General features: G+C 44.0%; 1 protein-coding gene across 3 annotated transcripts; it reads right to left on the bottom strand.

The window, feature by feature from the left end:
- Window positions 1–877: 877 nt before the first annotated feature.
- ANKDD1A (ankyrin repeat and death domain containing 1A) lies at window positions 878–41,286 on the bottom strand. 3 transcript variants are annotated; one of them, XM_073653395.1, is made up of 15 exons: window positions 41,062–41,286; window positions 29,007–29,110; window positions 28,281–28,379; window positions 27,746–27,844; window positions 26,576–26,680; window positions 16,398–16,496; window positions 12,896–12,994; window positions 11,467–11,565; window positions 9,984–10,082; window positions 9,657–9,755; window positions 8,360–8,458; window positions 8,183–8,278; window positions 7,869–8,070; window positions 7,344–7,475; window positions 878–5,446 (listed from the first exon to the last, which is right to left on the bottom strand). In XM_073653395.1, exons 1-15 carry the CDS (start codon window positions 41,093–41,095, stop codon window positions 5,385–5,387), a joined length of 1,527 nt encoding a protein of 508 aa, XP_073509496.1. In that variant the 5' UTR covers window positions 41,096–41,286; the 3' UTR covers window positions 878–5,384. The 3 variants fall into 3 exon arrangements, with proteins under 3 accessions (XP_073509496.1, XP_073509498.1, XP_073509497.1); XM_073653397.1 differs by lacking the exon at window positions 41,062–41,286 and having other exon boundaries at window positions 29,003–29,110; XM_073653396.1 differs by lacking the exon at window positions 41,062–41,286 and having other exon boundaries at window positions 28,281–28,375.
- Between the last annotated feature and the right edge of the window lie 19,662 nt (window positions 41,287–60,948).

The following is a 60,948-nucleotide window of genomic DNA, read 5'->3' as shown; positions in this document are numbered from 1 at the left end:
TGCTGACAGATTCCCTTCAAATGATAGAAGCAGAGTGTTAACCTCCTCCTTTAGCAGGACCCCTCTTACTGAGCAGCACCGAGGTCTGCTGAATGATATATTTTCTATTTCATTAATAAATATATTGGTGGAGTTGACAGAACCATTGTTCTTTGAGCTGGCTTGTTTGTATAAAATACTTGATATTTCTTCCATATTAGTGTTCTAGAATTTTATAGAACACAGTGATGTGTTAATTGTGAACATCAAGGATATAGATGAAGAACTCTTAACACTATAGACGCAACCCTGGTGTGGACTGGATGGCTACTGATCCCTTCACTAGCAGCGGGTGAGAAAATACCTTCAAGTGCACTTCACCATTGGAGTAAAAAGCCGAAACAAACGCCTGTTCACATGTGCTTTAAAGACAGGAAGAATAGAGCAGGATGATCCTGCAGAACTTTACTGCTTGTCAAAATGAAGGAAACCATGATGATGCCCCAACAGATCTCATGATCAGTCAATGTCAGGCTTCGTTGGGATCTTTCCAGATGTTACACTGCATATGTGAACATAGCCCAAGGCCTCCTGCTAATGGCTGTATTATGTCTCCAGCGTAGCACAGCATGGGAAGAACACGTCCATAACACAGAAATCCAATGACTCTAGGGATGTGGATGGTGTCGCACAATTCCCATACACACAGTTCTGTGCTTCATGGTTTTGCTGCTTGATTTTATAATTTGAAGGGTTTTCAATTTTTAGTGCCAATTTATCTTCTTACTTCAATGCATGCATTTTTGGCTAAAAATAATTTTTTTTTTGTAATTGGGTTTCATTAAAAGTTTTGCCCCATTTGCCTTCTATAGTCTGTGTTACACGATCAATTGCTGGCTGCACAATGGTTTAAAGCAACAATCCGCCAGTGAGCTGGTTCTGATGGTCCAAAGGGAAAGTTTGTGACTCCTATCACTTTCTGAGCTCCTCCTTGCTGATTTATGACCACAGACCACATCAAAGTTGAACATTCAGAGAAACAAAGAGCCAGTAATAGCCAAATGGTGCAACATTTTTTAAATGAAACCAAATTGCAAAACTGATGATTTTAACTCAAAAGACATTCATTGAAAGGAAAAATAAAAATTGTCATGAGGTGGACAACCCCTGTAACCAAACCTGGGGTACACAATGTCGTCTGAGTGTCTTTGGCAGGTTTACTTTAATGCATTGACCACAACAACTGAATAAATTAATGACAAGTAAAACCTGATACAATGGGAAGCTATATACGCTACATATCTATTTCTAGCGTAATACCATGTAATTATTTTACATCTAGAAGGTTAAATATTAGTTAATGACAGACATTATGTCCGTGCATGTCCTGGGGTAAATGCTCTGCCAGAATCCACTGAGCTCCGCTTAGGAAGTATTTGCATAGTGTCAGCACAGAGTCAGGAGGCTCAGTGAAAGCACCAAGGGTTTTTTGTCACATCTGGCACGAAGGCAAAGTATTATTCAAGGCAGTTTGGACTCCTGCTTTCTGCAGGTCAAAAATACATTAGAAATGAGATTTTTTTGATATTATGAAATAGCATCGAGTCACAAGTGCTTGACAGATACAAAGGATGCCGAGTAATATTCTGCACTTAATGCTGAAGCAAGTAATCAGGGATAATAGGGCAGAATATCACTAATCTTATAAAGTATTATTATGATTGAATGCTGTTATAAATAAAGAATAAAACTGAGGAATTTCTCTGTGTAATTACAATAGAATAGATTTATTTTCCACACATTTCCCTCTATATGACTTTAAAGGAGTTGTCCCCTTTCAGAAATCTTTTGCCTGCCAGTAAAAAAAAAAACAACAAATAACTATACTTTACTTACCCTCCTTGGGTGCAGCGATATATCTCCGGTGATTTCTGCAGCCGAAGCATAATCATCGAAGACACAGCGCTGCAGCCAATCACTGAGCTCAGTGGCTTTGCCAATGTAAAAGGCGTGAGCTCAGAGCTACACCATTGTCAATGTGATGTCATCGTTGCAGCCAAACAATCCCGGGAGAATAAGTAAAGTGCTTTGTTTTTATTACCATGAACGGAGCCAGCAAGCAAACGGTTTTTTTAAAGAGGGCAACCCCTTTAAGTCAAATACGGTCTAAATTCACAATTTTGTCATATAAAATATGACTTGGGCTCTTTTAAAATTTTTGTACTATTGTCACATAGGTAGATTGGAAAGGAACCTTAAAGGGGTTTTACCATGAACAAAGTTAATTTTAAAGATGATTTTAATCAATACATCTTAAAATAATAATAATTTCCGCAACTGGATGCGTTTTAAAAAACAGTTCCTGTGCGGAGATAATGTTATAAATGTGCCCCTGCTGTGTACTGTGTAATGGCTGTGTCTGACCTTACAGGAACATGGTCTGATCATACCACATCTCCTGGGCAGGGGGGGAAGCAAAAGAGTATACAGACAGTACAGCAGGGGATCACAGCCGATTCGGTTTTTAAAAAATGTTTTGCCTCAAACAATTATTTGTGATCCCCTGCTGTCCTCTCTATATACTCTTTTGCTTCCTCCCCTGCCCAGGAGATGTGGTATGATCAGACCATGTTCCTGCACAGACACAGCCATTACACAGTACAGAGCAGGGGCACATTTATAAGATTATCTCAGCACAGGAACATTTTTTTTTTAAAACACATCCAAATGTGGAAGTTATTACTATTCCAAGATCTATTAATTAAAACAAACTTTGTTTGTTCGGAAACCCCTTTAAAGCTTCTCTAACATGTACAGCCCAGACCTGGTGAAATTGTGTCTGTCTGAAACCTAAAGTTCAGATTGAATATTAGAGATGAGCAAAAAGATTTGTACTTCCATTTTCCAGCGCCAACTTTCGTACTCTGACTGTCAGAAGACTCCTGGGCGCCTCTTACGATTATTAGGTCCCTGCATCATCATTCCAAACTGGACTCTGGAAGACGGTAGTGCGAATCTCTCTTCATTACATTAAAGTGAATGTCCGCTCCTAAACATCATTGTGTGTTTTTCATCCAAACATGTTCAAGTTTATGTGCAGATTAATTTCTTAATTTCTCTATATAAAGGCTGCAGCTCCGTTTTATCAATAGAACGTTCTAAATTCACCAGAAAGGGAATAAACTAAAGGACTCCAATAAACATTAGATAAAAGTCGTCTGAACCTGCTGATTTCAGCAGGACGGAGCAATCATCTGCTGATCATGGAGACCCATCCGACTCTCCAACAGATTATGTTGGTGAAGACAAGGATTGGGTAACTTGGAAGTCAACACCCAATCCTTCTGTTTTCAGGGCAAAAAAGAAAAGTTTGGCAGCAGCTTTCTCCCATCTCCCCATTGAAAATACATAATAGCTCAGCCAAGTCCAGCTCTCATGTGTGCGGTTAATAATGGTACCATGACTCTGGGCTGAGCTTTGCAGTCATTACAGTAGGACACATGTAGGCTGCGGTCACTGTCTGGCTGCAGTGGTCACATTCTGACTTTTTTTTTAAACAAAGACCGGGGGATCGACAGAGCATCTTCACTGGATTGGTGAAGGAAAAGATTTGGTTCTACAGCACGGGCTACTGATTTTTTTTTCACACTAGTTAATCCTTTAACATGTTGGCAAACTGCACCCACCACTAGAGGACGATAAGGAGGTAACTGGTGCACTTATGCATGAAATCCCCCATCATTCTCTAGGTGGCGCTGCAGGAAACCAGCAAATTATTATTTAATTCTTTACCTATGCGAGAGATTTGGAGCTTGACTCTGATCTCTCCTTCAAATCTCATATCCAAGCCCTTTCCACTTCCTGCCGACTCCAGCTCAAAAATATCTCCCGGATCCGCACATTCCTCAACTACAAATCTGCAAAAACCCTAGTACACGCCCTAATCATCTCCCACCTCGACTACGGCAACCTCCTGCTCTGTGGCCTCCCTTCTACCACTCACACACCCCTCCAATCTATCCTAAACTCTGCTGCCCGACTAAACCACTTGTCCCCCCGCTATTCCCCGGCCTCTCCTCTCTGTAAATCCCTTCACTGGCTCCCCATCGCCCAGAGACTCAAGTTCAAAACTCTAACCTTGGCATATAAAGCCATCCACAACCGGTCTCCTCCATATATCTGTGACCTAGTCTTCTTCTCTACTCCCCTCTTATCTTCTCTTCCCACAATCGCATACAAGATTTCTCCACTGCATCCCACCTACTCTGGAACTCTCTACCCCAACATATAAGACTCTCGCCTACCGTGGAAACCTTCAAAAGGAACCTGAAGACCCACCTCTTCCGACAAGTCTACAACCTGCAGTAACCCTCGCTCCACCATACCGCTGCACAACCAGCTCTACCCTCACCTACTGTATCCTCACCCATCCCTTGTAGATTGTGAGCCCTCGCGGGCAGGGTCCTCTCTCCTCCTGGACCAGTCGCTGACTCGCTTTTGTTCAAATTATTGTACTTGTTGTTTGCTATGTATATACCTTTTAAACATGAAAAAGAGCCATGGAATTAATGGCGCTATAATAATAAATAATAATTATAAATAATTTGGAGCTCTGTATCAGAAAAAAACCCTCCGGCAGCAATAGAGATATATTAAGAAAATGATCAGTGCATTATTCTGGATCTAAAAATGACAATGATGATAACAAGCGAAGATTCACTTTAACATTATACGAATGATTGACAGTGAAGGATATAGCATAGAATTGGATAGGATAGTGGCAGGACAATGTAAGATGTTGCTTAGATATTGACCTCCTGTATTGTAGAGACTGGTATGAAAGGTTTCTGGTTGATCCATTCATCTTAATAAAATGCTTTAATGACTTATATAAAATGATTTAAGTTTCTTTAAGAAAGGTTAAAAAGAACAATTATTACAAAGACCCTTAAATTTATCACAAATGTACACAAATATAGTGGCACGTGTAGGATGCAGTCACCCTGCCCGTCACTTCACACCTGCAGGTTCGAGCACATAGAAAACACTCTGGAATAGAAAATCACCCAACTACTCCTCGTTCACACAAATGTGCTGTAGGTAAAAAACGTCATTCACCCTGTGCATACAAAATGGAATTATAAAATCTGATCTTGGCAAGGGTGTCCACATTGTAGCCCCAGTATTGCACCAGTGGTGTGCTATGCATATGAAGAAGATGGCCTGCAGTGGTGTCACAATTTAGGACGGTGTCCCCCTCCTGAGGGATGTCCCATATGCTCAGGTTGGCTTTCTGAATGGCACGGCAGGGGTTGTATTTGGATACAGAATCATCAGCCCTTGGTGTAATAGTGCTGTAGACCACGCTGTAGTCTGTATGCAGGTAGTGGGGTCATTCCTGAAGGTTACATGGCAGCACAAGTCTTTGGGGAAGAATCCTCAGCATTCGCCTTTTTTCTGATACTCTCTGCGGATAATAAATAAATGGATCAGATGAGTTTTTACGGGAAATGACAGCTATTTTAATAGCAGGTCTGATTTATTGCTACTACTATTGCGACTGCTGCAAAGTCGTATCCTTGTGTATCTTATACACGAGAAAGCAGAATTCAATAATGGATAGACACAATGTGGCCTCCTCACCTATGAGAAGTATTGTATGAGACCTGGAAGCAGAGAGAAAATGATCAGAGTAGGATGATCCCCATGTGTTACAAAAAGCCCCGATGAAAAGATGGCCCCAGCGATCAATGTCAATCTGTCACATTAGGGAATGAATGTGCACGCGACGTCTGTTTCAGGCAGGACAACCTGATGAGCTTTTTCAAGAGGAAGACCCCTCAAGAAACGCAGGTATTTTGTTCTTGTAGCATCTTTTTTTTTTAGTCATTCCTGTGCACTTTTTGGAAGTTTTTGACCACGGGCAGTATTTTTTTTAGCTTTTCGCCAGTAATTCTGTGGCATTTTTTTTTTAAAAAACTCCGTTCAATAATGAACAAAACGGCTCGTGTTTTTTTCAAGCAAAAACACTGACAAAACACCATTGTGGCTTCTGAGCCTTCCCACTGACTTGCAATGTAAAGTACAGAGCGCGTTCGGAGCAGAGGACGCCTGAAAGACGACTCGCTCACTCCTTTTAACTGTTTGACATCTTTGGAAACCTAATGTGGCTAAAAGATGCTCAAAAGACTGAAAATAAGCACAGGAAGGGATTTTTCTGCAGGTTTCGAATCAGAACCAATTGGATACCCAACACGCCCTAGTCCTCTGCAGCGCCACCTTAGATGAAACTAAGCATTACACAGTTCCAATGGGCTGTCTATATACCGCATGGACATGTTGGGTCTTCTAGGGTAAGAGACATTCTACATAGCGAACATGCAATCTGTCTACTAAATTAAGGACTTAAATGGGGACCCTGCTATATTATCTCTTCATTTCTTAATAGAAAAATTGAGAGTGGGTACCCTAGAGCAGACCGTTGAGATTGAAGCATCCATGACAGATTCATTTTGCAACTAAGCAGAAATGATCCCACTGATCTCTAGTGGATCTAAAGCTGTCAGTGAGTGGAAACATTCATCTTTAGGCTACGGTCACACGTTCAGTATTTATAAGCCAAAACCAGGTGAGGAACAATCAGAGAAAAAGTATAATAGAAACAAGTCACCACTTCTGTATTTATCACCCACTCCTGGTTTTGGCTTACAAATACTGATACAAAATACTGACCAGATACTGAACGTGTAATCATAGCCTTAGAGACTGACAACATATCCTGGTCTTGTACGGACAGCATGCAATTGTTTTGAATACAGTAAGAAATTGAAACAAAGTATATTAGAAAGTAGCATACATTTTCAATGTACCATGACCACATTTTATATCATGAGCCTCTCATTCTACTAAAGCAGCCAGCACCTCTACTTCAGTAATAGCCACAGTCCATCTCTGGCCACTTCGTGCCAAAAGAAATATCGTTACTACTTGTACCAGGTCTGGAAATATATGGCATGATGGCCTAGTTAGACGATAAACGGGGAATGAGAGTAAAAATGCTTGTTCCTATCAGCCCGTCTAAAGAGCAAACATCATCCTGTACAAACTGGACACGTGCTGCCGATAACATGATATTCTAAGCGCACAGAATGATCGTATTAATGATTGTTCTGTGCATGTAGAATTGTGGTCCGCAGGCAAAAACGGGCCATGAGACGTCCGCCAATCGTCTTACAGTGTAAGATTTTATGGTGTAAACCCGGCATAAGGATCTCTAACTTTACTGCGTGAGATAAAATGTGCCTTGGTCCTATGTAGAAAAGAAAGGATCACTTAGCATCAAATGTAAAAATGATAATATTTACCTGCTAGATCTCTTCTCCCAATGCCAACAAGTCCTTCATACAATCCCTTCACTGGGTTATCGCCAGCCATCACTACTCCATGCAACCAGATCAGCAGCATCCGGTGTCCATGGTCCTTGTAGCTTTTGGTCCCTAGGACAGAGAGATCACGTACGATCGGTGTCACAGGATGATTGATGTCATGTTACACATGACAATTCATGTATACAGGATCGAGTATGTGTGACTTTTAGTGACTCTTTGACTGCGAGGAGCTGATCTGCAGCACCCGGCAGCAGCCACTACACAATGAATTGAGTGCAGCTGCTTTTAACGTTTACATTGGGCTGTCAACAGAGCTAAAGACAGCTCATCTGTGGAGGTGCCGCGTATTTGTACCGGCACAGATCATGTCATGTATTGAAAACTTATGAGGATAGGACATCAATATCATTTGCCAAGTGAATCTCATTACTTTTAATCTTAATTTAAGGATACTTTAAATAGTAGTGTGTATTGGCATTTTCTAAGTAGCAGGGATTGTACCTGTCCACTGCTGGTCTATTGCCCGGATGTGAGCATCTGTGAATTTCCAGTACTGGGCCAGCTTCTTCCACTCATTGGGCTTTAGGTATTTGGTTGCAAGTCTCCAGATAACAGAGCGGATATGCTGAGTCTCAAGACGGTGGTCCTGCCTAAGGGTCAAGTGTCTGGCCACCCAGGAGTCTGAATCACTGTTCAAATTGTCCTGTCATTAGAGAGAACACATGCAGAGAGATCAAGCTGCTGCCTACAAGATATAAGGGAATATAGTCTGCTCTGACACTATGATACGGACATGGCACATATTCCTTGCGTACCTTCTCCCATTTGTAAAATCGATCTGCCTTGATAATCATGTCTGCCAAGTTGATGTGATTCCCTCGTGCAGCCACATCAAGGGAGGTCTTTCCTTGCTGGAAAGAGAAACACAATTGTTATATGGTGGCAACTATTTAAAGTCCACCTTCACGTAAAACTAAGGATCAGCATTGTACCTTGTCTTGTAACTTCAGATTCACTCCAGCAATGAGGATCATCTCTGCCATCTCCTGCCGCCCATGTTCTGCCGCTATATGGAGAGGAGTTTGCAGCCTCTGGAGAGACATAAAACATTTTCTAGACAGCAATAATATAATTGTTCTAGCCACCAGAAATAATGTGGACATGGATCAATTTCAGACGAATTCCTATGAGGTATTAGTATGGGTGTAGCACATATGGACAAGTCATATCAGGGTTTGCAAAATGTTTAAAGGGGTTGTCCAGTGCAGATAGAAGTTACTGATCACCCCATATGTTGGATAGGTGATCAATAGGAGATCGGTGAGTATATCTGACCCCAACCAATCAGCAGAAAACAGCTCCTATTAAAAACAATACAAGCTGTTCTGCAGTAGCTGGCAGCGGCTGCTACACACTGAATAGAGCTGTTTGGTAGCTCCGCTCAATGTGTTTACATCCAGTGGACACCAGAGGCATTTTCAGCTGAATAGTGGGAAAAAAAAGCTTATACTTGCCTCCAGCACTAACACTGTTCCAGTGATGTCGGCGCTAGATCTCGAAGTGTTCGTGTGACACTGGCTATAGCACTCACGTGTCATAACAATCAGTGGCCGCTGCCTTTACTATTAGTATTTCGTCAGAGAAGATGTCCACTATGACAAAATACTGATGAGCAGTAGCCAATTGCGACCCCTGATTGATTGCAGTGCTTATGTCACACAAGCACTGCGAGACCTCGCACCGACATCGCTGGAACAGTACTGAAGTGGAAAGGGCGTATTAGCTTTTCTTATTTTACTCTGGGTTCTCGGACATTTAAGAAGGTGTTGTCCAAGCAGTGGACACAACCTATAAAGGAGCAGGCAGATCATTTACATAATGACCTCCTGCCTCTACACAGACCACCCTATCTCTTTGAGTTGAACATTTACCAGCATTTGTATCATGGAGTGTGGCAGTATACAGTATATCTGCAGGTAGACATATGAACAAATAGCATTTATGAACTTTTATTGCCAATTTTTGAGGTGTTGCAGGTCTCGCACTATCCTTTGTTTGGACTTTTAGCCACAGTTTTATGCATTATTATTTCACAAAGCATTACATTTTGATGAAAAGACACAGGTAGGCGTTATGTGTGAGTGCAGGATGGTGATTTCACAATGTGCTAGATGTCTACTTGGGTATAGGAGTACAATTACATTTTTTTCCCCTTATTTAATGACAAAATGAATATAATTTCATTACATAGAATAAAAGCACAGCATAAATAACTTCTGAGTCTCTTACATGATCTGTAATGTCCAGGTCGCACTCGCAGTCAATGAAAAGCTTTACCATGGAGGGAAAGTTCTGTAGGACGGATACATGAAGCGCGGTTGACTTTTGCTAGAATAAGAAAATCAGCTATTGGTGGATAAAACTGTGAAAACGGATTTAATCTTTGCATTCTGATATACGACCTAGTGGCCCATCTAATTGTAGTAGCTCTCTGCAACGATAACGTCATACATTGTGTTGTGACAATCCCCTTAAAATCGTCTTTTTATACCATCAAGTTGCCAAAGTGATAATGATTAAGGTGCAAAGACAACATGACACGTCTCAGGAGCTTACATTGTTCACTGCATTCATGTTAATTCCTGCGTCAATGAGCATCCTGGCTATGTCTTCAAGTCCGTGGAAAGCAGCATAATGAAGAGCGTTCATTCCCTTCTGTCACCCAATAAGGAAGGATTGTATTAATCTCATTTATAAAAGGTAACGCAAAAAACTCTTCTGAGAATAAGAAGGATGGCGATTATACAGGTTAAACAGAAAAAGTCACAAGTGAGAGATTAGTCTATAGGATAAGAGCAGAGTGGACAGAATATGTAGATTGTGAGCCCCAATGGGGGCAGTGATGATATTGTCTGTAAGGCGCTGTGGAATTAATGGCGCTATATAAGTGAGTAAAATAAATAAAACTCCAGCAATTTATCATTCCTGAATTCATAGATCTGCAAGGCCTAGCTGTGGTCTATTCTGGTGCCCTGAAAAATACAGTATACAGGAAAATTTGCATGCAATGTATTAACATGCACATTTACACTGGCATTTTACATTCAAAAACTACCCACAGTTAGGGCATGCTTCTGATAGAAATATCTGTAATTTAAAGGGGTATTCCCATCTCCAAAATCCTATCCCAATATGTAGTAGATGTAATAATAATAATATTTAAAAATACCTCCAATTAGAAATGTATAGTTCTCCTGATAACTTATGTCGCTTACCCCATGTGCAGGGCATTGCAGTAGCTTAAGTATCCATGGTTAAGACCACTCATATAGTGACAGTTAGTTGTTAGTGGTTGTAACCATAGATATCTAAGCAACTGCAATGCCCTGCACATGGGGTAAGAGACATAACTTATCAGAAGAACTATACATTTCTAATTTAAGGCATTTGCTAATATTATTATTACTACACCTACCACACATTGGGATAGGATCTTGGAGATGGGAATACCCCTTTAATTGTACTTGCCGATTTTCAACTCCTGAACCTAACATTTTTAAATAATTATTTGTTTTGAACATATTAAATCAAAAAACCCACTATCATATTTTGCAGCCACAACTGTCTATCAGTTTGCTACTTTCTGCAATTGGCTTACATTATATTTAATGACATAACTATTTTCACCTACAGGGTCGCTCTAGTTTGACAAGGCACATTTGAACCAGACATAATTTATAAGGCTGTGTTCACATGAAGCGGCTGTAATGTTGGCAGGAAAAAAGTGTTTCCCTGGAAAATTAAGTGATTGTGTACAGATCATTTAAGAGTGGTGCTGCGGTGCATTACGGACGTAGTACAGCTGCAGATTATTAGTGCAGCCTATAGCAATTATTCATTATTAAGAGTTCGGCACAAAAATTTAGCCTAGTGAATGCTGTGATGTTTTTCCACACGGACTGAAGATGCAATCATCTGAACAAGGCCTTATTAGAAAAGAACAGACTTCCAGAGTTTGAAACAAAACCCTCATTTATTAAACACTAAATCTATTTGGAAGAGCCTTCTTGTGCATTATATCCCTGAAGGAAAGCTTCACCTCTGTTTGCATATTGACGTCACATCCAGCTTCCAAGAGAATTCTGACACAGTCAAAGTGCCCCCCTTCTATAGCGAGGTGTAAGGCGGTCAGTCCTTCCTGTTCATCAATACAAAACGTCAGATTATGAAGCTTGGATTGACCCGTCATAACTCATAGGAACGCTAGAATAAGGCACGCAACGCATGTAAAAGGATAGAAATCTCACAGCAGGAAGCCACTACTGGGACTGTGCAATCTGGAGCACCATTGTGCATCTCTGTATCCATACACTTATGCATTCCTCTTGGTATCATGTAAGGGTGCTTTCACACTGCGTTCTCCGCCACGTTCAGTGGTCCCGTCAGGGCTTACGTCAGAATCCCCTGAAAAATGGGATTCGGGTGTATGCGCCGACCAGGCCATTGACTACAATGGTGCAGATGGAGTCACAGTCTGCTCTGCCGTGCATCATTTTTGGGCGTATACATCTAATGGAGGCTGACACCCAGATGCAGTTTATGTCTTGGTCTCCGCCTTCAGTAGGCATATACGCCCGAAAATGATGCACGGCAAAGCACACAGTGACTCCATCTGCACCATTATAGTCAATGGCCCCATCGGTGCATACACCCGAATCCCGTTTTGTGGGGGGGGGAGGGGGAGTTCTGACATAAACCCTGATGGACCACTGAACGTGGTGGAGAACGTAGTGTGAAAGCCCCCTTAGAGTTCTGACTTGTGTATGCTCCACATGGGCATGTCTGAAGGACAGCCAACATAGACTACAGTGAAATAAACTTCTCTAATAGGGTATAGTCCCCCTCGCCAAAAGTTTCTGCAACGGGTCCATTCATTAATAGGGTTTGCAGGTACAACACCAATCACATGAACAAAACAGATTTTTAATTGCAGAAATTCCTAGTGCATGTGAGGCTGCCTTTAAGCTATGTTCACATGTTGCATTTTTGCAGTATTTTTTTATGCAAATTAAAAGCTGCGTTTTACACTACCAGCAAAAGCTATGAGATTTCAGAAATCTCCTGCACAAACATTGGGTTTTTCCTGACTCAATTGGAAAATTGCTGAGTTTTTGAAAACTGCAGCATGTCACTTTCAGCATTTTTGCAACGTTTTTTCACCCAATAGAAAGCAATGATTAGGTGCAAAAAAAGCAGCAAAAAGTCAGATATCAGGTTTTGCTGCAGAAAACTACAACAGGCACTAAACTGTCAGCAAGAAAAACGCAGCAAAACCTGCTTTTTTAAGCAGCTTCTTTACTGCCAAGAGAGCAGGTTTCGCCTGCAAAAAAAAATGCAGCAAAAACGCAAAACGTGAATATAGTCTTAGACTTTATATGGAGATGTTATAGAGGTATGTACCATGCTTTTTTTAATGGGAGCACTAACGGCCTATAAAACTCTACTTCTGAAGAGCTCTCCCCACCTACCTGGTTTTTCTCATCGAGCTCCACTCCAATTTCAACTATTTTCTGTAAAACCTCCATATGGCCGCTCTTTGCTGCCAAGTGCAGGGCTGTGTGGTCCTCCTGCAATACAGAAATGTTACCGAGGGAGATCTAATGTGAATTCTGTCACTTACAATGTGAAAGGCCACATCCGGATTACGGCCGCAGGTCCCAAACCTGCAGTTATTGTATTTATAGAGTCCCATGGTGATCCAAGCTGAGTTCTGGAGAACCATTACAGTCCAGTTATCATGGTTTGCCACATTAAATGTGGAGGTCACTAAATAGGTCTGCAATATGTTACAGCTATGGAGGCATCAGAATACAGCCATCACCGAGACGTTATTATTGTAGTGACAGTGGAAGCCGAAGTAGTGTTAGGGCCGCGCACACACCAGTCTCACACGTAAGGCCAAGAGCAAACTGTCTGTGCACATTACATGCAGGAGAAAGAGGACAGGAACTCTAGTGCCACCTATTGGAAGTAGCAATTTAATATCGGGGCTTTAAAGGGAACCTGTCAAAAACTTTAACCACCCTTCAAACCGTTACTATGACTGTGTAGCCCTTTAAAAGAGAACCCTGTCGATCCATTTATGCATTTTCCAGTTTTGTTTCGAACTTAACTCTGGACATGTATTGGGGTGTGACGATGCACTTACAGCTCCTTAGCATTGGCTATATTCCCAAACTAGCACCACCCTACCTTGGCTAATTGACAGGTCAGCTGTCAGTGTACCGGAGAAGGCTAAGGAGCGGTAAGTGCACTGTCACTCCCCAATGCCCCTCCAGACTGAACCTCAAAACCCAATATCTCTCTGCTGGAGCAGTGCTTTGGGGCCCATAAAGGTATCGACTAGGCTAACTTTGAAAGAGCTACATAATCATATTAATATGTAAAACTAGGAGAACATGGAGTTTAACTGGTATAACGAAACTGTTTTATTGAGTTAAATACACATACATAAAATGTAAGATTGATCATATGGATAAAGAAGACACAAACACAAAATGCAAAGAGTCACAGCTGAACAGCAGTCTATCCCTGTTCCATTGGTAATGCAGAGCAAAGTGCCCAATATGCCACAGGAGAGATGATAAAAGTATCAGGTAATAACAAATGGCAGTGTATAAAGTGAGAGCGGGCAGAGGGCCTTAACCAGGGATATAGGCAGGAGCTGGGCAGTTCATGGTGGTGGAAAGAGGGCAACCTCGACGCGCGTTTCGCAGTGTAGATCGCTTTCTCAAGAGGCATATTAATAGTTTGGGAAGTGGGGGGTGTAAAGGTTTCTGACAGGTTCCCTTTAAAGACCTTTACCACATGACTTAGGATAAGAAGCTAAACCAGGAGCTCCATTTGCAGACACAGTGCAAAGCAGGAGAACTGGTTTTGCTGTGTGAGGGATACATTACCCTTTAGACCACCTATTACAGGCCTCTCACCCACCAAACCAGTATTCCTGCTTTGCATTGATGAGGGGCAAAAACTCCAAAACACATGTATGCAAATGGACTTTCTGGTTTGGCTACTTCCAATAGGTGGCACTAGAGTTCCTGTTCTCATTCTCTCTGAAGAGGTGATTTGCAAAGTTAAAATTCCCAGAGTAGCATTGCATGGCCTATAAGACTCCTTATAACGCTCTATACAAGAAATATTACCCCTTACACCCCTGTGCACATAACAGAACGTACACACTGGAAAAAGGTCCAGTCTACACATTCTAACATTAAAACAAACTACTAATATCAAAAGGAAAAAAAGATATATTTTTGCTAATAATGAATATTTTAATCTCAATATATTTAAAGTACCTATGTTGTGGAAGCAAATCAGGGAGAACTAGGAGATGTATCAGTGTTGTAAATCATGGCCATTAATGAGGTAGAGGTAAAGGTCTGGCACAATTGCAGCACTCCACCCCTGATAAAGCAAGACTCCATTTCCTTTGAAGTTCATACTTTCTCCCTGGATTTCTACCCGTAAAAAGAAATGCCTAGTTACACGCATAAATGAGTCCGGACTTCCTTGTAAGAAACAACATATTGTGTAGACAAAAAACTGGTACTGAGGAGAAAAGGCAGTACAAAAATAATGTGCTCCCTGGATAAATAAAATGATATAGATTTTATTAGAGAACAGGAATATATGAGGAAAACACAGAACTCCCACATACAGGTAAAAACATTTAAAGGGAATCTGTCACAAGTTGGTTGCTAGCTCATCTGAGAGCAGCATGATTTAGAGACAGAGACCCTGACTCCGTTGATGTATCACTTACTGGGCTGGTTGTTGTAGCTTTGATAAAATCACTGCTTTCTCTGCTGCAAATCCAGCAGTTCTCTGAATGCTGAGCTCTGTATAACTCTGCACACACCACTGATTGGCTGCTTTCTGTGTACACTGTGCATAGGCAGAAAGCTGCCAATCAGACCTCATGAATATGGAGGACTACATAGCAACAGGTTTACTAGTCCTCTAATGATAATCTAGAAGAAAAACAATGATTTTATCAAAACTACAGCCATCACCCCAGTAAGTGACACATTGCTGGAATCCAGGTCTCGGTCCCCACTTTATGGTGCTCTCAGATTATGTGACTAAGACTTGGTGACAGATTTCCTTTAAGACTGCACATTATCCATTCAATCACATATAGGTGATGTGAGTGGATACTTGAGTGGAACCATGGTCTTAAAGCCCCCCCAGTAACATAGAAGACCATGGCTTCCACTATTCATCCACTAACCAGACCCCCCCATATGCCGGTTTTACGAGACTGTTACATATGTAGGATATCATTTATTATATTTCTATCCAGGATCATCTCATAAGCCCCTGGTGTATTACAAATGTCACCTTCTCTTTATATTCTAGGTTTGCTCTCATTTCTTAGGCCACATTCACACATTCAGCATTTGGTCAGTATTTTACCTCTGTATTGGTAAACCAAAACCAGGAGTGGGTGATAAATACAGAAGTGGTGACGTGTTTCTATTATACTTTTCCTCTGATTGTTCCACTCCTGGTTTTGGATTACAAATACTGATGTAAAATACTGACCAAATACTGAACGTGTGAACTGTTGCCTGAGAGACTGTTGCATTTTCAGTACATTATAGTGGGTTACCCCATATTACTAGGGGGCTTTGAGGTCATAGTTCCAGCTGATCATCTATATGTGACTGAGGGGATTTTGTGTGGTTTTAATTTATTTTTTTTATCTGTATGTGGGACTTTGCTTTGTCACCTGTATATATTCCTGTAATAAAATCGATATCACTGTATTTATTGGGTCCGTCACCATTTTTTGTGCTGTTTTTTTTCTTTCTTCATACTGCAATCTTTGCAGCGAATAATTTGTACTGAAGATCTTTTTTTACTGCATTATGATGAAAGCAAATACTATTTTCATAATGAAAAAAATCATTAGAATCTGGATAAAGCTGTCTGATTTGATTGCTTGGATTCCTACATCAGGGATACCTTGTCCTTTAGGCTATGCTGACAGCCAGACCCTATGAGGAATTCCACCACCTCCATCTTCCCATGTTCAGCCGCCAGGTGAAACGCCGTCCTCCCCAGCTAGAAGAGAAGGAGAAGTGTCGGTAATAATATATTGTACAGAGGAGAGACAGATTGCTTTGGCTTGGACAATGGTATTAAAGAGCAGCATGCTCCAAGTATGGCAATTTATTCTTCAAAAAGCTTACAAATGTTAAGAAAATATATATATAACATAACCCAAAATGTAGGTAAAGTAGTGTGTGTAATTGAGCCCATCTAAGCCTTGATTTACTGCTCCGTGCCCTGCAGTGGCGCCATACCCTGGCAAGTGGCGTGCCGCAGGTAATATGGACCTGTTGGCTCTGTGTGCAGCTAGATAAGTCATGCTTACTAACTGTTGACATTTCACATATATTTGATCCAGTATACTCAGGGGCTCCAAGTCAGAGAACTGGACCTATGGAGACAATCCTTTCACATGGAGTGTAAACTCGCCTACAGTCTCTATCTGGCTCGTTCACACATCCGATTTTATTGTGCGAGTGCTACCCGTGATAGCACACGTTCAATTTAGACATGTCCGATTTTGATCTGAGCGTCGGATCAAAAATCTTCAATGCAAGTCTATGGGTCAGTGAAAAAAAATTGGACTGCACTTTGATGACATCAGAGTGCAGTCCAATTTTCACAAACTGTCAGAAAGGAGAAGGAGATTTTTTTTTCTCCACGTACGAGAAAAACTGATGACATTTGGACCTCACTCTGATCAAAGTCTGATCGAAATAATCAGTCCGTGTTTCTCATACGTGGAAAATAGTCACGTCTGAATGAGCCCTTAGAAGACAATGCTTCTGCTGAAGCCACTTCTCCTTCTGGCTTACAATGGTTTTATGGAGTAAATACTCAGTGATCTCCAGGCCTGCTACTAAAGGCCCCGTCACACTTAGTGACGCTGCAACGATCCCGACAACGATACGACTTGTCAGGGATCGTTGCTGCGTCGCTATGTGGTCGCTGGTGAGCTGTCAAACAAGCAGGCTCACCAACGATCAGGGGAGCAGCGACATTGTGGAAAGAATCTTTCCACGATGTCCTGCTCCTGGTTACCAGCCTGCTGAAGCAGGAGCAGGCTGGTAACCATCGGGTTACTAGGGGCACACGCGCACCTAGTAACCCGTTGTTTATCATGGTTAGCACTCTGCTACGGTGAGAGGGAGGTTACCGCTCACTTTAGCAGGCTCGTAACCATGATAAACAGCGGGTTACTAGGTGCGCGTGTGCCCCTAGTAACCCGATGTTTATCATGGTTACCAGCCTGATCGCTGGTCCCGCTGGTCACACACAGCGATGTGTCCTGACCAGCGGGAGGGCAACGACCAAAAAAAGGTCCAGGACATTCTGCAGTGATCAGCGACCTCACAACAGGGGCCTGATCGCTGCAAAGTGTCACACATAGCGACATCGCTGGTGAGGTCACTGTTGCGTCACCAAAAAAGTGACACAGCAGCGATCTCGCTATGTGAGACGGGGGCTTAACACTGGATTTAGATAATTGCATGATAATTAGGGCAGGCGCGTTCCTAGTAACACTTGTTCCCGTCCATCACATATTTTAAACAGGCCGGCAATCACCTTGATGAATAGGTTAGAGTCTAACCCTTAGACTCATTGGGTGCCATGATTTTTAGCCGGCTTCAAAAACATTGTTCTCGGCAGCACTATCATCTGTGTGCAGAATTCTGGTTGGCCTGTCTACGCAAGCTATTAAATGACCACCGAACGGCATGTATAAACCAGCAGAAATAATAAGTAGTCACAAGTATACAAGCTCCAACAAGACATGCTGTATGTGTAGAGCACATCATTAACCCCTTAACGACAAGGCCTGTTTGATTCACAGCCAAGTTAACGACTGAGTAATTTTTCATCCGTGTATCCAAAGTACCAAAACTTTTTTATTTTTACTTTCTATTGATATATAGCTGTATGAGGAATTGTGTAATATATATTATATACATATATTTTTTTTGTGTGGGAGATGGGCTCCTGATACTTTATTGATTTTTTTCGGTCCCACTAGGGGACTTGATTCAGCGGTCATTTGATCACTTACACGATCCACAAAATAGTGCACACGAGCAATATATATACATAGTATACTGGAGCATCCAAAGAAATTCTCACCTCAAAACATTGCTTTACTGCTTCTTGGCTTCCTGAGGGCCACATAGTGGAATATCTAGTTTTCCAAAGCAGTACAGCCTGTTAGTTTGGTAAACAGCCTATTAGGCCATGAGTCTGACATGGGCCAGTAGGCAGATACAGATTACAGACTTGGGGCTGATTATTAGATCTCTGGCTGCCATGGTAACCCATTGGCAACCTGCAATTGTGTCGCAGGGAGCCAATGGCCAAACAAACAGAGGGAGTTTACTCCTTCTGTCAAAAACTTTAAATGCTGGGGTAACTATTGAACAGAGTATTTTAAAAAAGGGATAAATTGCAGGCATCAGCGGAAACTCTGGTGCCAGCAGTGGCTCTGTTTTACAGTTGGGCTTCAGCTGCAATCTCATGACTAATGTGCACAGTACTCACAGGATCGTCATAACCATCATGGTGCAGGAAATAGCACCCAACTCATGATGGATATATCTCTCATAGGATGTTATGGTATTAAAGGGGCAATCTATAAAAACATCAAAGACACTACTGCCTTCATGGTCATTTATTTTTATTTTGATTGCTACTGCTTGCAAACCCCAAATCAGATGCATGTCACTTAATCTTGACATGAAGATCAATCTATACACTAAATATTAAGATTTCGTAAACCAATTTCCCAATACAAACTGCATATGATACTGAATAGTTCACTTAGACCTGATAAACATGCTGTATTTACTGTGAAACTCCATGTCAGAATGGCAGTTTACTCATCGTCTGCTCATCTTGCCTGATTGACAGCTCCTCGGTGTCCGGCCTGCTGCTGTGATCTCACACTGCTCAGTACAGCTGCATCTGTCAGTCTGGCTGGTGGGTGGTGATCATATAATATCTGGATTATACATCCATTTTGCCATGAATTTTCAAAGTAAATACATAAGATCCAATAAATCCCTTTAATAATGTTTACATTTTTTATTGTGAAATTCGGTGATCCACTTTAAGAAAAGTAAAGGAAGAATACGAACAACTAAATTTCTTGTTACATGTGACCTTCGTTTCCCAGAGCCCACAAGTTCTACTATTCTACACATCGGTACAAGGTTTGCCAACAGATCAGCAGCCTGCCCTTTATCAGCATTAATGCTGTTGTCCACCCCAGAATATATTTTTTTCTCACAAACTATCCAGAATGCTGAAATATAACAAAATGGAGTATACAAACCCTAATGATCCCGCAACTACCCCACACACAGGTCCACCTGCCGATCTCCATTATTCCTGTTTTGGTCATGTGTCCTTCCAAAGCGAACCGAAAAATCTGGTGTCTGCACAGCCAGGTCAGGACTGATGGACACTTGATGGCTGCAGCCAATCATTGGCCGATGTTGTAACCAAACAAAAAGTAGGAACTGGTAAGAAGAGTATTCTTGATTTTATTATGTTCTGATATGTCATTGTATGATTTATATATGCTGTATTGTGTAACACTTCTAAAAAAGGAGTGGACGATCCCTTTGACCAGCGGTGTGAAAATTACATACCTAAATTAAGATAATCTGAACATTCCTATAATGTTAAATCTTCTAAGCCAAACCCAACTTTTGTTATATTTTCAGCATTATCCCTCATGGTTAAACTAGCATATTTTACCATTAGATACTTTTAGATAAAACTTCATAGTTGTCAGGGAACATCCAGGGGATCTTACAGAAATCCCACCATTGCCACCAAGTTGCCAGGAACCAGCACTCCACTGCCTATAATCGTCAGGACAATTACGCAATTGACTGACGATTAATGGCCAAAGCCGCGGCTGCTTTCTCTATTAGGCCAGTTATGGTGCGCTTCCCAGTGAAAGTACAGCATATATACATTCGATACTTTGGTACGGTCACCGTTAAGCTAAACAATAACCCAAGAAAAACTAGCTGCCACAACCAATCGTTTATACATAAAGATATACATAGAGATATAAAACATCTCGCTCATAACTATAGGACCTACACCAGTTACAAAAACCCTAATATTAACTGGAATCCGGATCCAAAGAGTCTGCTTGTAGTTCTTTGAACATAGGATGCCTTATATACCCAGGAGAAAAAAAGTGTCACCTCCTGGCCTCTTGTACAGACTTTGTGTCTGCTCTCCATCGGATAACCCACTTCAATTACCTGTCCACTGGAGGGGGTCGTAACTGAACAAGGGTCATGTGAAATGTTTAGAGTGCTAGCTCTTTTTTCCTTTACAATTATGATGAAGCCAAGCTTCAATCCTCAATATGAGGGTGACACATCCCCTTTCAAGAGATGGCTTTATAGATTGATCCCATTTTACCATTACATCTATGACAATAATAGATAATTCTACCTTGTACAGCCGAATACAGATAGGAAAGTGTCCATGTAGCTAAGGCTATGTGCCCACGATGCAGAAATGCTCCGGATTTTTTCCAGAGCGCTTCTGCATCTCCCTGGCAGAAAAAAATGCATATGGATTGTACATGCATTTTTCCTGCCAGGGACATGCGGATGTGAAGCGTTCTTCATTTGCATTTCCGCATGCGGGTTGACAAGCGCTTTCCAAGCGATTTTAGCATCACTTGGAAAGTGCTTCACAACTTGGTCACACTATATAAATCCATGCAAACAGCATGTATAGTGTGACCGAAAGAATGGTAAAAAATAAATATATACTTACCTTCTGATGACCCTCGGAGTCTTTATTCCATCCACCCTGGCTTGCCGGCAGCTCGCGGTGCACTACACTGAAGGACCTGCGGTCACATGGCTAAATGATGTCAGCGCAGGTCCTTCAGTCCACCGCGATCTGCCGGCAAGCGAAGACAAGCACACCGGGGGCCATCAGAAGGTAAATATAACATTTATTTTATTCTTTTTTCTACAGGTTCTATGGCACCCGAGTCTGGAGGAGAGTCTCCTTTCCTCCAGACCCGGGTACCATCCGCACATTGAAAAGCATGGATTCCGCATGTGCAGATGTAGTGTTGCGGAATCCAAGTGTTCCAATGCAAGTCAATGGAGGCGAAAATGCAGCGCTTCCGCAAAATAATTGGTAGTGCTGCGTTTTTTTCGGTAATGATAACCCGCAGCGGAAATTTCCGCAGCATGTGCACAGCACATGCGGATTATCATTGGGGAACATGGCAGGCCTTCCACCATGCGTTTTTTTAAGCGTTTTTGCCGCTGCAGAAATGCTTAAAAAACGCATCGTGGGCACACAGCCTAACAGAAAAGTTATTTTTGCATCCTTACAAATTTTCAAATCCTAGAGATACATGGTATAGTCGTCGCTTATAGTGCATGAGGCACTGTTATTTCAAATGACGAAAACAAGGGAGAAATGTAACGGACATTATGCAGGAAAGACCCCCATAAACGTTAGCTAGCTCTCGACTGAACGATGGTTTGTTTGGCAGCAATCTGCCCGGCTCTTATATAGCCATTGCTCTGCCGAGATATCCTGTGTTCTCTAGGAGAGAGACGCTGCTAGACATCTCTGGCAGCGGCTTATCTCAGGGAGAACAAAAGGAGCGTCAGTCCAAAATCAGACATGCATGATCCACTACTTGGACAACCCCTTCTCAATTCGCATATCTGCCCCCAGTAAAATAATAACACTTATATAAGGCAGGGAGAGCGAAGTGGCTGTTCATTAGCCACAGGAATCACGATCCCCGAGAGAGCAGACACCACTGGAACAGTGCCGGCACCACAGGTGAGTATAAAGGAAGAGTCAGACGCTGTATAACTCAGACAGGGATCGCAGCGCAACGCTCGGACCGGCCGTAGGCTCTCCCTAAAACAGAATGTTCCTGGATGGCAGTCGTTTAACGCTGTGCATCAGGCGGAGTGGACCCTCGAGGTGCAGTTACACAGGACGATTATCATGAACAAGTGTTCCCAGTTCCTCTCAGTGTCTACTTAGCGCTAACCAGTATAAATACATCAATCATTACTTACACCGCATTCCACAGGGAGGTTTACCATCACAGAAATGTACGCAGAGCTAGTAACTTTCACACTTTTGCCTACTTAGCTTTCATAGGCATTTACCCCTTCCTTGTACGGAGCAGTTTCTCTAAACTGAATTCCAGTGTTTATAAGGAAACACGGCAAACATTACATGAAAATGTTCAAAAAGTCACACGACATCTATAGAAGTCACAGGGGCACAGTCACCTCTCAAATCAAATTTTGAGACAGTGTTCTGGGAGAAAGCATCCATCTACAGTTCTTAGGACCCATATAACAACCTGAGCACTAACTGCATCATATAAAAGTGACATTAAAAAAACTATATGAGCTTTATGGATCAGCCTATACTCTTAATGGGATGTGAACCGGCTAAAGGCTTCATTCAGATGTCAGTGATTTTTCTCGTACTTTAAGACACAGACTGTTGTCCATGAATAATTTGGATCAGAGTTGCATCAGTGTTTGGTCAGGGTTACTTTTTACCATCAGTGATTTTTACTGTTGAAAAAAAATAAATAAAATGACAAGCTTCTCCTAATCAATACAATATTAATCATGGACTGCACACGGGTTATACACTGATGTCATCCGTGTGCTGCATGTGATTTCCAAAAACCCAGACATGTAAACAGTAATAGACCGTAATCGGTACAAGTTCTAGCCATGAAAACACAAATACAAAATGTATTTATAGGCAGCACGGTGGCTCAGTGGTTAGCACTGTATGGTGGCTCAGTGGTTAGCGCTGTATGGTGGCTCAGTGGTTAGCGCTGTATGGTGGCTCAGTGGTTAGCACTGTTGCTTTGCAGCCCTGGGGTCCTGGGTTCAAATCCCACCAAGGACATCTGCAAGGAGTTTGTATGTTCTCCCCATGTTTGTCTGGATTTCCTCCAGGTTCTCCAGTTTCCTCCCACTCGCCAATGACATAATGATAGAAAATGTATATTGTGAGCGCCAATGGAGACAGTGATGATGATGTCTGTGAAGTGCTATGGAATTAATACAAAATGTACGTGACTCGTGGATATCCGAACGAGGTCTAAGGCTATGTGCCCACAATGCAGAAATGCTCCGGATTTTTTCCTGAACGTTTCTGCATCTCCCTGGCAAAAAAAAAAAGCATGCGGATTGTACATGCGGATTGTACATGCGGATTCTACATGCGGTTTCCTGCCAGAGACATGCGGATGTGAAGCGTTCTTCACTTGCATTTCTGCATGCGGGTTGTCAAGCGCTTTCCAAGCGATTTTAGCAACTTGACAACTAGGTCACACTATATAAATCCATGCAGCTGGCATAGATTTATATAGTGTGACCGAAAGAATGGTAAAAAAGAAATATATACTTACCTTCTGATGGGCCCCGGAGACCTTGTCTCTGCTTGCCGGCACCTCGCGGTAGACTAAATGACCTGCCGACATCAGCGGTCGCGTGACCCGTCACATGACTAAATGACGTCAGCGCAGGTCCTTGAGTCCACCGCGAGCTGCTGGAAAGCCAAGACAAGCACACCGCGGGCCATCAGAAGGCCATATTTTTTCATTTTATTCTTTTTTTTTTTTTACAGGTTCTATGGTACCCGGGTCCGGTGGAGAGTCTCCTCTTCTCCAAACCCGGGTACCATCCGCACATTGAAACGCATGGAATCCGCATGTACAGATCCAGTGATGCGGATGTCATGCGTTCCAATGCAAGTCAATGGCGGCGAAAACGCAGCGCTTCCGCAAAATAATTGGTAGTGCTGCGTATTTTTCCACAATGATAATCCACAGCGGAAATTTCCGCAGCATGAGTATAACACATGCGGATTATCATTGGGGAACATGAGAGACCTTTTACCAAGCGTTTAAGCAGCGGAATTGCCGCTGCGGAAATGCTTAAAAAAAGCATAGTGAGCACACAGCCTAAAACTGGTCATGCACCTTGGGTGGCTGGCTGACAAATGTCATCCTGTCTCTCCCCCTTTCCCCCATATAAAAGAACGCTTGGCTTTAGGGAGCCTTCGTGTGTTTCCAATAGGAAGACATGGGCAAGGGCTTATCTCGTGATGAACAAAAGGATTCAGTGTTTCAAACTATTGGACCCTTATCTCACCATGGAGATTAGACTGTGGGCTAATCCAGTCGATATCGGTGGATATGTGCAGCTTTAATTATAAGTGTGGAGGCCATAACTGGCACATTACTTTACTATTCATGGCTTGCTACTTCTACTAATATGCTGCCTTCTTCACACACAATCCTTCCTTTACATTGCTTAATGAAGTCATCTCCTGAAATGCTCTGTGCTGCATAGAACATGTGCATTTGTCTCTTTTTAATAAAAAGAGACGAAATATAGGAATGCGCAGTGCTTCATACATTAAAAACGCTTTGTGATAGCCACCCCGCAATGAGACCTTGTATTTTCAGCACCATAGACTTGAAGTCCCCTGTTCTGGCAAGTGGTGTTAAACTTACATTTGTGATAACTGTTTTTTCATTGTAACGAATAAGTGGTAACTTGCTTACCCATTGAGGCAGTAGTATACATTTTTTACTACTGGATAACCCCAGCTTAATCACTTCAAGCCCCCATTTAAAATAAAAACAACCTATTCCGCTCATCTGCTGCAGCAGTCATGGGTCACATGACCTTGTTGTGTTACGTCAGGAATAGCAGAGCCGACACTGCAGGAACAGTGCTGCCGTGGAAGTATAGATTTTTTTTTTACTTGGGGCCCTGAAATGACAAAGCAGGCATTGTCTATTAATGGAAAACCCCTTTAACCACTTGAACTTCTTTCTATTGAATAACAAGTTGTGTGTTGTGAGATGTAATGTCAGGTGACGTGTCCCGTACAAGAGCATTGTAAATGGATATCTGTCTGTTCGCAGGCCGGGTGTGTTATACCGCACGCTCCTCGCAGCTCGCCTGTCAGTACCGGCTGATGCTTCTTCTCACAATACAAGAATTTGTGTTTTGAAAACAATCACATTCCCAATAAATTAGCTGTAGGTGCGACCCCACCGGCATAATGGCCTTTCACACCTTCACAACTGGTCTGTCCAGGTCCTAAACCGATAAAGACGTTATCAGCCTATAATGACAGCCACTATAAACACAACTCTGGCCAAGAATACTGTAATCATTCAGCAGTTTGGGACATTGAGCCATCAGTGGCCCCCAAACACATTAGACTAATGTCAGTTGAACCCGTTGATATCAGTGGGTTCGGACGACGGTCTAACATGTATGGGGAGGCCAGCCGGCTAATAGTCAGGAGAGATGTTGATCGCACATGTATGATTTTGGATTGCCGGTTGCATTGTTCCCTCCAAGATAAGCCACCGGCCTTCTTGTCAGTCGGCAGCTTTCTCATAGAGAAAACAGGAGCACATGGGAGCACTCGGCCGACTTTTATCCAATCAGTATGGCCAGTCTAATAGTCATCTCAACCTGCAGATTTCCACAGGAAACACATCTATTGTGTAGGGGACCCTTCAGACTCTCCCCTGAAAGAGGAAATAAGCTGCCACCAGTGGAGTCTGACAGTGGCCATCCCATAGAGAACACAGGAGCACTCAACTGAGAGTTCCTGAATATGGAGGAGCCAGAAGAGATGGCTGCGAGCTGAACGACTGTATGGTAGACACCTATCTAGTGTGTATGATCACCTGTGCTCTGCATAAGAAAGTGGCAGCATTTCCCAGGGCTCCTGAAATAGATTTTTAAAGAATTATATCCCAGGATCTATGGTTACAGGCATCATAACTGCTCCTCTGATGAGGTTATCGGATATGACACTAGTCAGCCATTGTCATCACTTAAGGCTTAAAAGTGTGTGATTAGAAGCAATGCAATAATCTGTAGATTAAGGAATTATGTAATCATGCTTAACATAAACACAACAATCCAGGATAGAAATCTAGGTCTCCAGACAGACCTCTGCACCACAGCAAACACTTCTTTCAAGTACGTCATAGATTAACTAACAAGTCAGGCTATAACACTTACCTTATCAGTCTTATCCAGCTTGATGTCCTCCAGATCCTCCATAATGAACTCCATCACTTTGATGTGACCTCTTTGGGCTGCGCATTGGAGCAAGTTTAGGCCATTCTGGAAATTCAAAACATACAATGAATAGTACAGTAGATGACAACGCGAACACATCATGTAGGGCAATGGAAGTTTAATGCTGGCCATAGCCATGACATCCGACGATTGTCAGCCAAATGTGTCGGCTGTAATCTGGAGTGTGGGAAACAATATCATGGAGGTTAAAAGATACAAAACATCTTTGTCTCCGTATAGTCTTACATCATCGCCTAAGAACACTTGTGTTTCTATCTCCTGTTCATGGCCATCCTAAAACAGCTTCGAATTGTTTTTCTATTTAGAAATTTACACACAAAAAAAATAGAAACTTCAACTGCGTGTAGAGGTATAACCTGTGATTGTAATCCTGACTGTGACGATAATGAGACTTCTGAAAAAAATCTTCTGTAAAGATCAGGGTGTATGTGTCTGAAAAAGCCCCAAGTTTTGTTTTTAATATACATAGTGGTATAAAAAAAATGCCAAAATTACTAAAAATGCATTTAAAACACAAAAACCTGATTTAAACAATAAGCCAATTTCTGATGATATCTTCCCTTTAAAATAGTACACCCATTCCACTTTCAAGAAGTTTTTGCAAATTAAAAGGAAAAGTTCCCATTTTACTAGTCAGAAACAATATGAAACACAGCAGGTATTATATAGCAGCCATACACTTGATAATGGCTCCATGGAGGAGCTGAAAGGTAGGATACATATCTCTGCAAGGCTTGGCTGAATACATCACAACTTTTTCTTAAATCACAACCTTTTCTTGATGTTTGGAGTGCTCCTTTCATCTCTATTTTATGCTTGGTTATTTCAGGATATGAGTCAACCTATAGAGGCTCTGCACCCACCCGTGAAGGGCTTTTTCACAGTGCTACTTCCTCCTCTCTGTTTGTCCTATACAGTATTTATATCTATGTTGAAACCATAATAAAAAGTGATATTCCTTACCAGAATTCTTTTAAAAAAAGTACTCTACAAAGTTCTGAAGTGGCCACACAGGCGTCCTTTGCGGCCGGTGGCCACACTTATTTTTTGATGAACACGTAACATTTGTCGAATATTACTGAGCCTCACCTTGTTTTCACAGCTGATTTTGGCTCCAGCATTAACAAGGATATGAAGAATCTTAAGATGTCCGAACCATGCTCCCAGTAGTAAAGCATTCATTCCAAACTTGACCCAGAATAAAGGAAAAATTAGGAATAATATGACATACACAGATTTTTAACTATACTATATACGTTTGTCGTGGGTTTGGAAAAGAGAAATATCCCAGCTCTTAATGGAGAAGAATGAGAAATACAGACTCCTTTCTATTGATTTATACACGGAAATGTACTAAGTGAGCTGATTGATTACCATTTAGAATCACCACACTTTGATTGTAAGGTACACCAACCAAATTAATTTTTTTGCTAAACCGCGCATATTGAAAAACCTGGATTGGCGCAAAAAGGTAAAAAAATTGCACATTTTTTTGGGAAAATACCACATGTGCCAAATTTTTAAACATTTTGGAGACAGCTTTCTGGTGTAGCAGGAATAATAAATTCCCCCTGATCTGTCAATCAGACAAATCTACACTTTTCTAGACAAGGCAGATACATACACAGTCTTCCTCATCCACAGGAACATCATGCTCCAACAGCAGCTTGACCGCTTGCTCATGTCCAGCACCTGCTGCCCAGTGTAGGGCTGTCCTGTCTACCTGAAGCATAAGGTAAGAAGACATAGAGAGACCATGATAAAAAAGTCTGTGAGGCCAGAGAAATAAGATTACAAAGATGAAGTGTCAAAGTAAAGAAACTGACAAACAATCCTGGCTTGGTGCCTGCAGAAATCTTTAGTGGTCCTGCCGCACCCTTCCAACAAGGACACTGGATTTCTCGGTTATTACAACTTCTTTCAGCTATGAAGTATGGAACAAGACACGTCACAGCTATTAATGAACGGTTGGCTGAGAGGTGCATGCTCCTGCACACGTACGGGCAGGGAAATACAATTAGTTACACTAGGCTTCCATGAACTTTGACAATTTTACACATGCTATAAAAACAGCAATGGCCAATGGTGGTCTAGGTATGAAAGACTTATTAACAAGTTCTCTAACTTACTCCTTGATATTGTGGAATATGTATCAAAACTAGTGCAAGGAAAATGAGAAGCAACCAATCAGAATTCAGCTTTCACCTTTCAGTGCCCCTTTGGACAATGAACCCAGTAACTTAATTGGCTACTATGGGTAACTGGCCCACTTTGTACTTGCATAGCCAATGCATTCATAGCAAACAACTGTGATTCTCCGATAATAATGTGGAAGGGACATGGTACCTACACTGTTCTTGGCTCTGACGTCCACCCCTTTATTCATCAGCTGCAGCATCTTCTCAGTGTTGTTGGTCTTGGCTGCAATGTGAAATTCTTGCTCAGAGCGAAGCACTGAAACAAAGAAATTGTCCGGAGGTCAATATGTCACAGTTTTAGGTTTGCTTCACATCTGCGTATTCCGGGAGTTCTATGTAATCATAAAAGAAAAATGATGCTACATATAATATATAAAAGACACTAAAGCCACCGAACAGACCCCCAATGAGTTATCATAGGGTCGGGCTAGCTTACATATTCTTGTCTTGTTGGCTAGACTCACATAGGCAGTTTTTGATGCAGAAGTGTGGAAGCTGTTTTAGCGACAAGGGGAGAACCAACTCCATATTAATACCTATGGATTTAGAATGGGATGTCATAAAAGGCCCTGTAGGGGCGGACATACCATTGGTGCAACATGTGCAGCCCCATGTTGTGCATTATGATGAGCTACTGAACTGCAAAGGGCCCATACATTGCTCTTGCAGAAGGGCCCTCTTCTGCCGGTGTCCGTCCTGGTACAACGTGTAGATCTCCTATTACTTTTTCCATGTAGTGTAGAAGTTTCACAAAACAAGCCATATTTCTCATTGTAAATATCTTCATTGCCGAACATGTATTTTGCTAATGGCCACGCTTGAAGCCCATTATGAAGGATCGTTACAAGCCCCATAGTGATGATTTTTATGCCTATAAACCTACAGTGAAATATTGGATTCATTCACTCCTGGCATTTTACAACCTCAACTCCTCACAAATTGTGATTGTAAAAGCAAAGACTCAGAAAACGCAGGATCAATAAGACGATACTATTGAAGGGTTTTATCCATTTCGTCTCTTAACCCTTTATACACTGACTCGTTGTGACTGGTTATTTCAGCATTGGTAAGAAATAATAAAATGTGTCACAATGTAAGATGGTGGTTTCCATCGGGCCGTGTACCACGCCACTGCTGGGCTCGGAGCTGCTCTTCCTTTCTACACTGCTCTACTATCACAGTGATATCAATTTGAGCTGACGGGCTGCCATTGTGTGTGAAGGCTCGAGGGGATACAGGAGCAAAAAATAGGATAAAGAAACCCAGCACTCCTCAGTCAGTGCACACCTCGTCCCTCCACAGCAATGTCATCAGGAGGCACCAGATACACAAGAAATAGCGCACTGATAAGGTGTACAGACTATTAAAACCCATTTTCCTGGTTGAAGCATTCTATTAGGGTATATGGACATCATAAGGAATGGGGATGCCTTTTCCACTGTTAAGCTGATCATATACATTAGGTGTATATTGGTCGACGCCAGAAGGCTACCTTAGGGCTCTTTCACACATCCAGATATTTCCAGTACTGGAAAAAACAGTACCAGAGATATCAGTGTCTGTGTGCACCTGTGTGGCAACCGTGTGCCGTATCAGGATCAGACGTACCGACGCCTGGGAATCAGTGTACAGTTAGCTCTGTTCCCAAGCACCGAGTGCAGGGACAATGTTGGGAGTAGTAGAAGTCTGCTCCCGCAGTGTCCAACTGTAAAACTAAGAATAAAATAAAAAAAAAACTTATGCTCACCTGTCCTAAGTGAACCCTGCTTTAATCCATGAGAGCAATCACGCCGGGGAGAATGACTCCTGTGACAGGACACCGCTCACTGAGCTCAGCTCCAGGGCCCACTCGCTGCAGCGCTTCATTCTCCCCAGCTCCTCGCCGTCAGCGGTCAGAGGATTACAGCGGGGGACACTTAGGACAGGTGAGTATAAGTTTTTTTTTTATTTTATTCTTATTTGTACACTGCGGGACAGACACTACTACTCTCACCATTGTCCATGCTGGTGCTGATTGCAGCGCTGGCAGGAACCATGAAGCACCCGGCGTTGGGAACAGCGCTAACCGTGAGGCTGATTCCCCGGCGCCGGTACATGTCACACCGATAACACACGGATGTCATCAGTGTGGGACGTTTTGCGTGTAAAAAATGGACATGTCAGCATGTTTTGCACACGGTCCGAGAAAACACACCAACATGTGCGCAGACTCACTCATCTGAATGGGTCTGTGTGTGTCAGTGTCTTCGGTACATGTGGAAACTGGTCACCACACGTACTGTACACACTGATGTGTGAAAAAGGCCTTATATGTATGGGGTTCTCCTAACTCTCCCCGATAGAAGACGTCAGGGACAATGAGGAGTGGATGTGTTCAATTCCAATTGCCCAGTTTTGTTCTTGGGAGAGACAAAGCATACAGCTTAGACAACACTTGCTTGGCATACAGCCATCTTTTCCGCCTTCTCCATACACACGCATGCTCATCTCAACCAAGCATGCATGTGCTGTTAAAGGAATTTTCAACTTTCTTAAAGGGGTTGTCCACTACAAACACAAAGCTTATACTCCCCTCCCGTGCTGCCTACGTTCCAGCGGTGTCGGCACTCGTGGTCCCGGGGCTGTGATGCGGTGAAATGACAAGTGGTGCCCGGCGCCCAATCAGCGCTGGCGTCACTGTCCCAGCCTTCGGACAAATCGAACACGAAGACGAAGTCCAGGCTGCAGCTGATCTCTGACTTCCTCTTCATGTTCAATTTCGTACGAAGGCGGTGACAGTGACGTCGGCGCTGATTGGGCCCTGAATATCACGTGTCATATGGAGTATAGATATTTTTTTTATTTTATTAAGGCCAAACATTTACTTCAAGGAGGGGTTGTCCTAGTAGTGGACAACCCCTTTAAGCACATTGTTCTGTGTGCAAATAATTTAGCTAGCACAAGCCAATCATCAATGATCATCCTTTGTGCATGGAAGTGCGGTCAGCCTGTCTAAAATGACTATTAAGTGACTGGTCTGCTAGCTCATTCAGGCTCCATATACATGGGGGTATTGTTGTGGATGTGAACCTGTATAAAAAGTCTGGCAGAGCCTGTATGTATCTATAGTTCTACAATAATCATACAGGCTCCGTACACTACAGACACGAGCTCTTACATGAGGGATGACTAAACATAAGATCTGTGGAAAAGACAACATCTCTGAATGGGGGCCACATTTCCTTATCTAGTTTGTATTTTATTTTTAGGGGAATTGTTACAAGGGAAATTCCATTCCCGTGCAAACAGAACAGGAAGTATAGAGCCAGTCTCTCCACATCCTGTTCTGACCTGATTGTTTCCCGATTATCGGCCTGTCTAAGCAAATCAACATTCACCGAAGAATGAGCAAAACACTCGCTCATCAGGGGGAAATTATTTTTAGGCTTGTCTAAAAATCATCACTCTCAGCAGCACATTGTGCTTTGCAAATAGATGCGCTCCCAAACGATCGTATAAACAATTATTCTGTGCGCATGAAAGTGTGGTCAGACAGTTTTGCAAGTAGTGAATCAGTAGTGGTTTAACAGCTGCCATTGGCTAGTGTAAATGGAACATTATTCCCAGCTTTTGCTGAGGATTAAATATTTTGGGAAGAAGTAACCTCAGCATGAGGAATCACTAAAGCAGAACACATATACATCATTTACGGTATTGTTCCCCCTCCACCCCAAATTCTAACATCTTCGGCAGGATGATACATACAATTATAAGTAGAAGGGAAAAAATGATTTTTTTTTGCTTTACTTTACATATGACTGAAGCAAAGATGAAAATATATACAAGGAAGAAGGAAATGTAACGGGAGCTTTTCCCTTCACAGAGCAGACTGGCAGCTAAACGCCTCACCTCAGCCACCAAGTACACGTGACACCATCTATTGTTCCACTAATGATTGTTAGCTTTCTCCAGGCCCAACAAGCCGACAGTTACCATGGTGAAGAGAAACATGACTGCAATATTTCCAACTTTGCGCTAAGTACAGCATTATGCTAATATAAAGTCAGATATCAGCAGTGAATGTAGGAAAAAGAGACAGAAAACTGCAAATAATTCCAGAACTGCAGAAGTCATCACATCACATGCTTGCTGCATTCGCTTTTAACAGAACCCATTGCTATAACTTATACTCTAAGATGCCTTAAGGAGTACATATTGGGATACATAAACTCGGAATGGTGAAAACTGCACTACATTTGGCATATTACACACTGTTCTTTCCCATATTCAAGGTTGTCATATTGCACCACTGTTTGCAGCAGATTTAGGTCTTTAAAGGGAATCTGTCAGCAGGATTTCACCCCAAACTATTTATACACACATGTACCTCTTTCAAACACAAGTCCAGCAATACCTCTATGTGGCCAGTCCGCAGCTCCATCACTGAGAAATCAATGTTTGTATATGCAAATAAGGAAGAAGTGCTATTGTAGATCTGAAGCCTCTGTCACTCCAGCTCTATTCCCCGCCCAACGACGCACACAGCACAGAGGCTGTCAATCAAGCAGCAGCAGGCAGTGCTGGTGGCGAAAAGAGCTGGAGTGACAGAGGCTTCAGATCTACAAATAATTCCAGGCTTATTTGCATATCAATTAAAATGCTGATTTCTCACTAACAGAGGAACGGACTGGCCAAGTAAAGGTATTGCTAGACTTGTCTTTGAAAAAGCTACATACATATACTAATAGTCTAGGGAGTGAAATCATGCTAACAGATTTTCTTTAATTTAAGGGAGTGTCCGGTAAAACAAGTTATTACCTATTGAATGGTAGGAGTCCAACCGCTGGGACCTGTACCGATAGGCAGAACAGAGAACTTTTATCCCTGATACTATAGAGCAGGGATGTCAAACTTACACACAGAGGGCCAAAATGAAGAATAATGGGGGCCAACCAGTGAACAGTATAATGGGCCCCACATAGTCCTCCTCCTCCATAGAGAATAATGGGCCCCGCATAGTCCTCCTCCTCCATAGAGAATAATGGGCCCCGCATAGTCCTCCTCCTCCATAGAGAATAATGGGCCCCGCATAGTCCTCCTCCTCCATAGAGAATAATGGGCCCCGCATAGTCCTCCTCCTCCATAGAGAATAATGGGCCCCGCATAGTCCTCCTCCTCCATAGAGAATAATGGGCCCCGCATAGTCCTCCTCCTCCATAGAGAATAATGGGCCCCACATAGTCCTCCTCCTCCATAGAGAATAATGGGCCCCGCATAGTCCTCCTCCTCCATAGAGAATAATGGGCCCCACATAGTCCTCCTCCTCCATAGAGAATAATGGGCCCCACATAGTCCTCCTCCTCCTCCATAGAGAATAATGGGCCCCACATAGTCCTCCTCCTCCTCCATAGAGAATAATGGGCCCCACATAGTCCTCCTCCTCCTCCATAGAGAATAATGGGCCCCACATAGTCCTCCTCCTCCTCCATAGAGAATAATGGGCCCCACATAGTCCTCCTCCTCCTCCATAGAGAATAATGGGCCCCACATAGTCCTCCTCCTCCTCCATAGAAAATAATGGGCCCCACATAGTCCTCCTCCTCCTCCATAGAGAATAATGGGCCCCACATAGTCCTCCTCCTCCATAGAGAATAATGGGCCCCACATAGTCCTCCTCCTCCATAGAGAATAATGGGCCCCACATAGTCCTCCTCCTCCATAGAGAATAATGGGCCCCACATAGTCCTCCTCCTCTATAGAGAATAATGGGCCCCACATAGTCCTCCTCCTCTATAGAGAATAATGGGCCCCACATAGTCCTCCTCCTCCATAGAGAATAATGGGCCCCACATAGTCCTCCTCCTCCATAGAGAATAATGGGCCCCACATAGTCCTCCTCCTCCATAGAGAATAATGGGCCCCACATAGTCCTCCTCCTCCATAGAGAATAATGGGCCCCACATAGTCCTCCTCCTCTATAGAGAATAATGGGCCCCACATAGTCCTCCTCCATAGAGAATAATGGGCCCCACATAGTCCTCCTCCATAGAGAATAATGGGCCCCACATAGTCCTCCTCCATAGAGAATAATGGGCTCCACATAGTCCTCCTCCATAGAGAATAATGGGCCCCACATAGTCCTCCATAGAGAATGGGCTTCACATAGTCTTCCATACAGAATAATGAGCCCCGCATAGTCTTCCATACAGTATAATGGGCTTCACATAGTCCTCCATACAGTGTAATGGCCCAACATAGTCCTCCATACAGAATAATGGGCCCCACATAGTCCTCCATACAGTGTAATGGCCCCAGATAGTCCTCCGTACAGTGTAATGGCCCCAGATAGTCCTCCGTACAGTGTAATGGCCCCACATAGTCCTCCATACAGTGTAATGGCCCCACATAGTCCTCCATACAGTGTAATGGCCCCACATAGTCCTCCATACAGTGTAATGGCCCCACATAGTCCTCCATACAGTGTAATGGCCCCACATAGTCCTCCATACAGTGTAATGGCCCCACATAGTCCTCCATACAGTGTAATGGCCCCACATAGTCCTCCATACAGTGTAATGGCCCCACATAGTCCTCCATACAGTGTAATGGCCCCACATAGTCCTCCATACAGTGTAATGGCCCCACATAGTCCTCCATACAGTGTAATGGCCCCACATAGTCCTCCATACAGTGTAATGGCCCCACATAGTCCTCCATACAGTGTAATGGCCCCACATAGTCCTCCATACAGTGTAATGGCCCCACATAGTCCTCCATACAGTGTAATGGCCCCACATAGTCCTCCATACAGTGTAATGGCCCCACATAGTCCTCCATACAGTGTAATGGCCCCACATAGTCCTCCATACAGTGTAATGGCCCCACATAGTCCTCCATACAGTGTAATGGCCCCACATAGTCCTCCATACAGTGTAATGGCCCCACATAGTCCTCCATACAGTGTAATGGCCCCACATAGGTGTGGCGGTTCTGGTGTTGGGAGCCAAATATAACAACCCAGATTTGGCCCACGGGCTGGAGTTTGACAAGCGTACTATAGAGCGTCAGTGTGCATGCTTGATCATTCCTTATGAGGATTTTTCCAGCAGCCCCATAGAGAATAAAGGGGTGGTTGAACATGCACATTGCTGCTCTATTCTAACAGGGATGAAAATTCCCCATTCTGCTAATCAGTGCAGTCCCAGTGGTCGGACCACTACGATCAATAAGTTATTCTCTATCTTCTGGATAGATAACTTGTTTTCATGGGACCACCCCTTTAATTTTGCAAACTAGACCCGTATAAATGTTCTTCAAAACGCATATTCATATCGTTTTTAAAAAAGGTATAGTAAATTTGACAAGCCAGGTACTCTATTCCGATGCACATAAATCACTCAAACAGACCTAACATTTGGTGCATAGAACCACCACCAAATGAACAGGGGGAGCAGAGAGCAGGTGGGGGGGTTCGCAGACATGCACCCCCCCATCCCAGTGCAATGGGGAACCTACATAGTGCTGATAGTTTTACAGCTGCGAAGGATGACCACATTCCTATTTGAGTGACTTTCCTGGGTGCACACACAAGAGACACCATATAAATGATTTAACACTGTAACAAATGCGCAATTACTAAAAGCTGAAGGAAATCTAAATCCCTGCCATTATGCTGCAAAAGTTGAAAAATTATAGCTGCCATTTATGAAAGCCTGTACCCTGACTGAGCCGGGAAAGATAAAGTACTGCAGGTCGTAACAGCCAGTTACTACACTGACGGTTTTAGTACGTAGACAATCAGAACTGTCAAACACCAATAGACATCATGGAAAGTTAGGGACCAGGAGTTTATTTCCAGGTACGGTGCTACCTGGCTTCTGCATGCCACTGTATGAAATTTAGATGCATCCACAGTGGCAGACTAACTTCACCTGGGTCAGGGATTTCGGGGACAGATTTTCAGTCTCCCAAGGAACACAGTAACTGGCAAGTGGGTACAACTTTTAACAAGTCTCATCAACATTTTGCAGAATGTTCCTGCAGTCTAACCTGTGGTCCATATTTCTAAGCCAAGAGCATGCACACTTTTTTTGGTAGCATACAGAAGACTTGTTGCAGATTTTTACTTTCCCAAAAAAGTCAGTAGGAAAAATCCTCAATGAAATCCCATTGTTGATTTTGCAGTGGATTAGCAGCAGTTGCACGGCAAAAATTCTCAGCTGCAGATACTATGGGGTAAAAGGGAATTCTGCGCCAAAATATGGTGTGTTTGCCACAGCATCGATGTCAGATAAGTGGGGTATCTCATACCTGACACCCCTGATGCTACAGCTGTTAGCAGTACACAGCTCACAAAGCCGGAATTGCACAGCTACATACACCGAGTGGTGGGCACCGAAGTACTAAACGTCAGTCCCAATGAGAATGAGGTGGAATCGCCGAAGGTGCCATTGACTTTAAAGCACCACTCCAGCTTTTCTTTTTCTTTCAGCGCTGCAGTGGTGACACTTATGCAAGTTCCCTGCCCCTAATTTTCTACTTACCAGTCACCGTCTTCATCTCATAACAGCGTCTTCATCTCTTATCAGAGTTGCACCAGTCCTGTTCCGCCTATGTAATATTTCCAACTTTCCCCAGAAGAAGCGAAACAGCGTTGGGGTAGTGGGACAAGGTGACTGGGACCTCCTTGGTGGCGCAGTTGTTATTGGTAATATACCCTTTATATATTTATATGTATGCTACCATGATGAAGTCTTACATTGGAGTTTACTACATTAGCAGCCTTTGAGGTAGGAATAAGTTTACCCTCGTATATCACAAAGCCCTGGAACTTTGTGGTATTTATACCCTTGGCTCCTTCTTTGCAAGTAGTTCTCTATGTGTTATTTATTGAGCTCTGCAGGTATTCCCATGTCCTTTTTCTGGAGGTGTATTCCCTGTCATAATCTAGTGCTCCATTTTATTTATTCAATAAAAATAATCTTTTAATCATTCTTGCTGAAATCTCTTATTCTCAGGTTCTGTGGTTGTATAAATAAAAAAACGGTCTCGGTGGGGCTTTAATGACATGAACGGAGTCACTTTGTACTCTATCTGACCTCCTTTTCTGCAGTGTCAAAAGGAGGTCAGAGAGCACAAAGTGACTGTCTGCTTCATTAAAGTGAATGGCCCCCGTTGGTGCTTCAGTCTGAACTTTGTTTTTGAGGGCTTCTGAGCCACTGACATATGGAAAAACATGATGTGAACCTGGCCCAAGCATAACTCATCAATATCTCCGATCCAGACGACCCCTTTAATTGACTGTCTCGTTATGACAGGGGTGGGGAACCTCAGGCCTGTGGGCCACTTACGGCCCACAATGTCCTCTTCTCCGGCCCCCATGGGTAACCAGTAGGGTTGAGCGAGTATGTTCTATTAACCCTTTCGGTGAGTATGCTCGGGCCGAGCTCCGAGTATTTACAGCTGCTCGTTGATATGGTTAAATCGCTCCCTGTGCATGATTTGCAACTGTTTGACAGCTTTATTACATGGGAGGAATGTCTATTTCTTACAAGTTACTCACATGTAATAAAACTGTCAAAAAGTCGCAAATCATGCACACGGGAGCGATTTAACCTTATCACCGAGTAGCTGTAAATACTCGGAGCTCGGCCCGAGCATACTCGGACAGAACATACTCGCTCAACCCTAGTAACCAGCGTTCACTACTGAACGCTGCAGTGCGTAGCCCTAGGTCTCCTGTGATGTAAATGCCGCAGACCTAAGTCTCTTGTGAAGTCTATACCGCATACTTTTTTGTACCCCTTGTCCTCTTTTTGCTCTCTACTTCAGTTTTATGGGGACTTTGGCACAACATCTTATGATTTAGACGTGGTGCCAGGTCAATCTCTTGTCTATACCGCAGCCCCGTGTCCCCTGTGATGTCTATACCGCTGCCCCGTGTCCCCTGTGATGTCTATACCGCTGCCCCGTGTCCCCTGTGATGTCTATACCGCAGCCCCGTGTCCCCTGTGATGTCTATACCGCAGCCCCGTGTCCCCTGTGATGTCTATACCGCAGCCCCGTGTCCCCTGTGATGTCTATACCGCAGCCCCGTGTCCCCTGTGATGTCTATACCGCAGCCCCGTGTCCCCTGTGATGTCTATACCGCAGCCCCGTGTCCCCTGTGATGTCTATACCGCAGCCCCGTGTCCCCTGTGATGTCTATACCGCAGCCCCGTGTCCCCTGTGATGTCTATACCGCAGCCCCATGTACCCTGTGATGTCCATACCGCAGCCCCATGTCTCCTGTGATGCACATAATGGATCTCCCATTTGTTCTATGATGTATATACTCCAGCCCCGATGTGATGTGATACATATACAACAGTCTTTGTCTCCCCTGTGTGATGTATATACAGGAGTCTCGGTGTCTCCTATATGATGTATAGAGAGCAGTCTCGGTGTCTTCTATGTGATGTATATATAGATTGTGAGCCCCAATGGAGACTGTGCCAATAATGTCTATAAAATTGTTTGAATTGTAAAGCACTGCGGAATATGTTGGTGCTATATAAATAAAAAGATTATTATTATATACAGCAGGCTTGTGTCTCCTATGTGATGTATATACAGCAGGCTCGGTGTCTCCTATGTGATGTTCAAGTTGATAACTTTGTACGGCCCCCGAAGGATGGTATAAATATCCAAATGACCCTTGGCAGAAAAAAAGGTTCCCCACCCCTGCGTTAAGACAACGCTTGTCCATATGTCCTATTAGGATAAATGTACACAATGTAGAGAAGATTTAATTTGGACTCCCCTCTGTGAACAAACATATACACATTTTCACCTTATAATACATGTTCCCCACTGGTACCAGACAAGACTTTTTCCAGGCACTGACATCTAGAAGGTGTTTGTTACTGATGAGAGCACCCATTTAAAGGGCTTGTTCACTACTGCATATCCCCTTATTAACGAGCCCAAGGAGGTGAGAAAAACAAATGACACTCAACTCCTGGACCGGCGCCTGTTTTGTTGTGTCCCTTAACAACATCGCACGAGCGCAGCAGCCAATTAACAGCCACTGATTGGCTACAGGACTCATGTGACGATCCCATTGGATGCTGATCCTAAGAGACTGGTGGGGGGTGGGGTCTACTCATATGGAGGAACGGAGCCAATCAGGGCCCATTAATAAGGGGTAGTCTGGTAATGAGCGACCCTTTAATATCCCCAGAACAGCAATGACCCAATACCACATGTAAAAGCAGCAGTTTGTCGCACAGATTTCAATGCTGTTGTCACAAAACCAGAACACAAAGGATCGGTTCAAGTTTTAAATGAAAATAAAACATAGAAAGACTTAAAAAATATCCTAAGATTTAATGCAAGGCGAGAAATGCATGTTCTAATCACTTCCACAACTTGTTCCTGCGATCTGTGAAGGAAACGTCTGTATTGTTGGTAAAACGTGCCGCGGTTATTTGGTGCCATATTTACCGAGCATATGCCGCCGATCACATCATATACATCCAATGTGTCCATAAATGATCATGGAAGTCACAAATGGTTAGACAAGTGGGCGGCGTGCCCTGATTAACATGTAATATCCCCCAGAATATACATATGGATGTATGGGATGTAAGTCGCTCGCTGAAGGTTATTCCCAAGACGATGCATTATCCTCTATTAATAGGATACTGATCATTGGGGTCCTGACCACTGGGAACCCAATGATCCCCCAAATGGAGCTCTGGAAGCTGGGAAACAGGTCCGCCCATCATTATCTGAGGGACTGCTGGGAACACAACTGTATGTATAGGACTGACCCCGGGAATAAAGCCGCGCACACAGGCTGCGCCCCTCAGTTATTGGGGGACAGGTATAAGAACCAATGGAAGAGAAAGGTAGCGACAACAACCAATCAGATTCCGGCTCTCATTTCTGTGCAGTCCCTTGGAATATGAGTGCTGCGTCCTGATTGGTTGTTATTGCTCTAGTTATAGCTCTGCCGCAATTCACACACCATATGGCGACATTCAGGGCGCAATACCCCCAGCAGTGGAAGTACGATGCTGATACCGGCGCCCCGTGTACCGGGCATAGCAGCGTGCGTCCGTCCTGGTAGCTGGGGATAGTTGCTACATGCCCGGCTGAGGCTACGGACAACTCGGGGTAGAAGTGGCAGTGATGCGCACAGTGATGCCAGGCTACCACCCACCCTGCACCATGCCCGCCACTTACAGATGTCATCATCGCGGAGCAGCGCACTCTCCATTCCACAGCCGCCTCAGCTCAGCCTCATCCTGCCGGGTGTCCCCGCCAGCCCTTCCCCGGGCAGCCTGCGCCCTCCGGGGGGAGATGAGCGAGTCAGTGCGCAGGAGCGGCCGGCCGGTGACGTCACGGGAGGGGCACAGGCGGGGAGGAGCGGCGCTTCAGCCACAGTCAGTCACTGACAGGCAGCTGAGCTGTGCGGTGCTCCTTCTGCCGCGGCTGTCACTGTCAGGACGTGTGCCGAGTGCAGCGCCCCCAGCGGACAATGTCTGTTACAGCCTGTCCCATAGTGGCCCCTCACCTGTGGTGACCCAGAGGAGCTCCAGCCTCACCCTCCTATACCTGCACATGTCTGAGTGGCATCATCCATCACTTATATGCTGCCATTATATGAGCAGGATGCCATTATCTGTGGCTGGTACTGTAACATAGGGCACCACCATCAGGGATCCATATTTACCCGCCAGCTGCCCTTTGATAGCTCCAGTGTGATCTGGTCACTTTCTCCAGTGGTGGTCCGGCTCCGCTCAGGGGCCAGCGTCGTCACATTTACGATATCTGCCGCTAGTATCGGTGAGTGCCCCGGTATCCCGCACCTGTACACGTGATGTTACCTATCTCTGACTTCTGCATTGCTGGAGTGTATGGGGGTCTCCTGACTTAGTCAAGGGCCCCCCGAACCTGTCGCTTTCTGTCAGGCAAAATGTATTTTTGTCCTAGTTTTAAAAATGAGAGATGTCTTAAGTCTCCACCCCCTGTCCATTTGTAAGAGTTCTACATAGAGCTCACTCTTACCTCCCCCTAACCAGGAATTTTTATGACCGCCATAAAACCTCAGCCCACAGCAAGCATACTGGTATACCCTGGATTTTCCCTCCAATCCTATTGTCTAACTGTACAAACGTTTAATGTCGATTTTAATAATGCACATGACTGTCACAAACTCAGGGACCACATTTTTGAGATGTTCACCTTTTTCCAATTGTGATGGTGTGGTTTTCGTGGCTGGGAGACCACCAGGAACCTGGGAAATGGATTCTGAGCTTCTGAGCGTCATAGAGATATCATATTTGATATCCATCTTCATGAATATTGGTGACGACAAACATGATGTCTCCATCTTGGATGTGGAACCCCCCCATACCAAGATATGAAATCTGAAGGATCTTTATGTCTTATGCAGCTGGGTGGGTTCACAAAACTGAGCCCCCGTGTGAGGTAAACAACAAGGGTGTCTCCTAATGTTTTGGCCCCTTACTAAAAACCAGAACGGCCATTTTAATTCATTCTTGCCCGGGATGTCAGACACAAACACTCCTCGCTGCGTGGAAGAATCACATTTAATTTCCGGGGAGCCGCCTCCCCACAGAATCTGATACCATCACCTCGTGGCACAGGTTTTGCTATTACTTATCCCTTTTATTTTAATAACTGTTTTATGCATATATGTAAATTGTCTCTTTTATAATATTTTGTATATCTTTTGTAAACACTGCCCACTTTCGGGAGTAAATCATTATTATTTACCAGCTTCGTTCTTCTTGTCCTATGTCGAGCAAACACGTTCCTCACCCGCTAATTCATGTTACCTAACGGGTACCCGATCCACCTGTTAAGCGATCGGTGGTGGCAGTATACCAGTATTTAAGTGATATTGTGGTTTGAGGGTGGCTGGTTGGAGGTATATATACGTTCCTGGAAGGAACTGGTGGTATACATACGTCCTGTCATGTCACGTGCCACAATAGTCTACATAAATTAGAGCAGCTGTGCCCGTGCTTATCCTCGGTCAATACCGTATTTGACCAGCAGGATAAGGGGGCGCCAGAGGGCTGCAAGGTCTGACGAAGTGTGTTTTCCTGACAATTGGTGGCAGCGGTGGGATCATAGGACATTAGTGATCTGATTTGAGCAATCATTCCTCTCACTAAAAACTTGCACGGTTCTTACCTGAACCCTGCACAAAAGTTTTGAAGATCGAACTCAGTGTTTATTAGATCTGAGACAATACTGTAGGTAACCACGATCAAAAAGCCAATATACATCATTAAAATTAATTTATTAAATATTCCATTTCATTAAAAATTGTTGTCATATACAGATAGTTGGTACAAAAAATGGTGCAAAACAACACACAGTGTGCAAAAAAATTCCACCGCAATATGGGACACGCAGGACCCAGGTTGTACTGCCTAATAGTTATTAAATAATCATCCAAGTAGCATGGTGTTTGTACATAAGCCAATATAATCTGACTAATAAAGACGGCTCATATACTAGGTGATCTCATTATTAAGAAAAAAAGGCTCATATCCTGAAACATTATAAGGTCCCAGAAAAATAATTAATGATGGTACACGTCACAGGATCATGTTATACCTATATCAAACCACCATGTGTGTATCTCTATGCACATAGTAACAGTATATATATGTGATAACAGGATGTAAACCTACAATACATTGGTACTTTACATAGTGGTTCCGTATATGATGACAATATCACTTGGTATATATATCAACATGTGTCAAAATTAATACCTAGACACCAAACCGCTGCTATGTTAGGCTTCCAACGTGGGTCCTGCTCCCACCCCAATGCGCGTTTAGGCGCTGCCTTCCTCATGTCCCTGACACCCCTCCCCGATCTGATACGGTTGGTAAGGTTAATGCTGATAATGTGAATGTCAATGCTTTACCTGCTGCTGCTGATGATGATGATGATGATGATGATGATGTACGGGAAGGTACAGGATAACTCAGCCATGTCACGCTGCGGGGTGATATTGCTGAGGATCCCCTAGCAGGAACAAGTGTCAGTGCTAAGGGTAATGGGGAGAGGCACAGGGACCATGAAGCAGGTGGTGCTGTGCCAGCGACCAGTGTCACAACAGATGGTGACCTGGCTGATGGTGGCTGCCCCATACGTAGCACTGTGCCTGAGGTAATGGGGGAGGATGGGGAAGTAGTACTCATAGCCGCGCAGGCTGATGGGACTGTGTTATTCCCCGGGGAGACGGCCTGTATAGCCGCTGTTACCCGCAGTCAGAGTGCCCAGAACGCAAGTAACGCCCTGCCTTCTGGACCCTCCTCAGACAGAGGAATAACAGAATCAGGTATGGACCCAGAGCCGGTCCCAGAGGGTCCCAGTGAGGACGTGGCCTTAACCTCACTTCTGGCTTCTTCCAGCCAGGAGTTTCAGGCAGCTCTGCAATCAGATGCTAGCCTAGGGACGTTAAGGAGCCTTGCTGAGAAGCCCACCTCCGAGTCTGATAAGGAGAGGGTATTCTGGGACCAAGGGAGGTTGTACCGGGAGACAGTTCCCTGTACACCCCAACAGGAGTAGCTGAGGGAAAGACAGCTGGTCGTCCCCTACCAATTCAGGGATGAATTGTGGCGGATCACCCATGAAATTCCACTCGCTGGACACTTGGGGGTCAGCAAAACCAAGGCCCGGCTGTCTCACCACTTTTATTGGCCCAAAATGAGGACGGATGTGGTGAACTAGTGTCGCTCCTGTACCACATGTCAAAGAGTGGGAAAGTCAGGGCCGGCTCCCAAAGCCCCCCTGATCTCTTTGCCAGTGATAGAGGAGCCTTTCCAGAGGATTGCTGTGGACATTGTGGGACCATTGGCCATACCCAGCAGCTCTGGAAAACGTTTCATCCTTACTGTTGTAGACTATGCTACCCGGTATCCAGAGGCAGTAGCCCTGTCCTCAATTAGGGCGGATAAGGTGGCGGACGCCCTCTTGGCCATCTTTTCGCAAGTAGGCTTTCCCAGGGAGATGCTTACCGACCAGGGGACCCAGTTCATGTCACGCTTAATGGAGGCCCTATGTAAGAAAATGCAGGTGCAGCATCTGGTATCGAGCGCGTATCATCCCCAAACCAATGGTTTGTGTGAGCAATTCAATGGTACCCTCAAGCAGATGTTAAAAATGCTGGTTGAGACCCAGGGAGGCGACTGGGAGTGTTACCTCCCACACCTGCTATTTGCTTACAGAGAAGATCCACAGGCCTCGACGGGGTTCTCCCCCTTTGAGCTCCTGTATGGCAGGCATGTCCGAGGACCGCTTGGGTTGATAAGGGAATTCTGGGAAGAAGAGCCGAGCTCCCCAGGAGTGTCCATCGTGGAGTATGTCATGAGCTTCCGTGACAAGATGCAGACCTTGACGCAGTTGGTGCATGACAACATGGCGCAAGCCCAGGCTGACCAGAAGCATTGGTACGACCAGAACGCCCGAGAGCGGACCTACCAGGTGGGTCAGAAGGTGTGGGTGCTGGTCCCCGTACCAAAGGACAAGCTTCAGGCGGCCTGGGAAGGCCCGTACGTCATTCACCAACAGCTCAACCCAGTCACCTACGTGATCACTCTTGACCACGTGCGGGGTAGGCGGAAGGCTTTTCATGTTAATATGATGAAGTCTCATCAAGAATGTGGAGCCTGCGTCCTACCGGTCTGCAGCCTGCCCGAGGATGGGGAGGACGACCCCCTCTTGGACATGCTGGCCCAAGTGAAGGCCAGCGGGTCCCTAGAGGATGTAGAGATAAGCGCCTTGCTATCTGCAGACCAGAGGTCTCAGATGCGAGCAGTGCTGAAACCCTTCCAACCAGTGTTCACCAACCTGCCTGGCAGGACTGAAGTGGCGGTCCATGAAGTGGACACCGGGAATCATGCCCCACTCCGGCAGACAGCCTATCGAATCTCCGACGAGGTGCAGCATGTCATGCGCCAGGAGGTCGAGGAGATGCTGAAGTTGGGGGTGATTAAGCGGTCCAAGAGCGCGTGGGCCTCACCTGTAGTCCTGGTGCCAAAGAAGGACCGGACCACCCGGTTCTGTGTGGACTACAGGGGGCTCAACGCTATCACAGCCTCTGACGCACAACCAATGCCACGCATTGAGGAGCTGCTGGAGCGGTTAGCCAGCGCGAGCAATCTCTCCATTATGGATCTGAGTCGGGGATATTGGCAGATTCCCTTGAGCCCTGGGGCCCAGGAGAAGTCGGCCTTTATCACCCCCTTCGGATTGTATGAATCCACGGTCATGCCTTTTGGCATGAAAAATGCCCCTGCCACTTTCCAGCGAATGGTCAACAATCTGCTCCAGGGACTGGAAAGGTACGCAGTGGTGTACCTGGATGATATTGCCGTCTTCAGTCCCACCTGGGAGGATCACCTCGAGCATCTGCAGCAGGTGCTCGGGCGCATTCAGCAGGCGAGCTTGACCATTAAGCCAGGAAAGTTGCAGATGGGCAGGAACGAGGTCCACTACCTGGGGCACCGGGTAGGTGGGGGTACTCTGAAGCCAGAGCCTGGGAAGGTGGATGCTATCGTGTCCTGGCCCACCCCCAGGACCAAGAAGCTGGTGCAGTCCTTCTTGGGCACCGCAGGGTACTATAGACGCTTTGTACAAGACTATAGTAGCCTTGCGAAGCCCTTGATAAACCTCACCAGGAGGAGCCTACCCCATTCAGTCAAATGGACAGATGAATGCGAGGTGGCCTTTCGGGCTTTGAAGACTGCCCTGAGCTCTCCGCTAAAGGCGGTCGACGGCACACGGCCACTCTTCGTACAGACCGACGCCAGTGAGTTTGGCCTCGGTGCTGTACTCAGCCAGGTCGACTCGGGGAACCAAGAACACCCCGTGTTGTACCTAAGTCGGAAACTGCTGCCGAGGGAAGTGGCCTATTCCACCATACAGAAGGAGTGCCTGGCCATTGTATGGGCCCTCAACCGTTTACAGCCTTACTTGTACGGGCGCCCCTTTACTGTCGTGACTGACCACAACCCCCTGAGTTGGCTGCACACCATGTGCGGTGCCAACGGAAGGTTGTTACGCTGGAGCCTCACCCTCCAGCAGTACGACTTTACCGTTCAGCACCGCAAAGGCAGCGAGCATGGCAATGCCAATGGGTTGTCCCGGCGAGGGGAGCCTCCAGAGATATGCCTGGAGGAGTACCAGAAGGTCCTACCTCCATAGTGCAGTCTAAAAAAGGGGAGGTGTCAGGCAAAATGTATTTTTGTCCTAGTTTTAAAAATGAGAGATGTCTTAAATCTTCACCCCCTGTCCATTTGTAAGAGTTCTACATAGAACTCACTCTTACATCCCCCTAACCAGGAATTTTTATGACCGCCATAAAACCTCAGCCCACAGCAAGCATACTGGTATACCCTGGATTTTCCCTCCAATCCTATTGTCTAACTGTACAAACATTTAATGTCGATTTTAATAATGCACATGACTGTCACAAACCCAGGGACGACATTTTTGAGATGTTCACCCTTTTCCAATTGTGATGGTGTGGTTTTTGTGGCTGGGAGACCACCAGGAACCTGGGAAATGGATTCTGAGCTTCTGAGCGTCATAGAGGTATCATATTTGATATCCATCTTCATGAATATTGGTGACCGCAAACATGATGTCTCCATCTTGAATGTGGGACCCCCCCATACCAAGATATGAAATTTGAAGGATCTTTATGTCTTATGCAGCTGGGTGGGTTCACAAAACTGAGCCCCCGTGTGAAGTAAACAACAAGAGTGTCTCCTAATATTTTGGCCCCTTACTAAAAACCAGAACGGCCATTTTAATTCATTCTTGCCCGGGACGTCAGACGCAAGCACTTCTCGCTGCGTGGAAGAATCACATTTAATTTCCGGGGAGCCGTCCCCCCCACAGAATCTGAGACCATCACCTCGTGGCGCAGGTTTTGCTATTACTTATCCCTTTTATTTTAAGAACTGTTTTATGCATATATGTAAATTGTCTTTTATAATATCTTGTATATTTTTTGTAAACACTGCCCACTTTCGGGAGTAAATCATTATTATTTACCAGCTTCGTTCTTCTTGTCCTATGTCGAGCAAACACGTTCCTCACCCGCTAATTCATGTTAAATAACGGGTACCCGATCCACCTGTTAAGCGATCGGTGATGGCAGTATACCAGTATTTAAGTGATATTGTGGTTTGAGGGTGGCTGGACGGAGGTATATATACGTTCCTAAAAGGAACTGGTGGTATATATACGTCCTGTCACATCACGTGCCACAATAGTCGACATAAATTAGAGCAGCTGCGCCCGTGCTTATCCTCGGTCAATACCGTGTTTGACCAGCAGGATAAGGGGGCGCCAGAGGGCTGCAAGGTCTGACGAAGTGTGTTTTCCTGACACTTGCCATAAATATGTAATATTTCATACCGGGTGTAAATGCCGCTCTTCTGGATCCTCTGTTGGTTTTCTTTTGTTCCTCATCCTCTCCATTCCTGAGATATGGTCCCCTCTTCCCTATATGTAAATCTCTTTTTACAAAATGGGTGTGGTCTGAAAGAAGAGGCCCACAAAGAAGAGTTGTTTACCACACCCACTTGGCTAAAAAGACTAGATTTATATACCGAGAAGAAGAGGCCATATAGCAGGAACAGAAAGGGCATGAACAACAACGCTGAATTCAGGAGAACTGTGGCATTTACTGAGGGCAACACATTACGTTTTTGTGGTAAATTACTGCTTTTCTTTAACCCCTTTGCGACCCTGGGATTTTCCGTTTTTGCATTTTCGTTTTTTGCTCCCCTTGTTCCCAGAGCCATAGCGTTTTTATCTTTTGGTCAATATGGCCGTGTGAGGGCTTACTTTTTGCGGGACGAGTTGTACTTTTGAATGATATTACTGGTTTTACCATATCGTGTACTGGAAAACCGGAAAAAAATCCAAGTGCGGTGAAATTTTAAAAAAAAGTGCAATACCACAGATTTTTTTTTTTTTTTGCCACGTTCACTGAATGCTAAAACTGACCTGCCATTATTATTCTCCAGTTCATTACGAGTTTGTAGACACCAAACATGTATAGGTTCTTTTTTATTTAAGTAGTGAAAAAAAATTCCAAAGTTTGGTAAAAAAAAAAAAAAATAAATTGTGCCATTTTCCAAGACCAGTAGCGTCTCCATTTTTCGGGTTCTAGGGCCGGGTGAGGGCTTATTTTTTACGCGCCGAGCTGAAGTTTTTATTGATGCCATTTTGGGGTAGATCCGATGTTTTGATTGCCCGGTATTGCATTTTATTGCAATACGGCGACCAAAAAACTTAATTCTGGCGTTTAGAATTTTTTTCTCATTACGCCGTTTACCGATCAGATTAATTCTTTTTTATATTGATAGATGGGGCGATTCTGAATGCGGTGATACCAAATATGTGTATGTGGGTTTTTTTTCATTATTTTATTTTGAATGGGGCGAAAAGGGGGTGATTTAAACTTTTATATTTTTTTAATATTTTTAAAAACATTTTTTTTTTCACTTTTTGCTTGCTTCTATAGTCTGCATAGGAGACTAGAAGCACCACTTGTCTGATCGCCTCTACTACATAGAGGTGATGAGCCGATCACCTCTATGTAAGAGAAATGCTCCTGTGCTATGAACGCCGACCACTAGGTGGCGCTCATAGCGAGCAGTACATGACAACCACTGGAGTCAGCTGCAGACCCAGGGTTGTCATGCCCACCCATCGGTGACCCGCGATCACGTGATGGGGTCACCGATGGGCAGGGTAAGTGACGTGCTTCCGGCGCGGCGATGTTAAATGCCGCTGTCAGAGATTGACAGCGGCATTTAACATGTTAACAGCCGCGGGTCGATCGCGATTCCACCCGCGGCTGTTGCGGGCACTTGTCAGCTGTAAGAATCAGCTGACATGTGCCCGGTTCAGTGTGGGCTCAGCACCGGAGCCCGCGCTGAACAGGGGGTGACAGCCTGGTGTGTACTAATACGCCACAGGCTGTAAAGGGGTTAAAGGGATTCTGTCAACAGGTTCTTGCTACCTCATCTGAGAGCAGCATGATGTAGGGGCAGAGACCCTGATTCCAGCTATGTATCACTTAGTTTACTGGGTGCAGTGGTTGTGACACAGAGTTCTTAGATGCAGCAGAGCTGAGAAATCACCAGGCTCTCTATGTACATTGCCTATTGCCAGTGAGCTGCTTATCATAGGAGGTGTGGTCGGACTAGAGGTCACGTGAGCTGGACTCCGGGCAGTGATAATCTCCTGATGATAAAACCTTAATTGGAAGAAAACTACAGCGCACAACCTAATAAGTGACACATCCCTGAAATGTGTCTCAGCCCCTACATCATGCTGCCCTCAGATTCCATAGCAAAAACCTACTGACATATTCCCTTTAAGTCACCCAGTCCTAACAAAAGTATCAGGTTCCACTGACTACATATGGGCCATCTTTAACAATGTGCACACATTAATTTGGAATCCGCACCTAAATCCTCATCCAAATCCATAGAAAACCTGCATCCAGCTTCATACCCCATTCATAAGCTGTGAAAAGAATCCACCCAGAATAATGACCGGGCTGCGGATATTGATGTGTGCAGCTTGATCACCATGTGGGCAGATTCTGACTGCAACATTGGGCATTAGTTCAACAGAAATACAGAAGTTGACCTTGGAATTTTTCAGTGGCTCCACTGCACAGAATACTATGGGGCCTGAATCCACCTCGATTTTATACAGAGCTGTGTTCTGTCAACTTTCAGATAAATCACAGAAAAAACTATGGCAAACTCCATACTAGGAAAGTAGACGCCATATATTTATGTTCCTCTCCCAATGGACCTGCTGCCTAACCATAATTTTTATTATTTTTCCATCCACAAAGTGATAATGACAGGTTGTTGTTTGCGGGATGAGGATTATTGAATGACATTGTTCATTTTACCATACAATGCACTCAAAAACGTGAAAAAAATCCAAGTGGGGAGAGAGGGTTAAAGGGTATGTATTAAATCAGTATGACAGCGCCATCCTGCCCATACCTTTAGTTTAACATGGATGATCCTGATGACAGGTTCTCTTTAAAGTAATGCAATTCTGCCATAGCTTTTTTGGGTTTTGTTTTGGCAGTGTTCATTGCGCTGTAACAATGACCAGGCAACATGATTCTCCAGGTCAGAATGATTATAGTGATATCAAACTTGCATAGATTTTGTTTTTTTATTAAAGTGGTGAAAAAATATTCACAAGATTGTAAAAAAAAATTGGTTTCTGCTGTCATTTTAGGAGACCCGAAATGTTTTTATTTTTTGACCTATGGTTGGAGCTGTGTGAGAGCGTTTTGTTTTTAGAGAAGTATGGAGCCTGAAAAAATGCAATTCTGGGGTTACTGTACAGGTTAATTAATTTTATGTTTTGATAGAATAAACTTTTATGGATGCGGTGATATCAGTTTATAATTTTTGTTAGATGTCATTATTTTTAATGGTGGAAAAGTAAAAGAAGGTGATTCTCATTTTTATATTTTTAAAAACTTTTTTTATATATTTTGCGCTGGTTTTTAAATCCCCTCAGGGACAATTATCTGATTATTACAGTATACAGTGTAAATCATGGTCTCCTGTGAAGCTCAGCCCTAAGAAGACCAATATTGCAGCGACGAGGGTCTTCAGCAGGTCCCCGACTGTAACCCAAGAACTCCAGCAATCATGTCATCCGGTGGAGTTCAGCTCTTGGCGAGGCTGGTAGATACAGATGCGTGTGTGATCAGCTTATTGTTAAAGAAGCACCCCTATTTATAATTTTTTATTAATCCCTTCACCCCGGGCTATTTTTAATTTTTTCCTTCCCTTCTTCCCAGAGCCATAACTTTTTTATTTTTCCGTCAATATGGCCGCATGAGGGCTTTTTTTGCAGGACGAGTTATATTTTTGAAGGACACCATTGATTTTACCATATAGTGTACTGGAAAACAGAAAAAAAAATCGAAGTGGGGTGAAATTGTGCAATTCTACAAATGTTTTTTTTTTTTTTAATTTACGATGTTCACTAAATGGTAAAACTGACCTGGTAATATGATTGCCCAGGTCAGTACAAGTACGCAGATACCAAACATGTAAGTGGTGAAAAAAATTCTGAAATTTGTATGAAAAACGTTTCTGTGTTTGTTGCCATTTTCTGAGACCTGTAGTGTCTCATTTTTTTGTGATCTGGATTTGGGTGAGGGCTTATTTTTTGCGCACCGAGCTGACATTTTTATTGATACCATTTTGGGGTAGAAACAATGTTTTGATCGCCTGTTTTTGCATTTAATTGTAATGTTACAGCGACCAAAAAAACATAATTCTGGTGTTTTGATTTTTTTTCTCATTACGCTGCTTACCGATCAGATTAATTTACTATATATTTTTATAGATTGTACATTTCTGAACGCAGCAATACCAAATACAGTGGTGGCCAAAAGTATTGGCACTCCTGCAATTCTGTCAGATAATACTCAGTTTCTTCCTGAAAATGATTGTAATCACAAATTCTTTGGTATTATTATCTTCATTTAATTTGTCTTCAATGAAAAAACACAAAAAGAATTGTCCTAAAGCCAAATTGGATATAATTCCACACCAAACCTAAAAAAGGGGGTGGACAAAAGTATTGGCACTGTTTGAAAAATCATGTGATGCTTCTCTAATTCGTGTAATTAACAGCACCTGTAACTTACCTGTGGCACCTAACAGGTGTTGGCAATAACTAAATCACACTTGCAGCCAGTTAACATGGATTAAAGTTGACTCAACCTCTGTCCTGTGTCCTTGTGTGTACCACATTGAGCATGGAGAAAAGAAAGAAGACCAAAGAACTGTCTGAGGACTTGAGAAACCAAATTGTGAGGAAGCATGAGCAATCTCAAGGCTACAAGTCCATCTCCAAAGACCTGAATGTTCCTGTGTCTTCCGTGCGCAGTGTCATCAAGAAGTTTAAAGCCCATGGCACTGTGGCTAACCTCCCTAGATGTGGACAGAAAAGAAAAATTGACGAGAGATTTCAACGCAAGATTGTTCGGATGGTGGATAAAGAACCTCGACTAACATCCAAACAAGTTCAAGCTGCCCTGCAGTCCGAGGGTACAACAGTGTCAACCTGTACTATCCGTCGGCGTCTGAATGAAAAGGGACTGTATGGTAGGATACCCAGGAAGACCCCACTTCTTACCCCGAAACATAAAAAAGCCAGGCTGGAGTTTGCCAAAACTTACCTGAGAAAGCCTAAAACGTTTTGGAAGAATGTTCTCTGGTCAGATGAGACAAAAGTAGAGCTTTTTGGGAAAAAGCATCAACATAGAGTGTACAGGGAAAAAAAAGAGGCATTCAAAGAAAAGAACACGGTCCCTACAGTCAAACATGGCGGAGGTTCCCTGATGTTTTGGGGTTGCTTTGCTGCCTCTGGCACTGGACTGCTTGACCGTGTGCATGGCATTATGAAGTCTGAAGACTACCAACAAATTTTGCAGCATAATGTAGGGTCCAGTGTGAGAAAGCTGGGTCTCCCTTAGAGGTCATGGGTCTTCCAGCAGGACAATGACCCAAAACACACTTCCAAAAGCACTATAAAATGGTTTGAGAGAAAGCACTGGAGACTTCTAAGGTGGCCAGCAATGAGTCCAGACCTGAATCCCATAGAACACCTGTGGAAAGATCTCAAAATGGCAGTTTGGAGAAGGCACCCTTCAAATATCAGGGACCTGGAGCAGTTTGCCAAAGAAGAATGGTCTACAATTCCAGCAGAGCATTGTAAGAAACTCATTGATGGTTACCGGAAGCGGTTGTTCGCAGTTATTTTGGCTAAAGGTTGTGCAACCAAGTATTAGGCTGAGGGTGCCAATACTTTTGTCTGGCCCATTTTTGGAGTTTTGTGTGAAATGGTCAATGATTTGATTTTTGCTTCATTCTCTTTTGTGTTTTTTCCTTGCAAGCCAATTAAATTAAAATAATAATACCAAAGAATTTGTGATTGCAATCATTTTCAGGAAGAAACTGAGTATTATCTGACAGAATTGCAGGGGTGCCAATACTTTTGGCCACCACTGTATGTGTATTTTTTTTTATTATTGTTTTATTTTTAATGGAGCAAAAGGGGGCGATTTGAACTTTTGTGTTTTTTTATTTTTTAAAATATTTTTTAAACTTTTTTTTCACTTTTTACTTTATTTATTAGCCCCCTTAGGAGACTTTAATCTGTAATTGTCTGATTACCTCTGCTATACAATACAGGGCTTCAGCCTCCATGAAACCGAATGCTGGCAGGGAGAGTAAAGTTCAGTTTCTCCCCACTGCATTCGGCTGCGTGCAGGCGCCGGGCAGCATAATAATGCTGTTAACCTGCAGATTAACTCCATATCTGAAGGTTAACAGCATTATTTCTGGTGACAGGTTCCCTTTAGTAGAAAGCTCATGCCCACTGTGCTTCTTTTTTATGCTGCATAAACTCACCCATGGCGTGGGTTTCCAAGCCGCAGCATGTCAATTTCTCTTGCAAAATGCTCAGTCTTCTCTGTGGAATTTCCCCATAAACTTGCATTAGATGTGGAAAATCCCCAGTTTAAAAAAAGAACATGCGTTGTAAGTGCATTTACGCAGGTGTTTTTAGCCTGGTTTAACCTAATAAATAATAACCAGCCAAGGTAAAGCAGACAGCAGGAGGCTTATACAACCCCTGACAAAAATTATGGAATCACCGGGCTCGGAGGATGTTCATTCAGTTGTTTAATGTTGTTGAAAAAAAAGCAGTTCACAGACATGGCACAAAACTAAAGTCATTTCAAATGACAACTTTAGGGCTTTAAGAAACACTAAAAGAAATCAAGATAAAAAATGTGGTACTCAGTAAGGGTAATTTTTTTCATACCAAGCAGAGGGAAAAAATTATGAAATCACTCAATTCTGAGGAAAAAATTATGGAATCAGGAAAAACAAATACATAAAAAGAACACTCCAATACATCACTAGTATTTTGTTGCACCACCTCTGACTTTAATAACAGCTTGCAGTCTCTGAGGCATGGACTTAATGAGTGACAAACAGTACTCTTCATCAACCTGGCTCCAACTTTCTCTGATTGCTGTTGCCAGATCAGCTTTGCAGGTTGGAGCCTTGTCATGGACCATTTTCTTCAACTTCCACCAAAGATTTTCAATTCGATTGAGATCCGGACTATTTGCAGGCCATGACATTGACCTTATGTGTCTTCTTTCAAGGAATGTTTTCACAGTCAGTTTTTGCTCTATGGCAGGATGCATTATCATCTTGAAAAATCATGTCATCATCCCCAAACATCCTTTCAATTCATGGGATAAGAAAACTGTCCAAAATATCAATGTAAACTTGGGCATTTATTGAAGATGTAATGACAGCCATCTACCCAGTGCCTTTACCTGATATGCAGCCCCATATCATCAATGACTGTGGAAATTTGCATGTTCTCTTCATGCAGTCATCTTTATAAATCTCATTGGAACGGCACCAAACTAAAGTTCCAGCATCATCACCTTGCCCAATGCAGTTTCGCGATTCATCACTGAATATGACTTTCATCCAGTTATCCACAGTCCACAATTGCTTTTCCTTAGCCCATTGTAACCTTATTTTTTTCTGTTTAGGTGTTAATGATGGCTTTTGTTTAGCTTTTCTGTATGTAAATCCCATTTCCTTTAGGCGGTTTCTTACAGTTTGGTCACAGACATTGACTCCATTTTCCTCCCATTCGTTCCTCATTTGTTTTGTTGTGCATTTCCTGTTTTGGAGATGTGGCACCCCAGGGGTCTGGTTGCCACAGTAATAGAAATATTATGTCTGAGAGCAAGTGGGAGGTTTCTCTGGTCAGGAGCCCTAAACATGCAACACTGCCCGCCCAGACCTGGGAGGGGAGGAATCTGCCCTTATAAACTGGGTCTGGGGCGGGATTAGGTCAGACAGAGTCAGAGCCTGCAGAACAAGCAGAGCAGACAGAGTCTGAGAGTCAGAACCTGGAGAGGGAAAGTGACAACAGGAGCTCTGTAGGAGCAGGAGTGAGTGCCAGAGGCTGGAAGCTAGAAAGCTCGCCTTGGCTGAAGACACTAAACCCGGACACGGAGTCCGAGGCTGTGGGGACATCCAGGTCCAGCAGCAGAATCCAACCGGCAGGGGATTCCATGTCCTCTGGCCATAGAAGCCCGGAGGCACGGTCACAAGCAAGGGACCAGCACCGCCATCGTGAAGCGGAGGCTAACAGAAGGCCCCAAGTCACCGGCCATACGGGTGAGCACCACACGGTATACTCAGGGACGTGGGCTACTTCTACCCACATAGAGCAAGGTAGCCAGGAAAGAGTGCAGATAGTCGGGGAGGCCTACAACTCCACCTGGCCAGGGGAAATCCTACTTGCTTACAGACTGACCAGGCCCCTACTGCTAACCAGTACTCCCGGGAGGGTCTGCGTTATTCCATCAATAAAGACCCTGAACTGCACCACACGTCTCTGTGTTTCATCGCCGCACCAGCACCATCAGTACTGGGACGCTCACACCATTACTCTCATCATCCACACTAGCTGCCCTGAGGCAATACTTCTCCCGTGGGGAGTTATCCCATACTTGGCTGCGCATACAACATCAGCCTCAGCGGTCTGCAGCGCAGCGGCGGTCCCCACTGACCGCAATCCACGGGTGGCGTAGTCGGACATTTGTTATCACACTCAGACTGCCACTGGTTTGACCGCCCTGGGCACCGACCGGGTCACAGCCACGGAGGACTACAACCCCCAGCGATCCGGCTCCGGGTATCCCCTGCACAGCACAGGCCCAGGGGGCGCGTCAGAGACATATTGCTTTAAGTTTCCGGTCTTGACGCTTTGATGTCTTCCTTGGTCTACCAGTATGCTTGCCTTTAACAACCTTCCCATGTTGTTTGTATTTGGTCCAGATTTTAGACACAGCTGACTATGAACAACCAGCATCTTTTGCAACATTGCGTGATGATTTACCTTCTTTTAAGAGTTTGATAATCCTCTCCTTTGTTTCAATTGACATCTCTCATGTTGGAGCCATGATTCATGTCAGTCCACTTGGTGCAACAGCTCTCCAAGGTGTGATCACTCCTTTTTAGATGCAGACTAATGAGCACATCTAATTTGATGCAGGTGTTAGTTTTGGAAATGAAAATTTACAGGGTGATTCCATAATTTTTTCCTCAGAATTGAGTGATTCCATAATTTTTTCCCTCTGCTTGGTCTGAAAAAAATTACCCTTACTGAGTACCACATTTTTAATCTTGATTTCTTTTAGTGTTTCTTAAAGCCCTAAAGTTGACATTTGAAATGACTTTAGTTTTGTGCCATGTCTGTGATCTGCTTTTTTTCAACAACATTAAACAACTGAATGAACATCCTCCGAGCCCGGTGATTCCATAATATTTGCCAGGGGTTGTATTATCAGGCTGAGAAGATCCCTGGCTATTGGGCCCAGGGTGTTATGATCTGCAACAAGTACTAAGGAAAGATAGGGGAAAGCTGTCCCTACAGTAAGACTAAGTTGAATCTCTACGATGTAGCAGGCTGACTGTTCCTAGCGAACAGACCCGCCTTAGTCCTCGGCTAGTCTGAACGAAGACCTATAGCATAAGGGGAGGGGTCCCTAAAAGAACTAAGGACTGGGACAAAAATGGGACACCTCCTAAACAGAGAAGTTGTTGCAGAACACAAAAAGACAAACTGACAAAAAGGTACTAGAGGTCCCAGAAGGACCAAGCGAACTGACACAGAAAGGCACAGAAGCACCTGGCTAGAGAAACAGTCAAACACTGAAGTCCAGCACAGCCAAAAGGGCGGAGCTGGAATATAAAGGCAGATGGTCACGTTACCGCAAAACACAAATTGGAAAAAAACAAACAGGAGGGTTCTAACACAGGGCCGGCTCCAGGTTTTTGTGGGCCCTGGGCGAAAGAGTCTGAGTGGGCCTCTTTAACACATACACGATTCATGATGCACAGATACCGCAGAGAAATATATATATATATAGTACAGTGCCAAAGATTTGACTTACTTCTTACATTACTTGAGTGATATCTATTGTAAATTCTACAATAGCTCAGAAACCGGCGAATCCTTGCTCCGCACAGTGCAGACCGGACAATATAGTCCTCCATACAGTATTATGAGCACCACTAAGTCCTCCATACAGTATTATGGGCCCCATATATTGCTCCATACAGAATAATGGACTCCATATAATGCTCCATACAGAATAATGGTCCCCATATAATGCTCCATACAGGATACTGGCCCCAATATAATGCTCCATACAGGATACTGGCCCCAATATAATGCTCCATACAGGATACTGGCCCCCATAAAATGCTCCATGCAGAATACTGGCCCCCATATAACGCTCCATACAGAATACTGGCCCCCATATAACGCTCCATACAGAATACTGGCCCTCTTATAACACTCCATACATTATACTGGCCCCCATATAACGCTCCATATAGCATACTGGCCTCCATATAACGCTCCATACAGAATACTGGCCCCCATATAATGCTCCATACAGAATACTGGCCCCATATAACGCTCCATACAGAATATTGGCCCCCATATAACACTTCATACAGAATACTGGCACCTATATAATGCCCTATGCAGGCTATGTCCCCATATAATGCCCCATGCAGGCTGTGCCCCCATATAATGCTCCATGCAGGCTGTGCCCCCATATAATGCCCCATGCAGACTGGGCCCCCATATAATGCCCCATGCAGGCTGGGCCCCCATATAATGCCCCATGCCTCCGGGGGCCCCCATATAATGCCCATGCCTCCTGGGCCCCCATATAATGCCCCATGCCGGAGTCCCATATAATGCCCCATGCCTCCATACATAAAAAGAAAAAATCAAATACCTCGCCTCACCTGCTGCCACTGCTGTTATCGCTGCCGCTGCTGCGGACTCCTCAGCCGCTTCGCCGTCTTACCGCTCTGCGCTGTGACAGCTCAGGAGAGGGCGCGGTGGAAAGACGTCATCGCACCCTCTGAACTGAGACGTCACAGTGCAGCATCCGCGGAAGATACAGGACCTGCTGCGGAGGCACGGGGAGAGATAAGTATTGTGCCGGGGCCCTAAGCAAGCGGGGTGGGTGGGGGGCAGACGCTCTTCTCCGCTCTTCTCTCTTCTCCGCTCATGGGTCCCATAGCGTGCCCGAAGACGAGTGGGCCCCCCGCCTGCTCAGGGCCCCGGCACTTACCCGGGTGCTGACGCCGGGCCTGATTGGGCCCTTCACAGCCTAAAAATACAAGCCCACAGCCGCCCCAGAACTTGCGCATCACATGAGCTTTGCCAATTCTGGCGCTTTGCTCGGCTCTTCCCAATGCTCTGGTGCGGTGGCAATCAGGTTAATGGTAATTGGGGTTGATGACAGCAATGATTTGTCAAAAATCATAGCTGCCATCAAGCCCTAGAGTTAGTAATGGAGAGGTGTCTCTTAGACACCCCCGTTCCTAACCCGATAATAAAAAAATAAAAACACACAGAAAAAAAAAATTATTTGAATAAAAAAAGACTCCCCCACACTATCCCTCATTCACCAATTTATTAGAAAAAATTAAAAAAATCCCATGCAGGTCCACAGTAATCCCCCGAATCCGAAACAGTCCAGAAAAGGAAACCTGAAAAACAGAAAACGACAGAATTAGAAACAAGAAACTGTCTATTCTTCATCAATTTGCTACCCAAAAAGGCTCTCAGGAAGCTTTGTGGGAACAAAAATTTAACAGGTTCCCGTTAATACCATCCATTGTGCTTGTACTGTACAACGCAGCGTTTTGGACTCAGCGAAAATACACTACATTCAGAACACTAGTAATACTGATCGTGAGCACACAGCCTAATATATCTTACTAGTGAAATCTGCTTCTTTCTCCTCCTGGACTGATCATTCGTTTTCAAAATTCTCAATTCCTCAACTTTCTATTAGCAAGGGCTCTACAGCAGCATATGGTAACATCGCAGCATTACTGTGACTCACTCAGAACTCTAATGTTTTATACCTGTGGGAGAAAAAGCTGCACCCTTAGGCTGTGTGCCCACGATGCGTTTTTTAAGCATTTCCGCAGCAGCAAAAACGCTGCAGAAACGCTTAAAAAACGCATGGTAGAAGGCCTGACATGTTCCCCAATGATAATCCGCATGTGCTGTGCACATGCTGCGGAAATTTCTGCTGCAGGTTATCATTGCGGAAAAAAACGCAGCACTACCAATTATTTTGCGGAAGCACTGCATTTTCGCCGCCATTGACTTGCATTGGAACGCTTGGATTCCCATCACTGCATCTGTACATGAGGAATCCAAGCGTTTCAATGTGCGGATGGTACCCGGGTGTGGAGGACAGGAGACTCTCCTCCGGACCCGGGTACCATAGAACCTGTAAAAAAAAGAATAAAATAAAAAATAAATGTTATATTTACCTTCTGATGGCCCCCGGTCTCCTTGTCTTCGCTTGCTGGCAGATTGCGGTGGACTGAAGGACCTGCGCTGACGTCATCTAGTCAATGTGACGAGTCACGCGACGCTGACGTCGGCAGGTCCTTCAGTGTACCGCGAGCTGCCAGCAAGCCAGGACAGAGCGAATAAAGACTGCGGAGGCCATCAGAAGGTAAGTATATATTTATTTTTTTACCATACTTTAAGGTCACACTATAGAAATCCAGGCTGTTTGCATGGATTTATATAGTGTGACCAAGTTGTCAAGCACTTTCCAAGTGATGCTAAAATCACTTGGAAAGCGCTTGATAACCCGCATGCGGAAATGTATGTGAAGAACGCTTCATATCCGCATGTCCCTGGCAGGAAAAACGCATGTACAATCCATATGTACAATCCGCATGCGTTTTTTCTGCCAGGGAGATGCAGAAACGCTCAAGAAAAATCTGGAGCATTTCTGCATCGTGGGCACATAGCCTTATAAAGAAAAATCAAAATGGAGTGTTACACATAGAAAGGCTGTAATTTCACTGTGACTTGTAGGAGACCAAAAGTTGTCTGGGAGCCCTG

The sequence above is a fragment of the Phyllobates terribilis genome, unplaced genomic scaffold, assembly GCF_046119375.1.
Source record: "Phyllobates terribilis strain yellow unplaced genomic scaffold, ASM4611937v1 Scaffold_11__3_contigs__length_659146591, whole genome shotgun sequence".
NCBI classification, from domain to species: domain Eukaryota; kingdom Metazoa; phylum Chordata; class Amphibia; order Anura; family Dendrobatidae; genus Phyllobates; species Phyllobates terribilis.
Note: the sequence above shows the minus strand (reverse complement) of the source record. Positions and strands in the feature narration are given on the sequence as shown.

Bases quoted from the DNA above. Each gene is read 5' to 3' on its own strand.
- ANKDD1A (XM_073653395.1), bottom strand. From the start codon at position 41,095: ATGGAGAGTGCGCTGCTCCGCGATGATGACATCT. The intron at 29,111-41,061 runs GTAAGTGGCGGG...TCTTTGTTTCAG, and splicing joins GCTCCGCGATGATGACATCT to TGCTTCGCTCTGAGCAAGAA. The intron at 8,071-8,182 runs GTACGCAAGGAA...CTCTAATGACAG, and splicing joins GATTTTACAAATGGGAGAAG to GACAATTTGAACAGTGATTC.